This window comes from Hibiscus syriacus, unplaced genomic scaffold, assembly GCF_006381635.1.
Source record: "Hibiscus syriacus cultivar Baekdansim isolate YM2019G1 unplaced genomic scaffold, ASM638163v2 tig00110328_pilon, whole genome shotgun sequence".
NCBI lineage: Eukaryota > Viridiplantae > Streptophyta > Magnoliopsida > Malvales > Malvaceae > Hibiscus > Hibiscus syriacus.
In genome coordinates this window covers 7390545-7458523 of record NW_024062685.1, presented here as the reverse complement: position 1 = coordinate 7458523, position 67979 = coordinate 7390545, and the positions used below count along the sequence as shown (strand labels likewise).

The following is a 67979-nucleotide window of genomic DNA, read 5'->3' as shown; positions in this document are numbered from 1 at the left end:
CGCAACAATTGGTATCCGAGCTAGATTAGAGTGTGTAATATCTACTTATTGTCTTTGTGGTTGCAATCAAAAGGTGGATCCTCCAACATAAGAAAGTAAGAAGTTATTACCCATTCTTTGAATGTTCCAGAGAACTATTCACGATATTGAAATAGCAGGAGCTATCCGTAAACGAAGTAATGACAACGAAATTTGATATTGAAAAGTTCAATGGGAGAAATTTCTCATTCTGGAAATTGAAGATTTAGGCCATCTTGAGGAAAGACGGTTGTCTAGCAGCTATCAGCGAAAGGCCAGTAGATTTCATATAAGACAACAAATAGATCGAAATGGACGGAAATGCTATGGCAAACTTTCATCTAGCATTAGCAGATGAAGTATTGTCAAGTATCGAGGAGAAGAAGACAGTTAAGGAGATATGGGATCATCTCACCAAACTGTACGAGGCCACATCGTTGCACAATAAAATTTTCCTTAAGAGAAAATTGTACACTCTCCGTATGCCAGAATCTACTTCAGTGACGGAGCACTTAAATACACTGAACACTTTATTTTCTCAGCTTACATCCTTAAGCTGTAAAATAGGAGAACAAGAACGTGCTGAACTTCTACTTCAAAGTCTACCGGATTCATATGATCAACTCATCATCAACTTGACAAACAGTAATGTCACCAGTCTAGTCTTCGATGACGTTGCAGCTGTTGTTCTACAAGAAGAAAATCGACGCAAGAACAAGGAAGACAGACAAGTAAATCTACAACAAGCAGAAGCGTTGACAACGATGAGAGGGAGATCAACAGAACGTGACCAAAGCAGCAGTCACAAACATGGTAGATCGAAGTCGAGAAGCAAGAAGAATTTAAAGTGTTACAACTGTGGAAAGAAGGGTCACTTGAAGAAGGATTGTTGGAGTCTAAATAAAAACTCCAATCCACAAGGCAATACCGCAAACACTTCAGATGATGGAGATGCTCTATGCTGTGAAGCGTCAACCACCGTGGAAGGAAGAAAATGATTTGCAGATATATGGCTCATTGATTCGGGAGCAACATATCACATGACCTCAAGAAGAGAATGGTTCCATCATTATGAACCTGTCTCAGGAGGATCTGTGTATAGTTGCAATGATCATGCCTTAGAGATCGTTGGCGTGGGAACCATCAAATTGAAGATGTATGATGGAACAATTAAAGTTGTTCGAGATGTGCGGCACGTGAAAGGTCTGAAGAAAAATTTATTATCCTACGGATTGTTGGATAATAATGCTAGCAAGATTGAAACACGGAAATGAATCATGAAGGTGTTCCGTGGAGCGCTTGTGGTGCTGAAAGGTGAAAAGATAGCTGCAAACTTGTACATGCTGAAGGGAGAGACATTGCTAGAAGCAGAAGCCTCTGTTGCCTCATGTAGTTCAGATTCTGCAATGCTATGACATATGAAACTTGGACACATGTCAGAACAAGGAATGAAAGTCCTTGTGGAGCAAAAGCTACTTCCAGGCTTAACAAAGGTATCACTTACTTTATGTGAGCATTGCATAACAAGTAAGTAGCACCGGTTGAAATTCAACACATCAAATTCTAGAGGCAAAAGTGTTCTAGAACTGGTTCACTCTGACGTATGGAAAGCACCAGTTACATCCCTAGGCGGAGCAAAATATTTTGTCTCATTAATTGATGACTACTCCAGGAGATGTTGGGTGTACCCTATTAAGAAGAAGTCCGATATGTTTTCAACTTTCAAAAACTTCAAAGAGCGGGTGGAACTTGATTCTGGAAATAAAATCAAGTGTTTCAGAACAGATAATGGAGGAGAATACACAAGTGAAGAATTTGATGACTTTTGCAGGAAAGAAGGCATCAAAAGACAGTTCACAGTGGAGAACACTCCTCAACAAAATGGAGTGGCAGAGAGGATGAACAGAACCTTGTTAGAAAGAACAAGAGAAATGTTGAGGGATGCAGGCCTAGAAAAATCATTCTGGGCAGAAGCAGTCAATACCGCCTGTTATTTGGTGAATCGAGCTCCATCAACTGCAATAGAGCTGAAGACACCAATGGATATGTGGACTGGAAAGCCAGCTGATTATTCAAACCTCCATATATTTGGAAGTATAGTGTACGTGATGTACAACTCCCAAGAAATTTCAAAGTTGGATCCAAAATCCAGGAAATGCAAATTCTTGGGGTATGCTGATGGAGTAAAGGGGTATCACTTATGGGATCCCATTGCCCGCAAAGTGATCATTAGTAGAGATGTTATCTTTGTAGAAGATAAACTACAAAGAAAAGAAGACGGCGATAGCGCTAAAAAGTCAGAGACTACTCAGATACATGTGGAAAAAGAGTTTGAAGAAGGAGATTCTTCTGAAGTAGAACCAGCACATGATGAACAAGAACCAGAGAGTTCTGAAGCTCCAACAACTCGTCAATCAGATCATGTGAGAAGACGTCCCAATTGGTACTTAGATTATGTTATAGAAAGTAATATTGCATACTGCCTTTTAACAGAGGACGGTGAGCCATCAACATACCAGGAGGCAATAAACAGCTCAGATGTTTCACTGTGGATGATGGCGATGCAAGAAGAAATCGAAGCCCTTCATAAAAATAATACATGGGACCTTGTGCCACCACAAGGAATGAAGCCAATTGGTAACAAATGAGTCTTCAAAATCAAGCGAAATGGTGACGATCAAGTTGAGAGGTATCGTGCAAGACTGGTGGTAAAAGGATATGCTCAAAAAGAAGGTATTGATTTCAATGAAATATTTTCTCCTGTGGTTCGACTAACAACAATTCGAGTAGTTTTGGCAATGTGTGCTACATTGAACTTACATCTAGAGCAACTAGATGTTAAAACAACTTTTCTTCATGGAAATCTTGAAGAAGAGATTTATATGCTCCAACCTGAAGGTTTTGAAGAAGACGAAACGAAGAACTTGGTTTGCAGGTTAAACAAATCTCTGTACGGTCTAAAGCAGGCGCCGAGGTGTTGGTATAAGAGATTTGATTCCTTCATTATGTGCCTTGGATATAACAGACTTAATGCAGACCCTTATGCTTATTTCAAGAGGTCTGGTGATAACGATTTTGTTATATTGTTGTTGTATGTGGATGACATGTTGGTTGCAGGACCCAACAAAGATCATATTGAAGAATTGAAGGCGCAACTGGTTAGGGAATTTGAAATGAAGGACTTGGGATCAGCAAATAAGATTTTAGGGATGCAAATTCACCGAGACAGAAGTAATAGGAAGATTTGACTTTCACAAAAGAATTACTTGAAGAAAATTTTGTCACGATTTAGCATGCAAGATTGTAAGCCAATTTCTACACCTCTTCCTATTAACTTCAAATTATCCTCCAGTATGAGTCCTAGCAGTGAAGAAGAGAGGATGGAGATGTCTCAAGTACCGTATGCATCAGCAGTGGGAAGTTTAATGTTCGTTATGATATGCACAAGACCAGACATTACACAAGCAGTTGGAGTGGTTAGTCGATACATGGCGAATCCAGGCAAAGAGCATTGGAATACAGTAAAGAGGATCATGAGATACATCAAAGGGACCTCAAATGTTGCATTATGTTATGGAGGATCAAACTTACTAATCAATGGGTATGTAGATTCTGACTATGCAAAGGATTTGGATAAAAGTAAATCTACTACAGGATATGTGTTCAAAGTTGCTGGTGCAACTGTAAGCTGGGTTTCAAAATTACAGTCAATTGTGGCTACATCCACAACAGAGGCAGAATATGTAGCAGCTACACAAGCCAGTAAAGAAGCAATTTGGTTGAAGATTCTATTGGAGGAGCTTGGGCACAATCAAGAGTATGTCTCTCTGTTTTGTGACAGTCAAAGCGCCTTGCATCTAGCAAGGAATCCAACATTTCATTCAAGGACAAAACACATACGAGTTCAGTACCATTTCATTAGTGAAAAGGTGGAAGAAGGGGCAATAGATATGTAGAAGATCCATACCAAAGACAACATAGCAAATTTCATGACGAAGGCGATCAACGTTGATAAATTTACCTGGTGTCGATCCTCCTGTGGCCTGTCAGAAACGTAAGCAACATGAAGGTACAAGGTAGAAAGAATGGTGTGAAGATATGATTATTCCAATCAAATCTTCAAGTGGGAGATTGTTAAAAGTCAAATAATTTAGGCACCAAATGATGCTTTGTCAAAGTCAAAAATTAGGCACCTAATTTTTGTTGAAATTGGGTAATGGGATTATTAATTTTAGTCATTGTAATTTAGGGTATTTATAAGATTAGTCCTTAAGTTTCAACTATAAATACCCTAGCTCATATAGCTTCAAAATCATCCCAAAGCATTCTAGCTTTCTTCCAATACTAGAGAGATTTTAGAGAGTTTCTTGAGAGTTGTTTTCTCCTTTTTATCTAGAGAGAATTATCATTGTTTTCTCCTTGGTAGATCGAGAGAGGTTGTAATTCCTATTTTCTCATAGTGAAATTCTTCTACCGTTGCCCGTGGTTTTTAACCTAAATTTTTAGGGATTTTCCACGTAAATTTTGTGTCTCTTTTATCTTCATTTTTATTTTCTCAAATTATCAATTGCGATTTTGCTCTATCCGATAGCCTTCTTCCGCAATAGGATGATCCGATAATTTTTGAAGATGCCTACATGACATAGCTTTCTCCAAGCTATATATATGTCCGCAACCTAATAACATTACAATCTTATGAAGTTGACTAGCGGTCTTGCAGAATTCACCTAATTTTGATAAGATTATAATTATAGAAGAATCGCTCGTCGACTTCGATAAGATTATGACACAATGAATTCTGTTCATTGATTTTTAAAAAAAATTATTTTTTTAATTCGTCAACTTAGTCAACTTTGAGTGGTTATTCTCTCATATTTTGTTTACTGAAGTTTTAAAAATTTTAATTTTATCAATAAACTTAATATATTGGATTTTTTGGTCAATAAATTTTATCTCTCTTTTATTTTGGTTACTCTATCATTAAATAGTTAATGGCGTTAAAAATGATATTGTTTTAAAAGAATATTTTTTTTATCAAAACGACATCATTTGCATCTTTATAACAACTCTTTTTAGCATCGTTAACTATTTAACAACGGAGTGACAATAAAATTTATTAAGTTCAGTGAGAGAATTAAAATGATTTAAAGTATGGTGAGCAAAATAAAAGAGAGAATAAAGTTCAATTACCAAACTTGTATTTTATCCTATTACTAATATATGATCATTGTTAAAAGAAATAAAGAATATGCATTTATGACACGGAAAGTAAATATTGAAGAGTTTTAGGGTGAAAAGTTGGAAGTGGAAATTGTAGTCTGAATCATACAATAATCCAGTTAGGGTTGACGACATTATTACCAATGCCAGATAAGGGTACAGTGTATCATTTCATATAGCCGACGTGTTGAGAAGAAATACATATACGCGTAGATGGATACATTGTTTTAGTGATATTCAACCATCCAGACTCTCTCTCTCTCTCTATATGTGCGGGTCTGTCTAAATTTAAAAAAAATACAATTTAATATAAGAATAAGGAAAAATATAATTAAAAAATATTAAAAAATATTAATATTTTTATTTACGTCTTTTCTTATTGTTATATTAAATTGTGAACTATGCATATAAAATAAGGCATAAACTTAGGATACCACGAGGCAACTTCAGAGAGAAGGGCCCTAAACCACGAAGAAGATTTGATAGATTTTTGTCGCATTACCAAACAATTTTCATTCATGATCTCTTTCCTTCATGCCCCCCTTATTCCAAGATCACCTTTTTCCATGTTTTAAAAATCAAATCAACCATATTGATTATAGTTTAATACATGTATAATCAAGGATAGAGTCAAGCCTTGGGTCCTCATCTTCTTTGACCTGGTTTAGACTTTAGACTTTAGACCAGAGTTGGTTCACTATTTTCTTCTCGTCCTGTCAACATACAAATAGAGGCTCGCGTCCCCGGGGACGCGCTTTACCCGTGTTTTCGCTGAGTTGGATGCCACGTGTGAAAGGCGCGTCCCCGGGGACGCGCCTTTGCCATATCAGCAGACACGTGTGGAAGGCGCATCCCCGGGGACGCGCCTTCCATTAAATGTCATAAATGCCCCCATCCGTTTTTCCTAACTACCCCTCCTCCTCCCCTATATAAACCCCCTCAACCCTCACTCATTCTTCACACCAAAATCATCTTCTCCTCTCTTATATAACTCAAATTCTCCAACTATTTGAGTTTTAAATTTGTTATTAGTGGTAAGAAATTTATTTTTATGTTAGTATTTTTTTAAATAGTTATTATTTTTTATATTAATATTTATGTAAATATTATTTTTTTATTAAAATAATATTTATATAATTATTATTTATTTAGAATTATTAATTTTTTTACTAATTATATTGTTTTGTCTACAGTTATAATGGAAAACGAAATGCTGTTGCGATTGGATATTGATCATATCTCCAGACATTTTAGCGATATGGTAATATTTTTATAATTAATGTTAATATTTAAATTTATTTTTATTTTAAAGTTATTATGAATTTATATTAATTTTTACTTTTTATAATATATATTATTTAGGATGCTGATCGTATTTTAGAAACTTTTATTAAAAATCCACGTATACCGACACCGGAACGTATTTTGCCATATTTGGCTTCTGCTGGGTTCGGGTATATTGCAACAATTATAGGCGGTTGCAAACTCGAACCTGTCCTAATTTCTGCACTGATTGAGAGGTGGAGGCCCGAGACACACACTTTTCACCTTCCATGTGGAGAGGCAACAATTACATTGGAGGATGTCTCTATGCATCTGGGGCTTCCCGTCGACGGAAATATGATGTGTGGTATGACGGATGGTGATTGGCAATCAATGTGCATTGATTATCTTGGAGCTGCTCCGCCAGAGTTTAATGGAGGTAGAATAGCTTTATCTTGGTTGAAAGCTAATTTTGAGGTTTTAAATGAAAATGCTTCAGAGGATCAAGCAAAGGCATGTGCTCGGGCATATTCTACGAATAATTGGAGGAATATTGATGCCCGACAAATCTTGCAACCAGGTGCATTGTATGTGGTTGCGGCATCTGATCGATTTTGATGAAGCTGGAAGATATAGTTGGGGTGCTGCAGTTTTGGCATTTCTCTTTAGAGAAATGTGTCGGGCGACGAATTATAAGAAAACTGCTATCGGTGGATGTCTTCTGCTTCTACAATCATGGGCGTGGTTCCGCATGCCTTTCTTATGCCCGATCTTGAATGAACCATACGTATTCCCCTTATTGTTGAGGTAATTTTCGAACTAAATTTTGATTTAAATATTTTCAATTAAATAGGGTGATATTTAGTTTATATTATATTTCATAGGTGGTCGATGAAAAGAAAGGACCATAAAAGTATACCTACTGTTTTAGAGGAAATTCGTTTACTTATTGATACGAAAGCTGGGTCTGAGGTATGTTTTTAAATTTGTTTAATTATTAATATTTTAATTTAAAATGTTAGATATAATTAGAATATTTTATTTATTTGAATTGTATATTTATATTTCAGTTTCAGTGGATACCTTATGCGAGCGATGAAGTGAAAGCTTGCATCCCACCCCACCTTAGTGGGTCATTAGAGGTATGGATATCGGTTATACCTCTTATATGTTATGCTATTATTGAGTGGCATCCAGTTGATCGCGTGCTCCGTCAGTATGGTTGTACGCAATATATTCCTGGAGCTCCTAGAAATTTAGACGACGTGCATAACATAGATAGACGGGGAAAGAAAGATGTTAACTGGGTGGTGAGACACAGAGGTTGGATTGCGCTTTGGGAGAACCGATATACACTGTTGGCCCCTCGACAATATTACGCTGAAACTGGTCATATGGTTACGGATAACTATGTGGACTGGTTTAATGAAAATGGGAAGCCGTTTCTACTTTCGGCGGAAGCACGAGGGGTTAACATTCCTAGGCGCCGAGAAAGACGTCAACCGTCTCAATATCATCGTCCCCCGACGCGTGGACGGAGAGAAGGCGCTACCGGTTCTGCATCAGTCCCACTACAACATCCTTATTCGTCGATGCCGCAGGGGTACATGCCCAGCCCTCCACTTCATATGCCAAGCCCACCAGTTTATATGCCATCTCCGCAGGGTTACATTCCGAGCCCGCAGGGTTACATTCCTAGCCCGCCAGGTTACATGCCTAGCCCGCCAGGTTACATGCCTAGCCCGCAGGGTTTTATACCATATGGAGGTGCATATACGACTATGCTTAATGATCCAGCATATGCTTCATATGCATCTTATTTGGCTGGTGGTGCTTCTCCGCAGACACCTCAATCTTCATCTGGATCACATACATCGATGCCAATGTTTCCACAGTTTCCACAGTTCCCGGGGAGCGGTGGGATTGTTACTAGCACTCCTCCAGGGTCGTTATTTTATACAGGCCCTTCAGCGTCATCTACACCAAATGAAGAAAATGCTGCTGATGATGATAGTGAAGATGAGGAGACTGAAGAACAAGTTCCACGAAGAAATCCTCCACGAAATAGGCAACCACCGCCATGTGGAACTCATTCGAGACGACGACATCGGTGATCCAGTTATATTTAATGTTATTTAAATAATTAAATTTCAGAATTTTATGTAATTTGGTTATGTTATTTAAATGTTTCATGGTTGTTACATACATATTTTTTAATGTTATTTTTTATTCACATTTAACATTAAATGTTTGATAAATGTTTTTAAAATACAAATTATATTATTCGAAATTTAAAATAAAAATAAAAATAATATTATTCAAATTTAAATTTAAAATATAAATTATAGTATTCGAAATTTAACATTAAATTTTAACTTAATATTCCAATTGTATTCGAAATTAAAAGTTATATTCCAATTATAGTTCACAATACTTAAATTGAAATTAAATTTATCCATACATATGATTTTATCATTAACATATATATTAAAACGTATACATTAAAATCAACTTATGTTGAGTTCATCGATCGACGGAATCAACCAAGAGGGGGGTGAATTGGCAATTTATTCAATGTCACATTTCAATGCTATTGAGGGACTCAGGTATATGAATTTGAGTTTCCGCCCATAGGAAACGAAAGAGACCCAAATGAGATTCAAACTTGGCTTACAATTGTACCAGATCCATTGCTATTGAGGGACTCAGGTCGTCCAAAATCTACTAGAATACATTGTGATATGGATATTCGGGAGAAGTCAACAGAACAAAAACGATGTGGGCATTGTAGAAACATCGGGCACAATAGAAAAAATGTCCAGCTCTGTTATCATCATATAACCGTTAACTCTTATGTAATTAAAGTTTTTAAATGAATGTTTTTATTTCTAATAATTTAATGTTATTGCATTTATATAATTTGTCAATGTATGTACACCTAAATAAATTTTTTTAACTTTTAAATACATAAATATATTTAATATAATTATTTAATATAATATTTAATATTATTAGTTATAATTTTTTCGTTATAACTTTTAAATTTATTAAATTAAATTTTCAATAAGACTAATTTTATAAAATATGTAAGTCTTGAAGATTAAATATGTAATCATACTAATTTATTAACTTATGCATCAATATTTTCGTTAAATATTGACTAGATTGATAACATTTAAATAATTAACTTATAAAATTAATAGATCGATAATCAAAATCAAAAATACTCGAAACTTGATAATTCTTACATTATAATCGAAACATTTTACATAATATATTATTAATTTATAATAATAATAAAAATAAACTATTTATTATAAAACAAAATACGTGTCTGCTGAGTTGGCAAAGGCGCGTCCCCGGGGACGCGCCTTTCACACGTGGCATCCAACTCAGCGAAAAACACGGGTAAAGCGCGCCCCCGGGGACGCGCCTTTGCCAACTCAGCAGAAAGGGTATTAGTTCTGGAAATATTGATCAAACGGTGTCAGAAAAGTAAAATTCAAATCAAACGGTGTCAGTTATGTAAAAACCCCACAAATAGACGCATTGCATCGTCAAATTCCAAAACAGTTGGATTCGGATGATAGAAGAATCTGCTAGGAAAAGTTGCTCTTTCTTTTTTTAGGGATTGAATGAATCTTCTTAATCTGCATGTTATTTCATATGTACTTTATATGTATCATATTAGCAATTTTAGATCTGACCCAAAGTATAAAAATATCGGGTATGGCACACACTTTATCAGACACTCTTGGGGAAAAGTGAGGTTCAACCTTCCTCTGTCAAACTCTTAGTATTATACAAACAGATAATTATTTGATTAAAAGTAGCATAAACACAATACCAATATCATATAATAATGCAGCAAGGCCTTTACCTAAGGCATCGGTGATCTGGTGAAAAGCTGGAAAGCACCATTTATGAAACCAATCAATTAAAATCAAATATTTTACATCTGCAAGCTCTATTTAAACCACAGCACTGAATGTTCAACCACTGCATTCGAGCATTTTTCTAACCAATGGCTTCCAAAGCTCTGCTGCTGTTTCTACTGGCAGCTTCTCTGCTAGTTTTAACGACTGTATGTCCATCTCTTCACTACCACTAAATACGCTTTTTACATTTTAGTTGGTGCTCATGTTTTTCATTTCTTTAGGTTGCTTCCAAGGAGGTGGGGGAGAACAATGAGGTGATTTTATAAAACATTATTCTACTGCTTTTTCTGTGTGTTTTGTCTAGTTTATATGAAATGAACCTTAAATGAAGTTGGTACCTGTTCTCTTTGTTTTCTAAAATTGTTGCATATCACGCTTCAGATTAAGGCTGCTGTTCCGGTCAAGCCTCCCACTGTATCACCACCAACCAAGGCCCCTACTCCCCCATATAAGCTTCCAACCCCAGTACCACCAGTCAAGGCTCCATCGCCATATAAGCCACCGTCTCCAGTACCACCAGTCAAGGCCCCTACACCACCATATAAGCCACCGTCTCCAGCACCACCAGTCAAGGCCCCTACACCAACGTATAAGCCACCGTCTCCAGCACCACCAGTCAAGTCCCCAAAACCACCGTTTCCAGCACCACCAGTCAAGGCTCCAACTCCTTCACCACCAGTCAAGCCTCCTACTGTCCCATATAAGCCTCCGACTCCTGCACCAGCACCCCCAACAAAGACTCCAATTCCAGCGCCAGCACCCCCAACCAAAGCACCAACTCCACCATATAAGTCGCCTATCCCAGTGCCTCCAGTTAAGCCCCCTACACCACCTTACAAGCCACCGACAACTCCTACACCTCCTTACAAGCCACCAAGTCCACCATTGCCGCCTGTAAGGACAAGAAAGGGTAAGAACTATTTCCCCCCCGCTTACCAGGGTTCAAATAAATCTAACATGAGCTTGTCCATAACTAAGGGAACCTTATCCTTACCTTTCTGACAATAACCTGTTGGAAAATTTTGATCGGCAGATTGCATCCCGTTATGCGGACAAAGGTGTAAATTACATTCGAGGCCTAACCTCTGCTTGAGAGCTTGTGTCACATGCTGCGACAGATGCAAATGTGTTCCACCAGGGACATATGGCAACAGAGAAATGTGTGGCAAATGCTACACCGACATGAGAACCCACCGCAACAAGCACAAGTGTCCTTGAAAATCCACGACGACGACGCTTCTGGAGGATGCTTTCTTATATGTAATAGTAACTTTGTAATAAGTTGTGAGAGTGGTGAAAATGAATGGTTTTCTTGTAGTGTATCCGTTTCTTATCCTACAGCTTATGAACTTGTCAAAAATAGTTTTTGTAACTGCAATTTGTGTCCTTTGATAATTTTAGTTGGTGTTGAATGAATAATCGACAACAGAGGCTTTAAATTTTAATCCAAAACTTTAATTTAACAAAATTAACTTCATCATTGGTTGACTTAAATAATTGATTCAATAAAATCGGAAATTAAATTATACCCCACTAAAAAAACAGCTTAAATAAAAAAAATAGTGCAATAGTGGAAAAATGACTGCCCCTTTTTCTCATTATGGGGTAAGGGGAGGAAACATATGATCAAAAGAAAGAAAGAACAAAAATTCCAATAACTGACTTCTAAAATGTATTTAAGTTTTTTTCTGAACTGAGACCAAGTAATTTTTGGTTTACAACAGATAAACCAAAGTTGATGAAAAAAATGGATGTAGGTGGGTTATTGGGCAAAGGATACTCGAAGCAAGGCAAATCAAACATACCCAGAAGACGAAAATGGGTGAAACCAAGGGAAACATGGCTGGTTCCTACTTGGTGTCATACTCCATGCCGTTCGCATGTTAAGCATCTTCGACATCTACTTCAAGACACCCATTGTTCACTGCATGGACCTCGTCTCCACTCGCTTCTCTCCTCCTGCCAAACGCCTTGTTCTTGTCGGTAAACCCTTTCTCTTCTTCTCCTTATACGCTTCTAAGATTCGAATTAGTTGATTCAAAAAAGTGTTTTTGGGTGTTGGGTGATTGTTAGTGAGAAATGGCTTGTTGAGCATGATGTAAATCTGGCAATTTAGCTAAATAGAAGTAAATAACATTCGGGGTATGTTAGTTATTTAGCTTTGAACTAAAAAGGCTAAGTTTTGATATGAAATATGAAGAGTTGGGTGTAATTGTTAAGCTTTGGTGAAACTAAATCATTGCAGCAGATGGTTGGATTTCGACGGGATTTTTAGAGCACCCTTTTTAAGTTTTGATATGAAAATATGAAGAGTTGGGTGTAATTGTTAAGCTTTGGTGAAACTAAATCATTGCAGCAGATGGGGATTGGGGAGTATCTCATGCTCGACCTCGTAATCAAGGCCTGGACATGTGGCTATAATTGCCGGCTTTTATGAGGACCCTAGTGCTGTTACAAAAGGTTAATGTTTTATGCGCTGTTGCATCGCCTTGGCGGAATTGACAAACAAATTTTTCCTTTCTCAAGCTTTTTCATTTTGATTGCAGGATGGAAAGCTAATCCTGTCGAGTTTGATTCGGTTTTTAATCGGAGTCGGCATACAATTTCTTTTGGTAGCCCTGATATTGTTCCAATATTTTGTGGTGCTTTGCCGCATAGCACTTGGGCTACATCTCCTCACGAGTTTGAAGTCTTCGATACTGGTCTGCTTAAAATTCTGGGAATGGCAAATCTCTCTTATAAATTATGAAACCGTTCTAAAAGCAAAGAAGGATACTTTAACAAGGGGGCTCAGATCAAACTATTCTTTTTTTGAGCTTTTGATCAAATACCTCTGCTAGTGATTTCGCATTTGCTTCTTTGCTTTCGGTCATACTTAATTTGTTTCTATTCCTATTAGATTACATTGATATGAAGACACTATATATGTTGAGACCATGCAAGGTTTAAACTAAATTGTATCACTACTCTTTATGTACATGGTTTTCTTGAAATCCTTAGATTGCAATGTTCACTAGTGTTTGTATTTATCTTTTGTGGTTTTCTCTCTCGTTTGAAGTTTTACACCAATTGATGAAAATGCAGATGCATCCTTTTTAGACTAATGGTCTTTTGATCAATTTCAGAACCTTCTGAATGAGTCCAATGAAGACCCAAAGTTGAAAAGGTTACTTGAACAAGATAATCTTGTTGTATTTCTGCATCTACTTGGTTGTGATTCAAATGGTCATGCAGATCGTCTCTTTTCATCCATTTATCTCAACAATGTAAAGGTTGGTGATCGAATTGCTGAACGTATATCTTCACGGCTGATCCTGGAATGAGTGACAAAGGTTGGTGAACTCTTTTATATACTTCACCTTAATTACTTATCTTGCTCTAGGCTGTATGACACAAAATATTTTGATATGACACCTAAGCTTGGGATCTTCTTCAAGGCAAGGTACTAAGGTGTGTTTACGAATAGGCTATCCCTTGGCCATTGCAAATTGTAACTTCACAATCACAGAGGAAAATTTAAATAAAATCAAATGAAAATGCTTTATCCCGAGTTTATTAAATTCCCAAAAAGAAATGAGACTTTTTTTAATATGCATAGTCCACAGTTTCACATCTCTCATTCGGACTTGGCTGTTAGTATCATGTACAGGTATGCGTCTAACACAGGTATATTCAATTTTTTTTTAAAGTTTTCCATGTATTTGGAGGGGCATATCCTCATAACCGTGTCCAGATACATCTATTGGGTGTTTCAACTTCATATCTTCCATTGATCTCGTCCTTGCCAATGGCTGCACATCAACCGACCGCTTACGATATTGCAAGTTGCACCTGCAGACTCATTAACTCAACCATGCAGATTAAATTGAATCTAGTATTCGTAAAAACATGCATTATCTTCCATCAATGGTTCCCCCCCCCTTTTTTTGTAGGTTTCTCAATGATTCTCCCATTATTTTTAGAAAATGCCCTCTTGTCCCGACTCAATTCTATATTCTTTGTTTCGCACAACCATTCCTTTTACTTTCAATTGGGTAGATCTCATTTTAAGCTCATGTCATCATGGTGCTCGTTTCACAATATTCTACGATTGAACAATATGATGCATGTCATGAGTTCTCCCTGGCCCTTTGTTTTGAAACCTGTGTAGATACGAAGCTGTCTTTCTATGGTGCATTTTGTCTCGTACTAATTGCATGGGTTCTACTCGAAAACTCACTTCTTTACTCGAGATAAAATCTTCTACTTGAGGGAAGAACTTGGAAGACAGTGTGTGGCTAGAAAACGATGGTAGATATTTGCAGCTGTCTGATATGAGAATTCCATTAACCTTTGTGACTCTTTCTCTACGTGTCAGGGAAATTTCGTTTATCCTTAGTTTTAATTTCATAATAAATTTAGTATAAAAGATATTATGCCATTAAATAAATTGGTTTATTTGACTGATAACATTACTCGATGATGAGATGCCAAGATTATTTCCAACGAGAAAGGGAACACGTCACCTTAATATTGTTATTTTTTATTAATCACTGATATCAAATATATTAATCGACTAATCTAAATCGGGTACTACAGAGACGAGGGTCATCCTCTATCCCAGTTTGTTCCATTCACAAACGTCAATGATTAAACCCATGATATACTTAAAGGACTTAGTGTCTCATTTCACTAAATCAACCGGTTGTTGATGATCTCAATATTGTTATTAAATAAAAAAATCGTTATATTTTTAAAATATATATATATATATATATATATATATTAGAGGAATAATTTATATAGAAAGCATTGTTAAAATAATGATAGCCTATTATTTTGTTACCTAAAACTATGAAAGATGAAACAACAAAACCATGATGCCGCAAAATTGAATGGTGATAGATGGGTCCAAGATGTAGGTGTGTTTTGAAATGGGAATATGAGCTGTTTTAGTATAACCCATCTCCCCGTAGGGACCAAGAAGCACATGCACACTTGACACCGGAATTTCTGGTCTATTTGCCAAATTAACATCTTTTTAGACATTTTTATATTAAAACTGAATCACACTATTTCTTTGATTGTATTCGTAATATTTATTTAATTTTTTTAATTATAAATAATATATACATATTTTATAGACCTTACTATTCAAAATTAAATCTCTTAAAGAGAACATAATTATTTACTATCACTTAAATAAATTAAATAACAGGTTTGAATCGAGTGAAACTTAACTTTTAAATATATAAGTGAATATTTAAATAAGACTTAATTATAAAATAAGTATTTAAATTATATCCGTTTTCATAAATAGGTGTTTAATTTTTTTAATGATTCATGTGCCTAACGTTATTAACGTTATCACTTAAGGTGTTTGGGTCGTAACTATCGTCAATTTTCTCTGTTAAGTGACACGTGTCACATTATGGTATTTTTGATTTAAAAAAATTAAAGATGTTATTATATTTATAAAAAAACAATTTCTCTCAAATTATAAAAAAATAAAACCCAAATCCCTAAAATCCTAAATCCCTAACCCACCACCGTCGTCACCCTTGCCGTCCACAACCACCACCACCATCGTAGTTCCTGTCATCTTCCTAGTCATACATTGTCATAGTTGCTTTCAATTAACCATCGAGATCGTGTGTGACCGCTATTTTCAACCTAGGGTTCACGGGGTACAAAATTTCAATTGGTCATCGATTGATCGCAATTTTATAGAGTTATTGATCTTTGGGGGGAGCTGAGGTCGGGTGGAACTTCATCTTCGGCGAAGACTAGCGATTGACGTGAGTTTAGGGGTTGAAATGAGGATTTTCAAAGTTTTGGGGCTATTTCATTTTTTATGTTTTTTAAATATAATTTTAATTTTTTAATTTTAAATAAATTTTTTAAAATTACCAGAATGTGACACGTGTCAGTTAATGTAAAAAATTAACGGTGTTTATTACCCAGACACTTAAAGTGGTAACATTTGTAACATTAGACACTGAATCATTCAAAAAAAATTAATCTCTTATTCGTGAAAAATGTTATACTTTAGACACTTGTTTTATAATTAACCCATATAATCTCAAACCCGTAGAAGCAACCTCAACATGTTGGATAAACTTATTAATATGCTAAACATTCCTAAATCACAATAACAACAACAACAACAATAAAACCCTATTCCCATATGCAATGGGATAAGGGGGAGGTAGGGTAGTAGGTTGCCCCCAATGCCTGGTTGAGAGCAACTTCTGTGGAAGACCTCAGGCAGTCAGAAAATTAAAAATAAAGGTAAAATGCAATGAATGTATAAATAAATAAATACATAGTTGAAACAACCTTCATATGCAGTCTACATATGCGCGTCTGTAATGGGAAGTAATCCCTACAAATAAATCTCTGCTTAAAAAGGCTATGCATATAGACAGAAACGTAAGACCCGACTAAAATTAAAAAGAGGAAACCTGAAGAGAATGATACATAGAAGTTAACGATAGCAAGCAACGAGAAGGAATAAAGTCAAATGAGTTAAAACCTAAACTAAGGTAATATTTCTTCGCTACCATAGTTCTAAACCTTCAAAAATTCCAATGATAGAAACGTATAAAAAGTAGAAGTCATTGAAATTTCTACAAAGGCATTAAACGCAGACAGAGGTGACAACCCCTATGGATGTAACCTACACTACTCGGTTACCCTGTTCTTAAGTCTCCATACTTTCCTATCAGAGGTCATGTCCTCGGTAAGGGCTAAATCCTTCAAATCAGATCTCAAGTTGTCTTACCACTTCCGCCTTAGTCGTCCTCTCCTTCTGGCACCGTTGACTGTAATCGACTCTACCCTCCTGATCGCATATGACGGTTGTCGCCTAAGGACATTCTCAAACCACCATAGTCTTCCCTCCCTCAATTTTTTGGATACAAGCACCACCCCCAAGGACATCCTAATAGCAGAGTTTGGTGTCATGTCCCACAGAGTCCTACCAAATGCCCATCGAAGCATTCTCATTTCTGCGGCCTCCATCCTCCTTATGTGATCCTTCTTGATTGTCCAACATTCTGATCCATACAACAGCGCTGGTTTTATTGTCATTCTATAAAATTTTCCCTTAAGTTTTAGAGGTACTTTATTGTCACACAAAACTCCGGTAGCAGCCCTCCACTTTAGCCATCCCGCCTTTATACGGTGTGTAACGTCATCATCCACACCCCCATCTTTATGTATCATAGACCCTAGGTACTTGAAACAATCATTTGAGGGGAGAACGTGTCCTTCTATGCATACCCCTACATCTTCATCATTTTGGTTCCCACTGAAGTTTGAACATAAATACTCTGTCTTTGCAATATTGATCCTTAGACCTTTTTCTTCCAAAGTAGTCTTCCAAGTAACCAGTCTACTATTTAGCTCAGTTCTTGTTTAAGCAAATAGGACAATGTCGTCAGTGAAAAGCATACACCATGGAACACCGTCTGGTATCTCACAATAGATGTCGTCCATAATCAAGGTAAAGATGTAAGGGCTAAGAGCCGACCCCTGGTGGAGTCCGATTTTCACCGGGAATGCCTTGGTGTCTCCAACTGTTATTCTGACGTATGTAGCAGATCTGCAGTACATATCACGAATCGCCCGGATATAAACAGTTGGGATCCATCTTGTTTTCAAGGTCTTCCAGATTGTATCACGGGGAACGCTATCATACGCCTTCTCAAGGTCAATGAACGCCATGTGAAGATCTCTATTTTTTTCCCTATATTTCTCCTTAAGCCGTCGAAGTAGATGAATCGCCTCCGTAGTAGACCTGCCTGGCATAAAGCCAAATTGGTTTTCCGAAACCCTAGTAACCTGTCTCAACCTAGCCTCTATCACCATTTCCCATAGCTTCATGGTATGGCTGAGTAGTTTAATACATCTATAGTTGCCATAACGTTGGGGATCTCCTTTATTCTTATAGATTGGTATCACCGTAGACTCTCTCCACTCCTCTGGCATCTTGGCAGTCTCTAAAATAATATTAAAGATATTGGTCAACACTTAACTCCCTCTTCTCCTAGGGCCAACCACACAGTGATAGGAATTTGATATGGACCAACAGCTTTGTCTCTCCCCATCTTTCTAAGAGCCATTTTGACTTCCTCAAACCCAATCCTAGTTGTAGGGCATTCATTGGCCGTAGTAAGATGGTCGGCTGACCCATCAACGATACTATCTCTACAGGGAGAGGCACCGTCATTAAATAAGCCAAAGAAGTAACTACCCCAAACCCTCTTAATATCATGATCTTTCACTAAAAAAACACTATTGTTGTCCTTAATAAACCTAATGCTACCTATATCATTTTTCCTATTCTCCCTAGATTTTGCTAGCCTGAAGATGCCGTTTTGTCCTTTCTTGGTGTCTAATCTCTTGTACGTTTCCTCGTATGCCTTATCATTTGCTTTAGCAACCGTTTTCTTGGCTTCCTGCTTCGCCTCCTTGTATCTTTGTTTAGCTCTCGATCTTTCTTCGTCGTCATTGCATTGTATATACTCCTTGAAGCAAGTTTGCTTTGTCTTCACCTTAGTTTGGACTTCGTCGTTCCACCACCACGATTCTTTATGCTCATTTACCTTCCTTGTCGAAAACCCAAGGGTGTTTTTGCCCACCTCTCTGATGGAATGTGCCATATTTTTCCATAACATATCTGCATTATTTGAGTTTATAGTTCCAAAACATGTATTAGACATAACCTTACTCCTAAAGTCATCAGCTGTCGCTCCATGTAAGTTCTTCTAAAGGATCTCAGGTTTACTAATTTTAGCTCTCTTGTGAGTGCTCCGCCTATGGCTTACGTGGAACACCAAAACCTTCAATCTATGTTGTGATGCACATGCCTATTCAGGGAACACCTTACAGTCAATGCAAGCCCACCGATCCCGATTTCGAACCAGGATGTAGTCGATTTGGGTACAACGTCCCCCGCTATGAAACGTAATCAAGTTCACATCTCTCTTGTTAAAGTAGGAGTTAGTGACTACCATATTGTGTGCAGTAGCAAATTCAAGCAACGTACGACCCTCCTCGTTCCTACTACCAAAACTGAAACCACCATGAACACCGTCATACCCGTCGGTTGCACTACCTATATGGCCATTGAAGTCTCCCCCTATGAAAACTCTTTGGTCCTCCGGAATGCTCCTAAGTACATCATCTAACTGATCCCAGAAGCAACGTTTCTCCCCCTCCTCTAGGCCAACGTGTGGGGCGTACACTAAAAGGACATTCATCACTTCCTCTTCTATAATAACCTTAATCATCATGATCCTATCCCGGTATCTACAAACTTTAACTATATTTTCCTTGAGCCTAGAGGATACCAAGATACCCACCCCATTTCTAACGTTATCTACGTATGAATACCACAACTTGTACCCATTACACTCTCTGGCGCGAGCCCCTTTCCACATAGTCTCATGAATACAAGAAAAATCTATTTTTCTATTATTAAGTACGTCGGTCAGCTCCAGCAGCCTAGCATTTAATGTGCCTACATTCAACGAACAAACTTTAAGTCTAGTCTCCTTGATACCACTCTGTCGAGCCCTCTCTCTATACGCCCTATGGGATCTAAAAGAAGGACATGACCTCAAGTAATCATCTAAATTTGAAGCTATGTGGAACTATGAAAAGGAATCCAAAGAAGACAGAAGGTGCACCAATAAACGCTAGAGAATTGAGGGGTGCTAAGAAGCCTAGTTGGTTACTTAATAGGATTTTAAGACAAATTAACACTATCTTACTTAACTTAAGGCCAACAGCTAGAAACCAATGTTTGGATTTATATCTTACTTAAAAATCGATAATGATATAAGAAACTAGGAGTCTAGGGCAATAAAAAAAATACAAATCCAGTAAATCCTATTCAAAGAAAAGTGCAAAAATAAAGATCCAGTAGATCTAAGTTCCCACTAAACAAACAATTTTGAACATCAAACAATTAACAACGTTAATGATTATTGTAAAAAATAAAAATAATGAAATTTTGAAGAAAATTAACTACAAAAATTACTCAATTCTTCTTATAATCTAGTTCGTGACTCTAATATTAACTACAAAAATAGTAGGCAACGTTCATTTGAGATAATCTAATCAATATATTGTATAATTTAATGGATAACAAAGTAAATCAATTTGAAATAAGAATCGATATTAGAATTTTTCTATAAGCTCGAAAAAATATCTTTGGATCGCATTAAAATTTACGCGATGAAAGCATTAATCAAGACAAGTTGGTAGAAGATCGAGTTCAAAATAAATGGAAATTTGTTTTTGACTTCTCGTAAGATCTATGAATAAATCGCAATTGTAATGAAGTGGATCAAGCTAAGTAAAGATCTAGCTACAAAGAAAGCATATCAAGTTAAGTTTAACACTGTCGATACTTCTACAGCTGTAGATCTCAATTGTATAATCGTTTAAACATCAAACTCAAGCATTAAAAGAGACAGATGACAGATCGGTGGATTTTGAAGAAAAATGAAAGCGAAGATAAAAATTTACCTCAGTAAAATGAAAAGAGAAGGCGAAGAAGTTCAAGAACCTGGAGAAACAAGACGGGAAGCGAAAAGCACTGAAGAACAGAGGCCAAAGCTGCCTGTTTGCTGGGTTTCGGCTTCAGCCCGAATTAATCCTGCGAAAAGCCAGATCTGTACAACCACTGGATTTGTTTCGAGTATTACAAATTTGGAAATTGGATTCAAATCCATTTTTTCGCCCTTGATTGGTCTAAGTGATGAACATGCACCATTGCTTCTTCTTCACTTTCAAACGGCTAATGTCTAAAACATGGCAACGGTTGTAGTTTTTGGTCAACCCGACCAAAAAATATACATATTTCACCAAAATTAGACTTTATCTTAAAATTTTATATCATCCATCGACTCAATCTGAAAAATATATATCCTCTACTCGACTCCTATACGATTTCAATTTTTAGAGTATAAATTCAACTCGACCATATCGGATATAAAATAAAAATTTAATTAAAAAATAATAAAATTTAAAAAAAATTACATTATTATCCTCCTATCGAAGTTTTTTCACTATCTATCCGAACATGAACCCGAACATAATAAGACCCTATAAAAATCTGTCCCGACCCAATTCGAATACGACTTAAATAAAAAACAGATCTTATTGAGTCGGATTCAAGTTAAATTGACATTGAAGAATAACATAGTTATCAACGGATGAGATTTCACGTGCATAAAACAAAGTGGACCCCTTCCTCCCTATTCCAAAAGCCACGCGTCCACATCTTACATCCCGTGATTACTGCCGCGGTCTACCACTTCACCGGTAAAACAGTAAAAACAAGTGCAGTTAAAATAAGTAAGAAAAATGAAAAAGTATACTCCACAGCTCAAAAGCTTAAAAGTGGCCATTCCCATCTATCTCCTCCTCCACCATTCTTTCTCAAAACTTCAGCCTAATTCAGCTAAAATGCCACAGTCATCTTTGCCACCAACGCCGCCATCTGCGATGGTCATTGTTATCTTCTTTCTCTCTTCCGCCGCTTTGCTTTGTGAATCGAGGTTAAGCTTAGATTACTATTCCAAAACCTGCCCCAGTTTCAACAAAATCATGCAGGAAACCATAACCAACAAGCAAATCACCAGCCCCACAACGGCCGCCGGAACGCTCCGCCTTTTTTTCCACGATTGTCTCCCCAACGGATGCGACGGTTCAATTCTCATTTCCTCCACCGCATTCAACAAAGCCGAACGCGACGCCGACATCAACCTCTCCCTCCCCGGAGATCCCTTCGACCTCATCGTCCGAGCCAAAACAGCCCTCGAGCTCGCCTGTCCGAACACCGTATCCTGCTCCGACATCGTCGCCGTCGCCACCCGTGACCTCGTGACGATGCTCGGCGGATCCTATTATAACGTCTACCTGGGTCGTAAAGATTCACGGTCATCATCGGCATCTTCGATAGAAGGGAAGTTGCCGAAACCCAGCATGGGTATGCCACAACTCATCAACCTCTTTGCTTCGAGTGGGTTCACTGTTCAAGAAATGGTGGCCTTAAGCGGCGCACACACGATCGGCTTCTCTCATTGCAAAGAGTTCAGCTCGAATATCGGCAATGATACCCACTACAATCCCAGATTCGCTCAAGCATTGAAACAAGCTTGTGCAGGTTATCCAAATAACCCAACACTCTCCGTTTTCAATGATATTATGACCCCCAACAAGTTCGATAACTCGTATTATCAGAATTTGCCAAAGGGTTTGGGGCTTTTGGAATCAGATCATGGATTGTACAGTGATCCAAGAACAAGGCCGTTCGTGGAATTGTATGCAAAGGATCAAAACAAGTTCTTTCAAGATTTTGCAAAAGCCATGCAGAAGCTAAGTGCTCATGGGATCAAGACTGGGAGGAGAGGAGAGATTAGGCGCAGGTGTGATGCTGTTAACTAACCATTTTTAGCTTGTTAATTATAATCTGAGGTTGCTAAGTTAAAGTTTGGGTTGATTTGAAATCATTTGATAAATATTTATACTTGTATTGGTTTGTATCAATTGTTATATCGCCAGGCTTAAATTTGTATACATAATTACTTCATTCTGTTTTCTGGGTTTCAAAGTTTAAATCTTGGAGTTCTTGCGTATTTTAATTAGTAACTTTCAGCCTAGTGGATCGTGGCAATGGAAACAACAACGAAATCAGCTGGAAACATGCCTTTTCTTGTGGGTTTTGGGAATTGGTGATGTTTGATTGTTCAAGTTACATTTTGCCATTTCCCATCTGCTACCATGTGGGGTGGTTCATTTCTTGAAATGCAGAGTTTGAAAACTTATATTTGTATATTTTCTCTGTATGTTCTCAGAGTTCAACAACTTTTCCTGCTATTCAAGAAAACACTTTTCCTGGAAATCAGCCTTACTTTAGATGTTGATTTGGTTTGTTACTCAAAGCTTTAAAACTATTTTGAGGATGGGAACTTCACTGAAATTGGATATTTCTTATCATAGGTTTAAAAAAAATTGTCTAAATTATATCTTTGTGAATCTAATCTTTTAAAGTAAAAGTCTAAATGTTTTTAAAGTTGCAATTTAATGTCAATCTTTCCACGGCAGTTGGGAAAAATCTATCAACCACTTCAAACGTGACACAAAATGCATTTATAAATTTTTTAAAATTTCTTTGTAAAATAACTTAATCATTAATATTAAGAAAACTTATAATTTTCTAACATCTTACGAAAAAAAACTTCTAATCACAAAACCCATTATAGTCGTTAGCCAACACCGTCATCTTTGAACGTTTACTTACATGTGGTCGGATCTCACAATCGTCCTCTCTTTTCTCATTACCCCAATCCCGTAAATCTTTAAACTTAAATCCTTAAATCCATCTAAACTCTAAATCCATAAACCTTTAATAATCAAATCTCTAATCTCTTTCCACTCAGGGTGCTCTTTCCTTCCGTCGACGAATTTTCGAAGGAAAGGAAAGGGGCAACTAGATGAGGAATGGATTAGAGATTCAGAATAGGGATTTGGTTATTGGATATTTAAGGATTCAAGTTTATGAATTTGAGCGACGACAAAAGGATGACTTGCTATAGGGGTTCGATGACAGGTGAGTTGGTGTTTAGTGGTGGTAACGGTGGTCGTGATCGATAACTGTAATGAATTTTGGGATTGAAGATTTTAGGGTATTTAGGTTACTAATTTTGAAGTTTTTTGTGAAACATTGATTAATGATGAATTTTAAACCATTTTTTATGATCTTAATAAAATTAACCTTAAAATAATAGTTCTAAAAATGTTAAATAGCTATTTTAATTTTTTTTAAATAGTTAAAACAAAAAATAATAACAATGCCAAAATAAAACCAATGTGGAATAGACAGATAACTTAGATGTTTGGATATATCATTGAATAGAGTGTTCCATAATCAAATTGTAAAAGGCGAAATAGGGCTGACACTGCACCGACAACCAATTAAAACACTATAACTTAGCAGACAACAACTTTGTCTTGTATACAGGGAGATAAAAAACTTGGTTGCAATTCCTTTTTGATGCTAATGCCAGTGGCTATGATACGCGTGCCGACAACATATAACTATACAACAGCTCAGCTTCTTAATTTCAATGGGTTAAAGTAAATAATAATCACTCAGTCTCAGTGCATCACAATACCTGACATCTCTACTATCTTGTTTGATACTGGTATTGACATGTAATATGAATTTACCTTTGATAGTAGATTTTTATCAATGATTTATTTTATTTTTTTAAAAGATAAATATTAATGTGAGAAAAACATTTAGGAACTTGAGATGAACTTTATAAGAGTACTAAACTCCTCTTCTGATGTAAGTAAATAATAATATAAAAAAAATACTGAGCCCAAAGTGTCGATAATTGTTTGGAGTAGTGAATACTAAATCCAGAGATGGGCTGAAGTAACATTATATAGGCTTGGGCTCAAGTTTAACCCATTAAGGTAACCTTTTATTTTAGAGAATACGACAAATATTATAATTTTCATGGAACTCATCACCTCGATTTAATAAAAAATAATTTTTATTTAAACTCATCAATATAAGATGACGAGTTTCAAGAAAATATAATTTTTTACTAAAATTTATTATATCAAAATAAAAAAGTTTAAATAAAAGAATTTTTTAATTAAAATTTGTTACATCTATTTTTATATAAGGAACGTGGCGTATTTTAATTGGATCATTTTATCACCCGCAAACTTTCTAGTAAGGATTGTGCCGTTTTGTTGGAAAGAATAAAGGACAAACTGAATCAATGGTCCAGCAAAAAGCTTAGCTTTGGAGGGAGATTGTAGCTAGTCAAATATGTCCTCTTTAGCATCTTTAATTTTTGGTGTCGGCAGCTTGTCATTCCTAAAGGAGTCATCAAGGATATTCGAGAGATTATGTATGCGATTTTTCTGGAAAGGTTGTGACGCCTCAGCTAGAGGAGCCGTGTGGGCTGGGGTCAGATCTGATCTTTAAAATCCTAGGGTGGACTAGGACTTAAAGACCTTGCTCTTTGGAGTAAATCTTGTTGCTTGCTGCTAATTATGAACATCCTGGCTAATGAAGGTTCTCTGTGGATCGCCTGGTTACAAGCTTATTGCTTTAAAGCTGAAAGTTATTGGGAGGTTGGTTGTAAGCCTCAATATAGCTGGATTTTAAACAAATTACTGAGGTTGCGGGATGATGAGAGTAAACTGTTTTCTCCCAGTGCAAATTTGAGCCTGATAAAAAGCAAATGGATTTGGGATAACATTAGAATTAGCAGGGAGAAGGTGAGTTGGCATAGGATCATTTGGTTCCCTTCCCACATACCAAAATTTTCCTTAATTTCGTGGATGGTCATCCTCGATAGGCTGTCAACTAGAGACCGACTTATTCGTTTTGGTGTGGTTAATGATGATGCTTGTGTTGTTTGTGGTTATAGTATGGAATCACGCAACCATTTATTTGCAGATTGCTCATATGCTAGGAATGTTTGGAATGCTGTCCTGGGGCTATGTGGGATTCATAGCATTGCTGACAGTTGAGACCAACGTCTTAATTGGCTGGTTGTGAGTCTAAAGGGTAAATCGCTTCGAACAAGAATTTTAAAGTTGGCCTAGACTGGTTTTCTGTATCACATGTGGGAAGAACGCAATTTCAGATTATTCAGGGGTCTTTCTCGATTAAATGAGGATACTGTAAAAAGAATTAAGGAAGCAGTGAAAATTAAATTATATAGCCTTAGTTTACACATTATAAATGATGGTAATAGAGACATGTACATAAACTGGGGACTGATATAGATTGAGATTGTTCTCTTATAACAGCTTTGCTGCATTTTCTTTGGATGGAATATAACTTAATTATCAAAAAAAAAAAAAAATATTGGCTAAAACGAAGTTTCCTTGTCCCACCCAAAATTATAAAGGTTGGCTTTCAACATGGAATTGGTTACCCGACAGGCCTTGGCTTACTCCCCAAGACAACCCCTTTCTTATATATCATCTCCCCTCCGACCTCTCCCTACAATGACACAATTCTGATAAAATCTTTCATCAATGGCCGGAGGAACAGAAGCTTTTCCTGATCTCGGAAAACATTGCCAATTCTCAGGTTGTCATCAATTAGATTTTCTTCCTTTCAAATGCCAAGCTTGCCGTAAGGTACCCCTTTTCTTATCCTTCTTTCTTTTTCCTTTTGTTGATTGACGAACTTTAACGGATGAATGCTCGAAGCATGCAAATAGGTTAAACCCAGATTCATATTTATGTTTACATTCATGTTTCTGATGTTGGCATTAACTTCTGTATTAATAACAAATCCGTGCAGGTGTTTTGTTTGGAACATAAATCGTGCAAGTCTCACGAATGTCCGAAACTGGAACATAACAGCAGGAAGGTGATTATATGCGAAATCTGTTCGACTTCGATCGAGATAACAGGCAAAGAAGATCAAGAGAAGATGATATTGGAGAAACATGAGAAATCTGGGGATTGCGATCCAAGGAAGAAGAAGAAACCAACTTGCCCTGTTAGGAGGTGTAAGGAGACATTGACATTCTCTAACAGAACCGTTTGCAAGGCTTGCGGATTGGAGGTTTGTTTGAAACACCGGTTTCCGGCCGATCATGCTTGCAAACAGGTTTCCTCCTCTGCACCAGCGGCGGCTAGAGGAGGTTGGAATGACAAGTTCTTGGCAGCGTTTAATCTGAGGAATGGCAAAGATTGTGGCAAAAGCGGGCGGTCTTCATCATCAACTACTCCATCCTTAAAAGCCTATTAGGACTTTCATGGTTTTTCTCTTTTATTTTCATTATTAATGTATCAATTTAATGAAAAGGAATGAATATCTCCATAGCTTTAATCTTCTTTCTGATATGTTGTGATCATTGACATCTTAAATGTTTGATTCTTTGGCTCATCAATGAACTCTCCAAAAGAATTCCAAAATCAATGGCAACAAATAAATCATTATTGACGCAAAGAGCTTAACTATAATCCAAAAGATAAACTAATTTATCCCCTATGGACAACAAGTATACATATAGATTTGACCTCGGTTTCATTTTTCTTCTCTTTAGGGGGGCCAAAAACAAGTTATGACTGTTTAAGAAGTAAATTTTGAAGTGTCAAGCGTTACATGTTGGCCGTTGTTTCCTTGATTTCTTCCGATGTGCTGGTCTGCATATAGTGAAGAAAAATATGCACGTTGTTAGAGAAAACACCACAAGAAAATACTGATATATACAAGATGCCCATCAGCTATGTTGCTCCGACTCTTTTCTTTTAGTATCCGTATTCGACACCCATGTATGAAGTATATCTAGACATGCGTATAAGATATAATCCTCCAGATGCATGCAAAATTTCAAAACAATTGAATGTATCCATGTTAGACTCCTACTTGTATTCAACATTCACAGTCAAGTCTAAGTAGCATAGCTTGTAAGCACAGACGAAAGTAATTAGTATCCACAATATAAACCTGATCCTGACCAGCAAAGTCGTTATCTCGAGTGAGAAAGAGCATGCAATGACATTCTTTCCTGTCAAATAGTTGTGGAAATTGAATAAGAGAGCATAGATTAGATTAAAGTGACTGACATATTAGCTGTAGGTTCATGAAAACTGAAAATGTCCGAGTGCCAGCGGTAATATCATTGTTCTCGAGCTGCATTCAAGAAACCAGCTTTTGTACCTTATAAGGCAACAGCCTCGATCAAAGACATGTTTTAACAGTTAACCTTTAATGAGCCAACCGTAAACTTTCAAGGTTCAACACATTAAACAATTGGCTTGTTAAAGAAAGTGCATAAACTAGGACATACCAAAGTATTTCTTAATTGTCTTGTTTTCAAAAGAGAGTCCCCAGGAGTCGTGGAGCATAGATTGATTAAGTTGTTTATTTTTATATCTAAAAAAATGCTTAGGGGAGAGGAAAAGTCACGTCCTTTAGGATTAGCTTGAATGGCGTTTGTTAACAACCTCAACCGGAGAATATCTAGGAGAACCCTTCGGGAATTTTTCGATCACCATGGGAGGGTTGTCAGAGTTTACATTCCTGCAGTTAATAACAAGCTCAGGTATAAGGACTTAACTTTCACATTCGTTCTGTTCTCTGCGGAGAAGGATATTTTCAACGTCTTAAGAAGGTTAGATGGGGTGAAAATTGATGGAAGGTGCATATCTGTGAGTAAAGCAAAGTACCAGAAAAGTCGGGAAGAGTTGGTGCTGCGGACGGAGGTTTTGTCAGGCCCTCATGGGGAAGGAGATAGGAGAAGGAAGCTAAGGAGAAGTTGTGGCTCATCTTCAGGCAGTCCGAGAGATAGAAGAACGTACAAAGAAGTCATTGAAGGCAACTTGGCATCGGAACAATTGAATAAGGAGGTAAGATCAACAATAGAGACCCTCCAACATCGGTAAGACTCGATCGTTTCTTTATTAGTAGTGATATTACGAGAATTTTCCCAAGTCTTTTACAGAGGATTCTACCAAGATCGCGCTCTGACCACAATGCCATTGAATTGGCAAAAGAAAAGGATAGATGGGGTCCTAAACCTTTTCGTTCGTACAATTACGTTCTGGAGGATGAAGGTTTTGTAAAAATGGTGGATGAAAGTATCAACAGACTGGTGATGGGGAACAATCGTAGGGGAATCCTTAGCGTTCTTAAGGGTACTAAAGCTGAAATGAAAAAATGGTGGGGGAATAAAATTGATAGGATCACAGCATCTATTAGTGAACTGGAAAATAAAATACATACCTTAGAGATTCGAAATCAAGTGGGAGTAGTAACTTTGGTTTCACAGGAGATTTTGGGGAAGTTAAAGCAAGATTTGTGGTCTTTGTACAAGATGGAGGAAAGTATTTGGCACCAAAATTCAAGGGCGAAATGGGTGAAGGACGGTGATCGAAATTCTAGGTTCTTCCACATTTGTGCTTCTAACAGGAGAAGAATAAACACAATTAAGGAACTGCGTGTTCAAGGAAAATCAGTTTCGGATCTGGATCAGATTAAGCAGTTTGTTCATGATTCTTTCAAAAAGGCCTACAACAACTGTCTCTCTCTAGAAGTGGAAGGGATGAACCTAATTTTTTCCAAGATATCTACTGAGGAGAGGACCTTTCTGGAAAAACAATTCTCGGAAGCTGAGGTTTGGGAAGCAATTGCTTCGTCGGATAGCAACAAAGCTCCGGGCCCTGACGGTCTGAACATGAGATTCTTTAAGAAGTTCTGGCCTAACCTAAAAAAATTTATTATGAATTTCTTACGGGATTTTTTCTTAGGAAAGAGATGGGAGAAGGGGATTAATCACACCTCTGATCCCGAAGAAATCCTCCCCGGAAGTGTTGGACGATTACAGACAATTAGTTTGGTTGAGGTTTGTACAAGATCTTATCCAAGGTTTTATCAAGAAGATTGAGGTTATGCATCGATCATATTATAAGCTCCAATCAGTTTGCCTTCATCCCGGGTAGACAGATACTCGATTGTTCTTTTATCGCCAGTGAAGGTATAAATTATTGGAGGAAAGGTTTAAGAGGACTAGTTCTTAAAGTAGATTTTAGGAAAACTTATGATTCAATTGAGTGGCCCATCTTGATCCATGTTATGAAGGATTTCGGTTTTGGAGATCGTTGGATCTCTTGGATTTATAACTGCATCTCAACTGTTTCTCTTTCAGTACTGGTTAATGGGTCACCTACGAATGAGTTCCCAATGGCTAGAGGACTTCGTCAAGGATGTTCTCTCTCGCCACTATTATTCAATTTGGTGGGTGAGATCCTAAATTTGCTGCTTTCAAAGGCTGTGGAGGAGGGGTTGTTCAAGGGTTTTCGGGTGGGAAGCCAAGGTAATTCCTACGACCTAACCCACTTGTAATTTGCCGATGATTTAATTATTTTCTGCAGAGCCTTAAGAGGTGAAATTGTCAATGTGGTTAGGATCTTGAAAGTGTTTGAGATAATGACGGGTTTGTAGATGAATTGTTCGAAGAGCAGATTGTTTGGGATTAATGTTGATGATGATACTTTGGGAGAGTTGGCTGCGGCGACTAACGTTTCGTTAGGGTCCTTTCCCTCGGAGTATATTGGCTTGCCCCTCGGATCAGTAAGGAACTCTAAAGTTTTATGGGATCCGGTAATAAAAAAGTTTATGATAAGTTAGCAGGTTGGAAGGCTAACACTATGTCTTTAGCTGGTAGGTTGGTACTTATAAAATCTGTGTTGTCTGCCCTTACAATTTATTATTTATCGATGTTCAAGTTACTGGCTGCTGTGTGCACGAAGTTGAACTTGATTATGGCAAGGTTTTTATGGGGCAGAAGCGAGGAGAATAATCGTATTCATTGGGTAAAGTGGAGCACCATATGCTCACCTAAGGAGTGTGGCGGTTTAGGAGTTCCTGACCTAAATTTACTAAACCAAGCGCTACTTGGAAAATGGGTGTGGAAATTCGGCAGTGAGTCGGATTCGTTGTGGAAAAATGTAATAGGCAGTAGATATAATTTGGATCCTTGGTCCTTATTTTTGACTAATCACACTTTCAAACTGGCCTCGTGGTTATGGAGAGGGATTGTTGAGAATTGTACGAAAGAAGACAGGTTTGGAATGTGTTATCAAAGCCATATTAAGTGTCGACTGGGAGATGAGAAAGCTCTTTTGTTTGGCATGACCACTGGCTTGGCAATATCCCTTTGAAGTCTCAATTTCCCATAATTTTCTCCCTCGCTGAGTAAGAATGGGAAGATAGCAGATTATGGAAGCGTTAGTTCAGCAGGTTGGGTTTGGAATATCCGGATGAGAAGGAACCTAGCGGATTGGGAACTAGATCAATGGGTAAACTTAATGACTCTATTATCCATTATGAGTCCTGTTTCGGATGCTAAAGATGGTCTGATTTGGATGGGGAATGGTGAGGGATGCTACTCAGCTAAATCTGTTAGAGCTCCTGTTCTTAGTAACGAGGGAGATTGGCATTGAGGGCTAAGCTACGTTTGGAAGGGACTAGTTTCTCCAAGGGTGGAGACACTGTTGTGGCAAGTAGCTCTTCGGAAGGTGGCGGTTAAATTGGAGCTGGTCAAAAGAGGGGTCACAGCGGTGGAAAATGTGCTTTGTCCTCTGTGTAAATCGTGCCCCGAAACAGTCTCCCACCTGTTATTTCCTGTGTTATATCTTGGGGTCTTTGGAATCATTTGATTAGTTTTTGGGGTTTATCAGTGGTCCTTCCGGAGAATCTTATTTCCCTCCTGGAAGAATGGGATAATTTAATTCCTAAATCTAGATGTGGCCGTTTATCCCGAGGATAGTTATCTGATCAATTTAGAAATATAGGAACTCATTGGTTTTCGACAATGGATCAGATGATTCTATTTCTTTATACTTCGTAGCAAGTTTTCGTTTGGCCTCCTGGTTTGTAGCTAAGTTCCCTGTTTCTAGATTGAGTCTGGATCCTTTGATTTGCGATCCCTCACTAGCAGATTCAAGTCCATTGTGGAGGCAGCCTGCTGCTCCTTCTACTTCTTGGTCTCCTCCTCCAGGCTATTACAAGGTAAATGTTGATGGTGTTGTTAACTCGGATTGGGAAATGGTATTGACGGACTGGTAAGATATTCGTGTGGTCAAACTTTGGGCTCCTTCTCGGGCCCTCCATTTTTAGCAGAACTAAAGGCTGTTAGAGAGGGTATTATCGTTGGAACTTCGTCCAATGGTTGCAGATTTGGTCGACTAATTTTGGAATGCGATTGTAGCAACACTGTTATGTGGATAAAGGATTTGTCAGGGTGCCCTGCTCCTTACGTTAGTTTAGTACAAGAGATAGGTTCTATAATTCGTAGAGATGATATTACCATCAAGGTGATTAGTAGGAGCGCTAATTGGGAAGCTGATGACTTAGCTAAAAAGAGAATAGGATAGTTTGGGTATGGTTGAGGCTTTATAGATATAGTTGTTTCAGGGTTTGTAAGGTTTTATGTTTTTGCAAGGTTATTGTAGATTATCTATTGTATTTTGGGGATATTTATGTCGATTTTATAATAAAATGAGGTACTTTTTTCCCCTTCTGCTTTTTACCAATCCTTACAGGAATTAGTAATTATGAAGTGGTTTTTAATGAGATCTCCAATACTTTCAACAACAAAAAAGTGTCCCCTTGGAAAAGAGAACTATAGCTTGAATTCTTCATTGTACGACCACAAATGCAAGAAACATAGTGTGCTGAAAGTCCGTTGGATCCATCTCAATCACGAGTTTAAAGTTATGTTCGTAATTTCAAATAATAGCTATCTAGTTCTTCAGGACTGTGTTATCGCTTTAGAAGTTTTCACTAAGTCCATAATCAGCATAACAACGCAGCTAATATTTATAAGGGACCTCAAAAGGTTTTATACCATATAACAATGGCCATAGACGGCTCAATTTAGATAGGCACTAATCTTCTATGCTTTTCTAGGATGAATCGAAAGACCTTTCTACTTTCCATACAACTTTTGCACTTAGACAAAGTTGCGCGAGGAATCTTCATAAAATATGTTGCAACAATATATTTACCTCTCCCTCATCGGAACGCATGGACAGTTCCAAAAGCCCTGACTGACCTCGGCAGCTTTGTCATCATAATGCCTGTAATATATTGGAATTACACTTCAATGCTTGCAAAATCTGATATATCTATAAATACCAAGATATGTGAGCGTAATAGGATGAACTATTCCGAACAAGATTCAGAGATAATGAGGGGAAATGTTTACCTACAAGGGCAAAGTGGCGCACCCAATGAATCTTTATGCTCAGCCAATCCCTGTTAAAATATCCAAAACGAGCTTTTTTTAAATCCCATTTTCAGATTTTTTTTGTGTATAATATTTTGAACAGACGGCGAACCAGATAGATAAAATAAAGAATAAGAACTAGGACATGATTTGCACTCTCCTCAAGCAGTTAGATTTCATTAAAAAAAACACAATCTCAATCAAGGCATAGATGGTTGAAAAAGTTGAATATGGCAACATAGTAATTTTATTGTTGTTCATGAATATACATGTTCTGATCATTCCATCCATTCTTTGCAGTTTGCATGCAAACAACTGGAAACTTTTTAACTCAAATTACTAAATATGTTGAGCTCTAAATTCTCAGATAGTACGACTCAATTTGACGAGTTGAACTGAAGATTTCCTCACTAGTTTAATCTTAGAAGGCAATATTCAATTCCTTTCGGTAACAAATGAGGTTCTGCTTGGAAAGGCCTCGGATCAAATACTAAAGAATGGAGGACTTTTTCTAATTATCCCTCCCAATACCTCACTTAAACAAAGCCATAACTAGGTACATATACAATTTCTTTGCTCAAAGAAATTTTCAAGAGACGTGCTGAAATGATCTGCTGAAAAACTTCATGTATACCTGAACTTAACTATAAAAGCAGTGCTAGCAAAAAACTAAAGATAATAAAAAACCAATCAAAGCCATAGTGTTTCGTTCAGGTTTTTTTTCTTTTATCGAAGGTCAACAACTAAGACTAGGGTAGTGTGTTCTAAGTTCGTCCATGTAGTTGGAGGATCTGTGGAGATTCACATCCCGATCTGTTATACCCGGATATGCAGCGGACATAGGTGTTGGACACAGATTTTAACAAAAATGAAGAGTCAGAGCAGCATAGTAAAAAAGAGTACCTTGATTACAACGAAGTCACTCCCTTATCCATATAGAAATAAGTTCCTGATCGGCGTGCATATTGTTATGAGACTTTCCTCATTATCTCCACAGATTTCTCCGATGGTTCCACTGAAATAGAAATCCGAAAGACCATAAAGAAAATTCATCAAAACAATGGGCAAACTTTTAACTCAAAAATTTCACAACCCCATTGATTAACAGCAAAAGAGAGCAGAATCACCTCTCGTTTCTGTTCACCTATTTATCTAATCTTTATTGTTCTTTTATAATATTGAGATTCCTTGTTTTTTTTTTGGTTAAATATCCATTGGTTCTTTCTTTACTCTCCAGTTTCGACTGAATCAGATGGATCATTTGATTTTGAGAAATATATATATATATATATATATATATATATATATATATATATATATATATATATATATATATATATATATATGTATTTGGGACTTAATGAAAAATTTTATAAATTTTAAAGGAGATTTAATTTAAAATTGAAATATAATAAAAATTTTAAAAGGAGAAAATTAACAAGTTTAAATTTTTTTTGAAGGATAAATTGTTTGATTTTTCAAAATTTGGAAGGTTAGGGTAAGAATAAGCATAAGATTTAGACTTGATGAGTTATAATTCAATTTAATTCAATAAAATTATTTTTTTTAAAAAATTCAGGTTGCATTATTTTGGAGATAAGCTTAGGTCATGTTAGGTCGTGTCGTGTTTAGGTAAAAAATCTTTGACTTGATCTTAGATAATAATATAATTATATACTATAAATTAAAGAATAATTGCAACAATGTCTATTACTACATTTTTTTAATTAAGTCTCTATTTTATCAAATAAAAATAATATATGTATATATATATTTGTATCGAGCCGAATCGAATTAGGTATAAATTTTTATTTCAAAAATCAAAATGAATTTTGAATAGAATGAAATCTCTCTAAACTTGACTCAAATTAGATAATAAGTATTTGATAGTATAAAATTCAAATCAAGTTTAGATATAATAAAAACTTGACTTAATCCGAACCATTTACATTCCTATACTAAATCTCTTTGGCTTCCAATATGATAAGTCTATAATAAGAATAAAATGTACAATTTACACGTATTCACATATGGTAAAAATTAACTTATTTCATAACTAGTATTTAGATTAAGACTCTAATTTAAAATTTCAAAAAAAAAAAACCGAAATATAAAGATTAAATCAATAAGTTTTTCAAAATATAAAAAATATTAATTTAAAAGTTACAGTTAGTGATATTAAAATACGTTAATTTACTATTCTATAGAAGAATTTAACCTAAATTTAAATAAAATATAATTTTATATTAAACATAGATTCAAATAGAAGTACTGATTCGAATGGGCAAAACTCACGACATAATGCATTCAAAAAAAATATTTTACGAGATGATGCATTGGCCAGATTAATTGCTCGAATGGGGTAAATTCTACAGTGACAGCATAGGTCGCCATGCACGCCCGACGTCTTTATAGGTCGCCATGCACGCCCGGCGTCCTATAAGGTCGCCGTGCACGCCCGGCGTCCATCATTCTTCGCCCGGCGTCCATCATTCTTTGCCCTCTGCTTTGGTTCTTTGCCTGTTGTTGCTCGCTGATGCTGCTTTGGTGCTATGCATGGGCCATGCACGAGGCATGGGATAGGTCGCGCTGCGCTTTGTTCACGTGGTCTGATCTCGGCAAACCTCTGCATGGGCCATGCACCAAGGATCGGTTCATGCATGGGGCAGTCGGGGCGACCAAGGATCGGTTCTATCGTAGGTTGCCATGGCCGGCGACATGGTAGGTCGCCATGGAGTCTTGACATGGTAGGTCGCCATGGAGTCCCGGCGACATGGTAGGTCGCGAGTCCGGCGACACCGGCGACATGGTAGGTTGCCATGGAGTCCCGGCGACATGGTAGGTCGCCATGGAGTCCCGGCGACATGGTAGGTCGACATGGTAGGTCTGCATCATCATGCGAGATTCCTGCATCGCAACCAAGCTTTAACCCTATCACTCATGCATGCATTGCATCCATAGCTAGCTGGGAGATTCCTGCATCCGTAGCTGCATGCGTTGCATCCATAGCTGTATCATTGCAGCGTTAATTTAGCTGTTAAATGCAGCAAATATTGCTGTTTAATTGAAGACTTTCAATGCTCAATAGTTATACGATTCAATCCTAATATTATTTTATTCAATAGTCAAATTTTAATGACTCTGTACAACAATTTTTTACTTTATATAAATGATATGGGGTTTAGGGTAGAAGCAGAAGCAGAAGCAGAACCAGGAGCATAAGCATAAGCACATATAAACTTTGCCGAGAGAAAGAAAAGGAAGAAGAAGAAAATAAGATAAAGGATCAAACATAGTTTGTGAGGTAATTTTTTATTGTTTAATTTAGTTTATTATATGAAATTATTAGTTTGTTAGTTTAGGGTTTAGGGTAAAACTAAAATCTAGTTAATTAGTTTGTTAGTATAAATTATTAGTTTCTTAGTTTAAGTTATATATTATATTATATAAAAAATTAGTTAATTAGTTTATTAGTTTAAGTTATTAAATATAAAAAAATATTAATTAATTTGTTAATGTCTTTAAACATATATTATATTGTTCATTGAAGTTGAAGTTATATTATAAAAAAAATTAATTAGTGCTTAATTAGTGTGTTATTTGATAGTAATGATTTAGTAATGATTAGTAATAATGAAATTATTATTAATTTTTAATGATTTGATAGTAATGATTTAATAATGATTAGTAATAATGAAATTGTTATTAATATTTAATGATTTGATAGTAATGATTTAGTAATGATTAGTAATAATAAAATTGTTATTAATATTTAATGATTTGATAGTAATGATTTAGTAATGATTAGTAATAATAAAATTGTTATTAATATTTAATGATTTGATAGTAATGATTTAGTAATGATTAGTAATAATAAAATTATTATTATTTTTTAATGATTTGATAGTAATGATTTAATAATGATTAGTAATAATGAAATTGTTATTAATATTTAATGATTTGATAGTAATGATTTAGTAATGATTAGAAATAATGAAATTGTTATTAATATTTAATGATTTGATAGTAATGATTTAGTAATGATTAGTAATAATTAAATTATTATTAATTTTTAATGATTTGATAGTAATGAATTAGTAATGATTTGATAGTAATGATTTATTATAAATATGTCGAATTTGTTAAGGTTTGAAAAAACTAGTCTACTTTCAATATTAAATTTGTAACAAATAACAAACTAGTTTACAATTGTTGCCGATGTCGGGGTGTTGTTGAATGATAATGTTGGGGCGGACGTCTGATGCGTTGTGGCCGTTGCGGTTACTCAGGAGTATGATACTCATCCTCCTCATTCGTTGGGGGCATTTGAACTGACATGTGTTCAAAGTCATACGTCGACGAAAACATGGGAGAGTAGATGGATGCATCAGGCTGCACAAACTCTGGTATGTATGCATTGCCGAACGGTTGTGGTGCGCTATTATCCACATCGGTCATTTCCGCTTCAGGTTGTTGAGATGAACTCCCACTCCCACTTAGTAGAGAGTATTCAACTTTACCAAATCTTTTCTTAAACCTCAAAAATTGTCGCCTCTCTACAATTGTTGTCAAGAATGGCTTTCCATTATCCAAAAAATAAGCAAGGTAAGCCGAAGTCTCAAAATTAAAGTCGTCGTCTTGAATGTCGTCAAGAGTTGGCATGAATGAAGCCCTATTATTCCAAGCATTAATGTAGGTTGCATGCTTCTCAACCCAATTAACATTTTCTTTACGACGACCATCAAATCTGTGCAGCTGGTCATGCGTCTCAACCCAATTCACCTGACGACGACCATCTAAGATTTGGAGGAGGTCATGATCCCATGGACTCCGCGGAATAGGTTGGTGGAAGTGGAATTGCCTCAACACTCTATCCCCAAATTGGATCTCAACAAACGCAAAATTGATCAATGGTGTAACAACACACCAATATTGAAACCCATCTAAAATATCGTGCGGTATCAACGCAAGTATTTCTTCATTCATGTATGGTCTCCAATTAAACTGTAAAATTACAAAAATAATAAAATTTATTTAAATCAAATAATATAGTTAATTTAAATAATAATTAAAAATAACAGATTATACATACCTTCTTTTTTGCCTTAATGTCGATCTTCAGCCTGAACTCTTTAATGTTGTTGTGCACCAACCCCGTGCCTTCAATTTTATGCCTCCATCTGTATATCAATCAAAATAAAAATATGGTCATTTTTATTTTATAATTAATATTTTATATTAAAATAGAGAATTCATATTACCTTCCGGCAAGCGGAAAGTCAACCGCAGTTCAACTAATCGGTGTCAGAAACGGAAGTCTATGCCAAGCCCATGACTGTAGCAGCAACATACATCCACCGATTTCTGCTGTATTATTATCATTCACGACTAATGACGCCTTGCACATCTCACGATACAAGAACGCCAATATCGCCGATCCCCAGCTATATTGCCTACTATTCTCAAAATTTCTTAAAAATGAAGATATTGAGTGTGAACATAACTACCAGATTTATCCGGCATTAAAATACCCCCAATCAACTGTAATATATATGCTCGTGTTGCATATATAATTTCGTGCTCCGTACTATTTGGTTGAAGCTGAAATTCATTCTTCAACCATGACAACCTCACACGCCACCCTTTACACTTTGGTGGTACGGGCGTTTTCTCAAGAAACAAGCTACAAAGTTGTGCCACATTATTAAACTCATGTGACATTACCACTGGCATCCCATTTGTTTGGACCCCGAGTTGCAATGCCACATCCTCCAAAGTTATCGTACATTCGCCACACGACAAATGAAACGTGTGCGTTTCTGGTCTCCAACGCTCAATCAAGGCATTGATCAAACCTGGGACCAACTTGTAATCTCGCACAAATGTTACATACCAAAATCCAGCCTCCTGCAAGTTTTCTTCTATCAATCTGTGTGGCTTGGGCACTTTATGTAGCCGAAGACGAAGGACTCGCTGCTCGTCCTCCTACAATTAAATAATGTAAAACATTTATCACAATCACCATAAAATAATATTCAAATATTTATTAATTATAATTCATTAAACAAATATTTTTTCACCATTATTCCCAAATGACTTGAAATATGTTCATTGTCAAGTCTCAGCAGTGGAATTTGGTCAGCCATTGGAATGAATCTGTAAAAAAAATTAAACAACAGCATTTAAAAAATCATTTAATATAATCTAGTGTTAAGTAACTAACTAACTAACTAATTTACAACCCAACAAAATTTTTTTATATAATAACTTATAATATAATAAACTTATAAAGTAACAAACTAAACTTTTTAAAATATAACTTAAACGTGAATTTTCTTTAAACAACTAATAAACTATTCTTTAATATAACTTCAACTAATAAACTATTCTTTAATATAACTTAAACTAATAAAATATTTTTTAATTATAATTCACTACTAAAAAACTAATTAACTAAATTTTTTATATAAAATAAATTCAACAAATCATATGGCAACTTAACTATTTAAGTAACACAAACTAATTACATATTTTTATATATAACTAACTACAAACTAACTAATTAAGTAAATTTTTTACCCTAACCCTAAACTAACCCTAAACTAACAAACTAATAATTTAAAATAATAAACTAATTTAAATTAAATAAAATGAAAATTTACCTCGATGTTTGCTTGCCGGACTCCCTTTCTTCCTTTCCTTTCTCTCGACACTCTTCTCCCTTTCTTTCTTATGCTTCCTTAACCCCATATCATACCCCCTATATATTAAAGGGTCGGCTGCCATGCACCAATAATTGAAGAATCATGCCATGCACCAATAATTGAAGGATCACGAGCCGTTGATTCTCGTGGATTGCAGCAATAATTGTCGCATGAAGCAGCGAAAATTATGCTGCAATAATGCAGCGAGCAGCGAGCAGGCGACCATGCAGCGTGGAGTAGGGGCCAAAGACAAGGTCGCGAGCAGGCAAGCATGCAGCAGGGGATGTCGTCGGGCGTGCATGGCGACCTAGGAGGTCGCCGGGCGTGCATGGCGACCTAGGAGGTCGCTGGGGGTGCATGGCGACCTATGGTTGGGTTGTGCATGTCCCATGCACACGATCATTCCCATGCACACGACCCTCGTGCACACGACCTGGAATGAACACGACCCTCGTCGGAAGCCACGTCGTAGGTCGCCCGGAAGGCATGGCGACCTACGGCCTCACTGTTGATTTCGCCCTATTTCAGCAAATAATCTTGCAAGAACGTTATTTCGTGAATTATTTATTTTTCGTGCATTATATCGTGAGTTTAGCCGATTCGAATGCATGAAACCCCATTCAATGTTCAACCCACCATGCATCTATTGGACTTGAAATGACTTTGGTCTTTGTTGATCAACAAAATAACACTACTCCAAGAACATGCTTATGTCTCAAACTTCAGTTCAAAGTCCTCGTTAAAAATTTCTTAAACCTAGTCGAAGAAAAAGAGTACCTTTGATGGTATAATAAAACAAAGAACGAGAAAACCTCGACAAAAACAGTTCAAGACAAATAACAGAACCACCCAAAGATTAATAAGAACTAATCAACTTCCACAGGTTCCTGATTTCTACTTGTTGATTCACTATAAACAGCATCAACATATAACATCCTATGCACCACTTGTGGAGACCAGAAATACGTGACAGTATTTCTCCCCTATTATACTAAAACTTTAGGTTAATTACCTTGAGATCGTTCCACAGTTTATAAATTAAATTAGACGCCATATTACAAGATTAATTAAAGTTAAATTCCTATAAGATTAATTAAAGCATGCATGATTTGGAGACAATCGGACTCAAAAACAATCTTATCAAAAACACAAAATCTTAAACCAAAACAAAACTTCAGGGTTCTGCAAAGCGAGGTTCCAAGACTGAAACCTGACATGCCTGATAATTGCAGCAAAATCCGACCTACTCTCCATTCCAAAATTATTTTTCATATGTTTTCGTTTTAGTTCTAAGGCTATGTTTTGATTAATCCAGACCGGCGTGGATCGTACATCAAAACCCTGATTTTGGTGGGTGAGTCTCAAAACGAAAATTTTCTACATACACAATGACTTAAGCTCGAGATATGTTTAAATTTTCTACATACACAATGACTTAAACTCGAGACATGTTTAAACGATATAAAGCTACTTGTCACGTGGATCCTTCACTACCATGCTTTTCTCGCTTCTTCATTCTTGTTTATAACTTTATATTGCATCTCATACCTTTACACGATTTACCATATTTATTCCCATCGATGAATGTTTTCTGTAAAGAAAAAACTTAACTTATGATGCGGGTGCAAGAGTATCTCCCTTCCATTACCAAAAATTGTGTGTGCATATTCCCCCATTCCATAATTCTCTTTTCCATCCCCCCATATTGGGTCCATAATATTTAATTTCATTCGAATACAAAATATTGGTGCTTTACAAAATGGCAAATATTATTGACAACTTTAAAGGTAAAGAAAGCTAGAACTCTCTTTGGGACTTGGTCACTTTAGTTTATCACCCAAAAGTTTAAAAACTGATGTCCATGTCAAATCAATTACACCCAGTAAAAGAACAATACAAAACGTTAAAAATCTACCTATAAATTTTGCTAAACAGAAGCAGACATCAAATGTATAAAAAAAATGCACTCGTTTTGATTTGATCTCTCTGTTTCCGATGAAAACGAAGTAAATAGCATAAATATGGATAGAATTAGCTATCGATGCTGTAAAATTCTTTGCAAGTGTTAAAGTTCGTTAGTACTTCTCTCTTCTTTTCATTTCATCAAGCTGGAAGAAAAAAGGAAATATAGCCAAGATCGATTGATCAAGTTTATTAATCATGGCAACCTCATGATCTTATAATCATAAGGATCAAAGATCAGAATAGATATTTTTGAAAGAATTAACACTTTTAATTAAAGGATATTGATAAAGTTGGATTCAAGTTATAAAAATGAAATGAAAAAAACCCTAATATATGCACAACAAAAGCTACAGTTTCAGCTATATATGATGATGAATACGGTAGATCTGCTTGATTAAAGCCATTACCATGCCTTTTCTATGTTTCTTGTTGTATTCTAAAGCATAAAAACAGTTCAATATGCATCAGATGAGCATGGAAGAATTGCGGAAAGTAAGTTAAAAAGAAGTTCACAATGAAATATTGAATTGCAGAAAGTAGAGAGATCTCTTACAGAACATACTGAACTGCTGAAGAACACACAGAAAGCTAACATAGTGAACAGCTGAAGAACACATAGAAAACTAACATAGTGAACTGCTGAAGAACTTAACCCAAACCATAAAAAACTAAGTAAGAATTTGCCTTGATGGAGCAAATATTTTCGGACCAAGATGCTTGATTCCCCCAAAAGAAGTTGAGAAAAGATCCATCACCCAGAATAAAACCTATGTCTTGCTTTTGTTTCTTTGATCAAGTCTTCCCCATCTCTAGTAAAACGCACGTCTTTTAGCCTTTTTGGATCTGAGCTTCTCCTTGCTTTATTGGGTTGATGAAATGATGACATGCTTTGAAGAGCGTGGAAGGGTCTTGTGATGAAAAGAAAGGTGAGTGGGAACAATGATGCGAAGGAGAAGATTACCAAACAAAGGAACACTATCATTGCTGTTTTGTTGTGGCGTCGAAACTAAGAAAATTCAAGGTTTTTCTACTCTCTCTCCTCCCTCCCTCTCTCTCGTCAGAAAGAGAGAGAGAGAGAGAGAGAGAGGTCATCAAAATCCAACATCAGCCATTAGCTTAAACATGCCATGCTTTAACCCTAGTTTTTTTTATACAATCTTATGACAATAAATATTCGTACGTTTAATATTATAATGCTCTAATCTAAAATTTTAAAATATAATAAATTCTTTAATCACTTAAATAGCATGATTCTAAATATTACTACTTAAATTTAATAGTGTTTTAGATTTTCTTTATAATGTCATAAAATATGAGGTTAATTATCGAAACAATACTTAAAATGATATTTTTATTAGATTATATTTAAATAATATTATTTATCAAGATGATATTTTTTTTATAAAAAGTACGTTACGATAAAAACGTTTTTTAAAATGTGAATTCTGTGGCTAGGACACGTATTTATGGACATCTTATATATTTTGGACAGTCTCTTCTACACTGGTGTTTTCCACGATCAAGTTGAAAGAAATGAGAATAATCAGTTAAAAAGTCTTAAAAATGTTGTACGCAATTTATTAAAAAAACACATGTGGTACTATCTATGACATGTATTTGTACGATTATGAGTCGATCAGACGACGATGATGATGTGTATAAATCTTATCTTCAACCATAGAAGGATGCATTTTTAGAAAATTATACGTAAACACTTTTAAAAAATTCATATATGACCTTATAAATTTAAAAGTATCATAATAAAAATTTATTGATTTTGAATTGTCAATAATAATTTTTTAATTTGATCAAATTCATATCAATATGATAAATAAAGATAATTTAAATATTAAGATCCTGAATGTTCTATAATACAACAATTATCTTTAATTATTATAATACAACAATATTAAGATCCTGAATGTTCTATAATACAACAATATAATTTGATCAAATTCATATCAATATGATAAATAAAGATGATTTAAATATTAAGATCCTGAATGTTCCATAATACAACAATTATCTTTAATTATTATACTAATATGAATTGATCAAATTTAATAATTATTTTTATCATGTCAATAAAGATAATATTACCAAAAATATGATGTGAAAATTAAAAAAATTTATGTCACGGCTTTAAAACTATCACCTGATGAAAGAAATTGTATTGATTGTGAAATAATTTGGTTTGAAAATTATCAAGTATTATACTATATTACAATTTAACATGGAAATAATTAATAAAGTAATTTAGTTATATTTAATCTCATTTATAGAATTAAAAAAAATCCTATCCTTAATTTATTAACCCAACCAATAATAAATATAATGATATAAAATAGTATTTTTATATCTATTTCAAAGTTAGACTAGGTTTATAAATGAAACAAGACAGATCGTAAGCTACTTGAGATCGATTTAATCAAAATTCAATAAATACTCGACTCAAATAAACTTAACTCAAACTCAACTCGAATTCTTAAAGAACTGAAATGATATATTTGATACTCTACTAAACAAAACTCGCAAGTAACTCTAAAATGTGGCAGGTAACTCTAAAATGTGGCAGTTTGACTTAGAAAGTGGGCTGATTATAGGATAAAAAGTGTGAGTTTTCAGAAACCTAGTGACTGACATCTCGAAAATGTATGATAATCATTATTATTCCTGACAATGTTCAAATCATATGCAATTAATATTTCTCACTTTCAGCCTTAGCTGTAAAGTCTAGTTTTGGGCAGCAGTGCAGGAACCTAGGAATTTCCTTTTTCCTTTTATAATAATTATATTGACACCACCCTGAATCTCAAAATATTGTAATCACTCGCCTCCAAATGTGAATGTTGTCGGGCTCAATTGCTTTTGCTTTTTTATATTTAGTGTTTTAAATCGAATATACATGGAATTTGATCAACTCAAAACAACCAGGTGCTGCCTCAAGTGACGATGCAAAGGGAACATTCACTTGGAATTTCATATCATATTACTCAAACAATAATTCAATAAACATTTTATTGCCCCGGGATTCGCCGTGAACCCTAAACAATACATACACCATAATTTACAAGTTTTCATGAAGCACACTTGGCACTTATAACACTGTATGATAATGGAGTTGGGCATTGCATTTCACCCCTTCACTTATTAATGGCAGATTTGTTCCTGTAGATGGCAAACACCCATTCCAATGGGACGAAAAATCAAATAGCATACGATAAATAAGCTAAGGCCTGTGGTTATTTGACCGTAAAAAGCAGAGCTTCGATACTCACGTTTGGTATTTGAGGTATTCATCAACTGTGAGAGATTTAGGGTCACCGAACCAGTTAATCATAAATATGTCTTTGATCGCCAACTTGAAAATCCCAAAAATCATGACCCTTAGGCCACCCTGTACACTCCAACCGTTGCGAACTTGGAAAGTAAAATAAACGCAAGTTACTTGGACTCGATCGTGTTCATATGCGCCTCAAGTCGAATGAAATAAAGGCAAACAACAGCAACAATTATTTAGGCTAAGATTTACCCTTCATCTCGGGATGCCTTGTGAACAACGCAGTTTGAGCAAATTCGGCCTCCTTAGAGTTTTCTTCAACTACTACCAACTAAAAACACCAAATGTGACATGATGAGCTCAATGGGGATGACAGAAAACTGGGTTTAGCAAACTACCTTTCCCGTGAGTGTGATTTTTGCACATGCAGGGCTTTCTGGGTCTGCATTGCCACAAGTTTCGAGCGGATACTCACTGATTGTAAGAGAGGACCGCTGGTCTTTTAATGCATTTCTTGCTGTTGGATCAAGGGTTGTCAAATAGAAATACGGGTCACCGGTGCTTTTGCTGGGTATCCCATCACTAAACGAAACAACATTCCTGCAGCACATGTTAACGTTCTTGACATGTTCATACAGGTAACTTCGAATACCGGATGTCTATTATGAAAATTTCAAATACAGGTACATAATTATACATCAATTTCTGGACTCTGGGTTTAAAACATTTGTAGTTCTCATGAATATTATCCGATGATCAGATCTCCTCAAACTCTAACCCGTACCAGTAAAACCACAGATTTGAAATAAGATTCAGATTATCCATGATCATTTCTCTCTCTGTACTTAACTTCTCTAATCTTGAAAACAATAAAAAATAATCAATGCCTATGTTATTCCAACTATTCCTTCCCCTGAAGTACTGTGTCCAACATATATTCGAGACAGGTAATGTATGTACGATCCTCAAAATATATGAAAAGCGAGGACATACGCCTATATACGACACTCACACCAAGTCCAAATAACAGAATTTGCCACCAAATATCCCTGATACAAGCATAAGCAAAGAAAGAAACAATGCATTGAGTTTAAACATGAGAACTATCTTACTTACCAATAGATGAATAAACATATTCAATATGTATGTATGTATGTGTATATATGATAAAAATTTACCCAAATGGTGACCCTTCCAATTCAATTGATATTGTACTGCAAACTCAAAATTACAAATATGGCCAACCCAAAACACCAATGTTTTCTCAACTTGAACAATAATAATTCAACAACAGATATTAATTGGCGGCAAAAGTTCCACGATAATGCATGTGGGAAACTTTATTTCCCAAAATAATGTTGTAATGCGATTATTTCCCCAAATGGGGCGAATGACACAGGAAACATGGATCTCTCGGCGTCTTCAGGTTTGTTGTGAATTTTACATTCGTTCGAGGGATCTCTCAACGTCTTCAACACAATTTCCATACAAAATATGATCTTTCGGCGTCTTCAACACAATTTGCATTCACGTTGGAGGTCTCGGCGTCTTCAACACAATTTCCATTCTCGTTGGGTCTCTCAGCGTCTTCCATGTAATTTGACAGCCATGGATTTTGGAGCAAAACCAGGAAACCATGGGAATATAATGGGTTGTAACAATGAGGAATGAAGATCGTGATGGTTAATGATTTTAGTGCATGGTCGGTCCATAAAACAGAACAAAACAAAGGTAAAAGAAAGGGGACGAGAATTTCTTTCAGTATACATTTTAGAAAAGTGAATCAATAATGCACAGATAATGGGCAATAATGCAGAGAAAATTTTGCATGGGGGGCCAGGATGAAAATCACTACATGCATGTGAAGCAATAATGGGGTAAAAGTGTCCAGATAATGCTGCTGGGAAATGGTGTCGTAATAATGCACCAAATATGATTTATAAATAGAGGATAGTGGTGTCTATCTGGGAGGGAGAGTGTGAGTTCGGGGAGAAGTTAGAAAAGAAGAGAAGAAAAGCTTCCATGTTCAAGAGTTATTTAGGGAAAAAGGAGAAAAAAGTTCGAACAAAGGAAGAAATAAATCGAATATTTAGTAAGTTTTATGTAATTTTTATAATTGTTCTATTATTTTAATTTTAAATAGAAATTAATTAGATAAATGTTTTTGATTTTAAAGAATGAACTATATTTTTTATTTTGTTAATGAGTAATAACTCGAGTAGGTTAGTGGTTATTAATTATCCATTAACATCCCGGTAGGTTAATGGTTAGTGGTTGCAGGTTATTAATTTTCCATTATAATTATGAATGTAATTTATTCTGAATATCTATATTTTTACGTGTAGAGAAAATGAGCAACAAAATTTTCACGATTGTCCATTATAATGGACATATGATAGAAAATGAGGTCGGAGTTATTTTTCAGTTTGAAGCACCTATATATATGATGTTTAAAAGGGACATCACATTTGTAGAGATGAAGGCGATGATAGAAAGAAAAATTTGTGTTAAAGTTGATGGTTTGAGGTACATATTTATGGTATGTCCCAATCCAGTCAGGTATGCTGTTGCACCACTTGAAGAAGATGATTATATTATAACTATGGTTGGATTACATGACTCAACTAATATTCCAATTATTTAGTTATTTGTTGAGTTGTGTAATATATCTAATGTGCATGGGTCATCGAGAAATGCGGTTGGAACTTCATCTCAAATGGGTTTCGAGAGTCATTTCGATAACCCGACATATAGGTCGATGAACAACTTTGTGGCGATGTTGGAAAGTGCAAATGAAGTTAGTGGAACATCTGGAGCCGCACAGTATGACGTTGAAAACCGCTGGGAAGAAATACTTGAATTCCAGTGAAGATGAAGAAACTGAGGAACCTGATTTGGTTGAGGATGAAGCCATGTTCGATGGTGATGAAACTGATATCAATATTGGTGTCGAATTAAATGAATGCTTCATGCATGCAATAATCGCACTACAGTTGATGCGTGAACAGTAAAAAACTGTTTCTATGTGAACTGATGAAAAAAACTCTTTTCATGTGAACTGAATGAATGCTTCATGCATGCAATAATTTGCATTGCAGTTGACGCGTGAAAAGCTGCCCCCTCTCCCACGTGAAAGCCTTTTAGCTTTTTCCCTTTTCAATGTATTTGAATTTAACTTTATATTTAAAAAAACTAAAATACTTTAGTAATGATTTATTAATTATTAATTTAATAATTATTACTAATAATATCAATAATGATTATTAATAAATAATATGATTAATACTAATGATTACTAATAATGATTTACTAATTATTATTAATTTAATGATTTGATATGTAATGACTTAGTAATAATAGGGTTTAATAATGATTAGTAATTATGTTTTATTATTAATATTTAATGATTTGATACACATGATTTAATAATGGTTACTAATAAAAAAATTATAATAATTATTACTAAAAATGATTTAATAGTAAAAAACTCAATTTAATAGTAATAATATTCGATTCAAATACTTAAATTTGATACTAATAATTAAATAATGATTACAACTCTTGGCGATGTCAGGGTGTTGTTGAATAAAAATGTCAAGGCACACGTCAGTTTCGTTATGGTCGTTGCACTTGTTCAGGAGTTTGTTCATCATAACCTACCTGCTCATTCATCGAGGGCATAAGTTCCGGTGTTGTAAATATAGACCACCACCACTATGTTCTCCCATTTGATCAAAATCATTTGTTGCCCCAAACATGGGTGATTGATGAGGAACAAGCTGAGGAGTGTATGGCGTAACACCATAATCACCAAACGCTTGATTAAATGATCTTGTGTGATCAAAAGATTCTGGTGGGATATTATCCATTGCCTCTTGTTCTGCTCCACGGTGAGAAGAACTCCCACTCCTACTCCAGTTCTTCTTGGTTTCTCGGGTTTACCAAACTTTTTCTGGTACTCTATAAATTATCGTCTTTCTCTGTTCGTTGTCAAGAACGACTTTCCATGTTCTCAAAAAATAATTCATGTAATCCAAACTCTGGAAGTCAAAGTCATCCGCTTGTATGGGAGTGAGCGTTGGAAAGTATGAACCCCTGTTGTTCCAATGATTGATATGGTTGGCATGCCTCACAGACCAATCCTCACCGACCCTACCCCGCCCATCTAATTTGTGAAGAGCGTCATGATTCTCTCAAATTCCTGGAATAGGTTGGTGGAAGCCGAACTAGCTCAACACTCTATCGGAAAATTGGAACTTCACAAATGCGAAATGGATCAATGGTGTAACAGCACACCAATATTGACAACACTCCCAGACATATTGCGGTACGTACGACATAATTTCTCCATCATCGTACGGCCTCCAAATAGACTATAAAACAAAATTATATAGTTATTATTTAATTAAATAATTATAAAATTCAACTAAATAAATAAAGAACAATATTATAATATAAACATAATAATAAATAAATTCGCTAATTAATTTTATATATACCTCAACTTTGCATTTGATGTCAATCTTAAACCTAAACTCTTTCACGTTATTGTGCGCCAACCCAGTTCTTTCTATTTTATGCCTCCATCTGTATACCAATCATAATAAAATTATGTAATTATTTTTCCTTTACAAAATATTCTTTAATTAATTTAAGATCAAATATTTTAAATAAAAAAATTACCTTCCGACAAGAGGAAAGTCAACTGTAGTTCGACTAATAAGTGTTAACCATGGAATTCTGTACCATGCCCACGATTGTAATAACATCGTGCATCCACCGATTTCATTTGTATACGCATCATTTACAAGTAATGACGCCTTGCACATCTCGCGATACAAGAACGCCAATATTACCAATCCCAACTATACTGACATGTTATAAAAAAGTTACAAAAAACAGAAGATATTGTAAATGGACAAGATTACTGGATTTATCCGGCATCAAGATTCCGCCGATCAACCGTAATATATATGCTCGAGTTGCATATATAATGTCTTGCTCACTACAATGAGGATCGAGCTTAAACTCATTTTCCAACCAGGATAATCTCAGTCGTGACCCTTTTGTTAAATCTTTGTGTGGTACCTTCCCAAGGTACTGCTCACATATTGCAAACACGTTAAGATCAATATTTCCCACCACTGTCATTCCATTTGTAGGAACACAGAGTTTTAAAGCCACATCCTCCAAAGTGATCGTACATTCACCACATGGAAGATGAAAAGTATGAGTTTCTGGTCTCCACCGTTCAATTAATGCACTGATCAAACCGGGGACCAACCTAAACTCTCTTACAAAAGTGACATCATAAAAATCAACTATTTTTAAATTATCGACAATACGTTGATCTGACATCTCACAATTGATAAGTTGAGGACGAAGGACTCTTTGTTCGTCATCCTACAATTTTTTAATCCAAGTAATTATAATTAATTCACCATTCTCAAATAAAAAAATTTATTCGATCATAATACTAGTTCTTCCAAATGACTCAAAATGTGTCGACCATCTAGCCTCAAAAGAACATTTTCTTCTGCTATGTTTCAATAAATCTAGAAAAAAATATTACACTCAAATACAACTTAATATGTTGGAAAAAATAAACGAGAGAGAACTTACGTGTTTTTGAACAGCGTTAAACCAAAACTCGGAAAATTATCATTGAAAACCCACTTCAAGCAAAGCAACAGCTCCAATTGAAACTAAAAGAAAATCATCCTTCAACTTAAAAATCCCCTTCAACTAAAAACATATTAATTGAAAGGAAGATTGCATTAGTAAAAGATTTCCCTATGTTCACAAGTAAATCATCCTTCCAAAAAGGAACAAAAGAATGAGCATCTGAAGCTTTATCAGCATGACTAATGTTTCTTGTCAATTTTCATATTCCATGTCAAACCCACAAATTCTTGGAATGGGAATAAAAGTGATGCACCATGGTAAGAAGTTAAGGTCCTAAGCAAGTTGTTCAAGTCAATAATCGATCCACATGAGATGAAAGCTATGGTTAAACTCTTAGTTCACAAAGCAAAACCCTAAGCAAGTAATGAGTTACAAACTATTCATTCACCTTTACCCCATGTGTTCTTATAGATTAGCAATTTTTAGTGATACGAATTAAAGCAAGAAAAAGACTGTAGAGGCAAGTTCTTACAATTTCTGGCCATTCATAATCAATGCCACATATTTAAAACGGGAAAATCCAAGTTCAATGCAATAAGAATCCCTTTGAGGATTCCTAGTCTTCCTATATCATATGTCAGGCTTTTGGCATCCAAAAAAAATCAAGTAAAAATCATCAAGGGCTTTAAAGATTCTCAGGCAATCAAAGATCTACAAGCTAAAAAAACTCTTAATCTTAGAGAATAAATCAAAAAATTAATATGTCCGAATCAAGTCAAAATGCCAATATAAAAGCAAATATGCTATTGCTCGAGGAATGAAAGAGTAATACATATTTCTTCATCAACACAATCATGGAAATAGAAATCACATTAAATGGGCTTTGACATTCTAACTAAAGTTAAGAATACCTTTGTTGCAAGGAACTGCCTGACTGCACTTTCCTGATTGAACCTTGATATAAGATCTTCGACGTCTGGTTTTACTATAGCAAGTCTCCTCTACAGCATATTAAGAATCCTTTTTAACTTATGACGCTCATCTGATAGAAAAAGGATAAGGAAATCTCTATAGAATTGTAAATGAAATGCCTAAACCCCTCTTATAAATATGTTCACGGGCTTCCGGTGCATGCATTATTGGTGGTACCCTATCCCAGTGCATGCATTATGTATTGCCCCCATGCTGAAGAAGACGTCGAGAGATCTCAGCATGCATACACGATTCAAACGTCCAGGCCCCCTCCCAGCAGCATGCATGCACGATTCACGTCCAGGCTCCCCACATGCAACTGCTCACCCCTGGCACATGCAACAGCAGCTTTCTCTGCTCACCCCCATGATTTCCCACGTCCAGGCCCACATGCAGAGCTTCCACATGCAACAGTAGTCTCGCAGCAAAGTTGAAGATGCCGAGAGATCCTTGAACGAATCCAACACCCCTGAAGACACCGAGAGATCCCAAGAAATACATGTAACCTGTAGCATTCACCCCATTTGGGGAAATAATCGTCTGACTGGATTATTTTGGGAATTAAACATTCCCAGCAGCATTATCTGGGCACTTTTGCCATTAATTGGCCTTGGTTTAGATAATTATTCAACGATTAATATTTGAGAATAAAAAAGAAGTCAAAGCTTCATCTTCTGCTAATTGGAATTTAAACTTCAAACAATATCAATCATCTGGGTAATCTAATCAAACAATTAAAGAAGAATAAAATAAAACACCGAATCCAAATTACTAATTAAGACCCCAAACCAAGCATCAATTGCTTTTGTAAAATAATGAAAAGTACAAGAATCAAAAGAGAAAGAAAAAATATTTACTTTAAAATCCCCCAAGAATTCTGAGACACCAACCAATGAGCCTAGGCAACATCATCATCTCTATCAGGTTTGGGTTCAGCTAAAAGCCTTCCATCAACACATCCTTGAAAACCCAGGAAAAACAAGACCAAAATACAGTAAAAAAGGCCTTTGGTTTCCATGTTTAAAAAAAAATCATATGACTGTTTTTCGAGAGAAGTAGATGAATATGAAGAGACTCGACAATATCTATATTTATATAGAAAGTTTGGGACTTTGAAGACAAGTATGGGTAAAGGCAATGAATTTATTGCTAGAAGATGGGACATGTTTTAATTTTATGCTGTCGAGCACACGATACTAAACAATGTTATTGGTTCTTATGGTTATACCTTCTGTCAAAGTCATCAACTTTGCCAAACATTTATAATCCTAAATACCTCTACGTCTATGGTGGAACATGGTAATACAATGCACTGAATTTTACAAGATTGGGCACTTGAGAGAGATTTCAGGGTCCCAACAAAGCAATCAACAGAACATGGTAATATAGTGCACTGAATTTTACAAAATTGGGCACTTGAGATAGATTTCAGGGTCCCAACAAAGCAATCAACAACCCCACCTCTCTTGAGATAGATATCAGTAAAGGCATCAAAGGTTTTGATAGGAGATGGATCATCTTCCTGATTAAAAGGGAGTTATTGGGAAATAAAACGAGTACGAGTAATTTCCCTATAACCAGATTAGTGAGAATGCGAAATAAAAGCGGAAAAATAATACCCGAAATTGATAACGGAGTTCAACCAATTATGCCTACGTCTTCAAACTGCTGCATATCTTTTACTAAAGAGAGAAAATTTACAGGTGTTTACAAAACACTCATTACTCACAAGAAAACTCTCTAGTATTGAGAGAAAGAAATGATTTGGGATAATTTTGAAGCTAAATGAGTTAGGGTATTTATAGTTGAAGTATAAAGACTAATCTTGTAAATACCATAAAGTGTGTAGGGACTAAAATATAATTAATCCTATTACATTTTTCAACAAATTGGGTACCGAATTCGATGCCCCCAATTTTTGAAATCGGTTACTCTCCTTTATTGAAAACCATCCCTACTTTTTGACTTTCAATTTCAACAATCTCCCACTTGAAGACTGATTTTAATATTTCTTCACACCTCGATCAATGCATCAACATTTCTAGTCTTGTTATTCTAGCATGCCAACTAAAGCTGAACACAACTTCAGTTTGTCCGTAGTCACCGTCTTTGTTAACATGTCTGTCAGATTATGAGCTTCACTAATCTTTTCAAGTTTCAAAATCCCATCTTCTAGAAGAGACCAGATAAAATGATATCGCAATTGTATGTGCTTCGTCCTAGAATGAAAATATGGATTCTTCGCTAGATGGATAACACTTTGATTGTCACAATACAAGACATTGTTTTCTTGTTTCTTGCCTAACTCTTCCAAGAAACTTTGGAGCCAAACCATCTTCTTGCTGGCTTCCGTAACAGCGACATATTCTGCTTCAGTTGTGGAGAGATCAACTATCTCCTGTAGTTGAGAAACCCAACTCACTACAGTACCTCCTAAAGTATAGACATACCCTGTAGTGCTCTTTCTGATGTCAATATTTCTGGCTAAGTCAGCATCTATATAGTCTGTCAGTATCATATCTCCACCTTTGAAACAAAGTGTTTTGTTTGTAGTACCCCGCAGATATATGAGGATCCATTTGATTGTTTCCCAGTGTACCTTACCGGATTATTCATGTACCTGCTTACAGCTCCCACTGTATGAGAAATATCTGGTCTAGTACAAATCATGACATACATCAGACTTCCAATTGCTGAGGCATACGGTACCTTCACCATGTGTGCACGTTCTTCCTCTGTCTTTGGTGATTGTTCTTTGAAGAGTCTAAAATGAACACCTAAAGGTGTACTTACTGGTTTAGAATCTTGCATGTTGAACCTGGAGAGTACTTTGTTGATGTACTCAGCCTGTGATAACATCAAAGTCCCCGATTTTGTGTCTCTCTTAATCCTCATCCCAAGAATCTGCTTTGCAGTGCCCAGATCCTTCATAGTAAACTGCTTCGACAATTTTTGCTTCAAGTTTATAATCTCTTGCATGCATGAGCCTGCAACGAGCATGTCATCAATATACAACAATAAAATAATGAAATTATTGTCGAACTTCTTGATGTAGCAGCAATGATCTGCTTGGTATCTGGTAAAACTATTGCTACCCATGAAGCTATCAAACTTCTTGTACCACTGTCTAGAAGCTTATTTTAAACCATACAAGCTCTTCTTCAACCTGCATACCAGGTTTTTCTTGTCTGTCACTATGAAGCCTTCTGACTGCCTCATATAGATTTCTTCCTCCAAATCACCATGAAGGAAAGCTGTCTTTACATTTAATTGCTTAAGATGTAGATTCTATACAGCTATAATTTTCAACACCAGTCTGATTGTAGACAGTTTTACGACTGGAGAGAAAATTTCATTGTAGTCAATACCTTCTTTTTCCTGAAAACCTTTGACAACCAATCTTGCTTTGTAGCGTTTGCTCCCATCGTGCTCTTCTTTGATTATGTAAATCCACTTGTTATGGAGCGCTTTCTTATCTGGTGGTAATTCAACTAATTCCCACATCTGATTTGACATAAGCGAGTCCATCTCATCTTTCATGGAAGATTCCCACTTGACTGAGTCATCCACCTGCATTGCTTCATCATAGCACTCTGGTTCACCATTGTCAGTCAGCAACAAGTAGTGCAAAGAAGGCGAATAACGCTGGGTTGGTTTAGGAATTTTGGAGGAGAGTCTCAGTTCTGGTGTGCCTGGTTCTTTTTGAACTGCTTCAGGACTGATCTGAATATCATTTCCAGAAATCTCCTCGAACTCAGCAAATTCCTTTGTTTCAGCTTCGATATTGGAGCTACTTGATTCTATGGTTAACATGTCTTTGTACATCACATTATCATTGAAAATGACATCTCTACTTCTGATGATCTTTCGATTTTCATAGTCCCAAAATCGATAACCGAACTCATCACCGCCATAACCAACAAAGACACATTTGTTGGACTTGACATCAAGTTTACTTCTTTCAGCAGAATTTATGTATACATAAGAAATATAACCAAACACTCTTAAGTATGAAATGTTTATTTCTTTCTTGCTCCAAAATTCCTCTGGTATTCCACCATCCAAGGGAACTGAGGGCCCACAGTTGATCAGGTAAGCTGCAGTGTTGATAGCTTCAGCCCATAGCAATTTGGGTAAGCCGGCATGTATCATCATGTTTCTGGCACGTCCATTCAGATTTTTGTTCATGCGTTATGCTACGCCATTCTGCTGTGGTGTCATAGAACTATTGTCTCCATCTTGATCCCATTGTTTGCGTATAAATCTTTGAATATACTATTTATGTACTCTTCTCCATTATCAGACCTCAACCGCTTGACTTTCAAACCAGTCCCATTTTCCACCATGACCTTCCATTTTCTGAAGGTATCAAAGACTTCTAATTTATTCTTTAGAAAATAAATCAACACCTTCCTTGTAGAATCATCGATGAAGGTTACATAATACAATGAGCATGCAAGAGATGGAACTGGAGATGGTCCTCATACATCAGTATGAACCAAATCTAACTTTTCAGCCTCGGGTGTCTTGCCAATCTTTGCAAAACTGACTTTCTTTTGTTTACTAAAGATGCAATCCTCACATAATCCAACATCTACATTCTTTAGATCTGACAGCTTCCCTTTTGACAAAAGTGTCTCCATCCCTTTCTCGCTCATATGGCCAAACCTTTAGTGTCATAGGTTTGATTTTCCATCAACATCTACTACTGTAATGATATTCTCTAAATTTGAGGTTACATAGAGAGTACCAGTCTTTTTACCACGAGCAATTACGAGTGCTCCTTTGGTAATCTTTTATTCACAGCCTGAAAAGGTTGTATTATAACCTTCCCCATCAAACTGTCATACAGAAATCAAATTTCTTTTGAGGCCATGAATATGTCTCACTCCTGTCAGCTTCTAGGTGGTTTGGTTAGGCAACTTTAATCGGATGTCTCCTTTTTCGATGATCTTCAAGGTTTCATTATCTGCTAGATGAACCTTCCCAAAATCACCACTGACATAGTTCTCGATGATTTCTTGGAATGGGGTGGAGTGGAAAGATGCCCCTGAATCCAAGATCCATGATTCAATCAGACTGCTGACGCTTAGAATCATGGCATCACCTGTCTTCTCTGTCATATTGGCATATTCCTGTGCGCCAGTATCTTTCTTCAGTGCTCGACAATCTCTTTTAAAGTGACCCTTCTTGTTGCCACAATTATAACAGGTAAAATCTTTCTTTACCGTTCTGGATTTCGATCTGCCACGATTTGAATTTCTTTATGAATTTCTCCCTCTAGACTCCGTGTGCAAGGCTGAGGAGCTTGATGCTTCACCCGATTCTCTCTGTCGAATTTCTTCACTCAATACCAGATTTCGAACATCGTTAAATTTTAATTTGATGTTTCCCAACGAGCTACTGACTGCTGTAACAGTAGCATCCTAATTGTCTGGTAGAGATGATAAGAGAATTAAAGCTCGAACTTCATCATCGAATTCAATTTCCACGGAACTCAACTGGGTTGTGATTGTGTTTAGTTCATTTATGTGTTGAGCCACTTATGCCCCCTCCGCCGTCTATAAATTGAATAATCGTCTCATCAAGTGAACTTTGTTTGAGGCTGATGGCTTCTCATACATACTGGAGAGAGCCGCCATAAGACCCGTCGTGGTTTTTTCTTTTGCTATGTTGAAAGTAACATTGCGGGATAACGTCAGTCGGATAACTCCGAGGGCTTGTCTATCGAGAAGAGCCCAATCTTCATTATTCATGCCCTCTGGTTGCTTTCCTAAGAGAGATTGATATATAATTTTTTGGTACATAAAATCTTCAATCTGCATCTTCCAGAAGCCAAAGTCTGGACCATCGAACTTTTCAATTTTCACATTTCCTTCATCTGCAGCTATCGCTCACACTCGAATCTGGCTTCTTTTGGATCGTTTCTGACAATTTCTGTGAACCACTGTGTATTAGAACACGTCCGTCGACAAACTCGTATCGCCGACCAAATTTCACTATTCATGAAATTCACTATTTACGTGAATAGTAACCTCACAAAAATTTGACAAAATTCATAACCAAAAGCTCTGATGCCAGTTGTTGGGAAATAAAATGAGTACGAGTAATTTCCCTATAATCTGATTAGTGAGAATGCGAAATAAAGCGGAAAAATAATACCTGAAATTGATAACGGAGTTCAACCAATTATGCCTACATCTCCGGACTACTGCAGATCTTTTACTAAAGAGACAAAATTTACAGGTGTTTACAAAACACTCACTACTCACAAGAAAGCTCTCTAGTATTGAGAGAAAGAAATGATTTGGGATGATTTTGTAGCTAAATGGGTTAGTGTATTTATAGTTTAAGTTTAAGGACTAATCTTATAAATACCCTAAAGTATGTAGGGACTAAAATTTAATTAACACTATTACATTTTCAACAAATTGGGCAACGAATTCGGTGCCCCCAATTTTTGAAATCGGTTGCTCTCCTTTGTTGAAAACCAGCCCTACTTTTTTACTTTCAATTTCAACAGGAGCCTTGTCCCCAATTTTGTTGTTTTAATGCATAGTTATACAAATTCATTTAGTGGTTTCACTCATAAAAAATAATTTTATTCTCTTTAAAGGATCCAGATTAAAGCAATTGTGTTTGTAGAGAGTGTGTATGCTATCAATAGACCAAAAAATTCTAAATTGACACTATCTTATTATCAATAATTAGTGATAGAGATCCTATTTTTGTAAGCAAAATGTGAGAAATAGTCCAACTACAAGAAATTGAGTTGTATTTAAGCTCAACCTACCACCCACAGATTAATGAGTAAATCAAAGCATTGAATCGATGCCTCAAGATGTATATTCGTTGTATGGCGGCAGATGATCCGAGTAAGTGAAAATAATATTTGGCATGGGCAGAGTATTAGTACAAAATTGCATATCACACAACAGCAGAGATGACTCTTTTCCGAACTTTGTATGGGACCATCCTTAACTATTAGAAGGAAGTTCTCATAATGATTAGGTAGATCGTGACTTGTAAAAACGTAATGTGTTGCTTCAGGTATTAAACCAAAATTTAATTTGTTGAAACCGTGAGTGAATGGACACTTGATATATTTTATAACTCGCACAATATTATTACGAACTAAAATACGAGTACAACACTAACTTCGATTAGTTTACAAATACCACTATAACTTTGTTAAGCTTCACTCTCTATCTCTTGTTTTTTTCTTTCACTCATGCATACATTCTAAACTTCAAAGTACTGATATATATATATATATATATATTTGGGTAAACCGCCTAAATCTACTGCCATTTACTTCTCTTAATTGTTAAGTAATAAAGCATTAAAACTGCTTTCATTTCATCTTAACTGCTTCCAATTTAATTCTCCAGGTGGATATGTCCATAACTAAGCATTTATTTTCTTGTCATAATAAAATTATTACCTACATTCTTATCAATTAAGAATTTCACAAGCTACTCCCACATGTTTCCTTAAGATTTCCAACCAACATTAAGAAGCCTTCAAATGTTGTCAGTTGTCCTTTGATTTATCGTTTGTTATTGCATTTCTTTCATCCTAATTAACTTGCTTCTTAATTTCTAGCCAAGTATTTTACCGACATATAAAAATCTGGTTTGATTCTAACACTTCACCTCAAAGTTGATTCTTCATTTCAAGTTTTTCCTTGAGTTTGTGGAATACGTCTGCTTTCAATGATTTTGTAAAAATGTCTGCTAATTAATCTTCAGTTGTATAATAGATTAATTCCATGTTTTTAATTCTTCACTTGCTCTCGTATAAAGTGATTCTTTTTTTTTTATCAATGTGCTTACTTCGAATATGGGAGACGAGATTCTTAACAAGAGAAATTATAGACTTGTTATTGACATAAAATGTAGTCAATTCTTCTTGTGTCCAATTTTGCTTGTTCAAAATGCCCACTGTTACAGCTATGTATTCTGCTTCACATGTCGAAAAAGTCACCAGTTGTTGTTTCTTTGAAGATCATGAAAATTTTATAGACCAGTGTAATAGACATCCAGAAATACTTTTTCGATAATCTAAATCTCCCTAATAATCATTGTCAAAATAACCAACTAACTTCTAGTATGGTGAATATGTATAAAATAAACCATGACAAGTCGTACCTTTGACATATCTTAAAATTCTTTTTGCTACAATCCAATGGTTTTGTTTCAGCGTTTTAATGAATCTACGTACCAGTCCCACAACATGTTATATTTGACTGTGTGATGGTCAAATACCTTAAAATTCCAATGATATTTTTAAACGATGTTATTATATAAAATACCCTTAAAAATTTGTTTATTAGAGTAATATCTTCCAAACAATATTTTTAGAAAAATGCCCCCAAACTACCCACATAGGATAACCTCGCGTGTTACAAAACGCATTTAATGAACCTCGCGTATTATTGGATACGAGACCCATAAACTTTTAAGATAAAATAATTTTTTTTGAATAAGGCAACAAATAAATGCATGAAACTCACTTTTTGTAAAACGTGAGGTATGACCTCACTTTTTGCAGAACGCAAGGTCATCTTACGTTGGTATTTTGAGGCGTATTTTTCAAAAGAATCTATTTGGGAGGTATTGGTCCAATAAATGATTTTTTAGGTGTTTTTCTTATATAATAACACCTTTTTAAACAACATCAAATTTACATGCTCTCTTATTGAATCAACATTTAATTTCATGTCTGATTCTGCTAAAGTGGCCACCATCTTTGTAATCTTCCATTCTGAATTTACATAAAATTTGTTTCGTACACTTCTTTTGTAAAATAAATATCCCATCTTGCTTTTGCTTTATCTCGGCTTAAAGAAAGTATGACATATCACCAATATATGTCATTTCAAATTCTTTAGTCATATATTTCTTGAAGTTATTAAATATACTTGGATTATTTCTCGCGAAAATCATGTCGTCGACATATAAACACACAATCATGATATCATCATATTCATTTTTCTTTTTATATAAAACACTCGTATAGACTCTTCATGAACCCATTTCTCTAAAAGTATTCATTTATTATCGTGTTCCACGCTTTTTGAGCTTGCTTTAATCAATACAAGGCTTTCTTCAATCGGTAAACTTTATCTTTATGAATTTTTAGTGTATCCAGGTTGTTGCTCGATATAAACATCTTCTTCTTCTAGGTAGTTAATAAGAAATGCCAATTTCACATCCATTTAATAAATCTTCCATTTATTTTGTGCTGCAATTACTGTGAGAAGTCTGATGGTCTCAAATCTTGCTACGGGAGCAAATACTTCATCATACTCTATCCATTGTCATTATTTATAGCCTTTTGCAACTAGTCTTGCTTTGTATTTTTCCACTTTTCCTTCCTTGTTGGTGTTCGTCTTGTACACTCAATTGACTACAATTAGGTTGTGACCTATGGTCATGTTGGTAGCTCTCAAGTGTCATTTCTTCTATTGATGTAATTTCTTCATTCATAGTATTTTTTACTTGTTATCTTTAACGGCTTCTTCGTATTCTATTGTATCACTGTTTACAAGTAATCATAAAAGTAAAACATTTTGTAATTCAAAATCATTGCATCTTTCTAGTATTCTTCTTTCCCTCGTAGATCTTCGAACTTCAGTGGGAGATGCTTCAAAATTTTCTAATATGTTGCTACCATCGCTGCTGTTGCTTGATGACGATGGTGTATTTTGTTGAGGTCTTTAATCATCATCTTGTTCATATTGATTGATAAGACTATCTACATAATTATCTTTATTAAAAAATAATCCTTCAGCATTCTTTTCTTCTTTGCTCCATCTCCATTATTATGCTTCATTGAACTCGACATCTCTTGAAATTATTACCTTATCCATGAGAGGATTATAAAGTCTGTAAGCTTTGCTTCTTTCATCATAACTAATGAAAATTCATTTATCTCCTTTGTCATCAAGTTTTTTCTGGTATGCTTAGGAACATATGTGTGTACGATGGACCCAAAAATCTTGTGTCCAACTCCCGATTTCTGACCACTCCATGCTTCATTTGGAGTCATGTGTTTCACATTCTTTGTTGGACAACGATTCAACAGGTAAACTGCACAACGAACTACTTCGACCTAGAAATTTCTCAATAGGTGCTTACCTTTTGTCATGTTTCTCACCATGCCAAGAATGATACGATTCTTTCCTTTTGCAACTCTATTTTGTTGATGCATATATCTAACTGTCAGCTTATGGATGATACCATACTCTTTGCAGAAGTCATAATTTTTTTAGTTTTTTAATATTGTTTATTTTTATTTTAAATACAAATTTTCAAAATTACCAGAACTTATCACGTATCACTTAACGAAGATTTTTAACGGCGGTTAATGCATGGTCACCTAAATGTTTAACGTTAAAAACATTATACATCTTTTTTAGCGAAAATTCTTTATGCACCAAATCGTATTTCGAGATAAAGTTTAGGCACTTATTGTTGTATTAGGCTTAAATGCACCATTGTCCCCTAAAGTATATCATTTGAACTAAGTTGCCCCCTAAAGTAATTTTCAGGACGTTTTGCCCCCAGAAGTTTAAATCTTTACATTATTTACCCCAAAACATTAACTCCGTTTAAAAAAATTGACGGTCAATCAAAACATGACACGTCACTTATTATTTTTTATTTTTTATCTGAATTAAAAAATCTACTAAATAAAATAAAAATAATAATGTACCAAAACTACCATTTTTCCCCTTTCTCCCCTTACCTACACCGTAACATCACCATCTCTAGCCCCAACGCCTTTGTTTTCATTTTGTCTATTTTCTCCATCTCTCTCCACTAGGACCCATAGATGTCTGGTTTACTAAGGAAAAATTCATGTTATATCACATACTTCAATGCCCTTTAGTATCATCTGATAGTTTTGTATTACGGGAAGCTCACTTCGTTACTTACCATTTCAAGTTAAAAAGATTCAATCATGTTCAATTACTGACATCAATGTTGGGAGTTCTTTCGGCATCACTTGCGAGTACGGTACATGTGTAATTAGAGGGCATGTAGGTCACAATTTTTTTATATGGAATCTATAACTTGATTTGATGTAATACATCATTGAATTATGTTTTAATATATGAATGAATTTCTAAATTTGTGTCTTTATTTATAAATTGTTTTACAATTTGAAATAATTTAACAAAAAAATTATTTTTCCTATATTTTTATTGTGGGCCGCTATAGTAACCCTAATGTAACACCTTAAATCGGATAAAGTCATTTGTATCAGTATGAGGGTGTTACATTATGAAAATGTGAAAACTTTGAGTATGTGATAAAATGAAAAGATGGTAATAGTAACCAGTAGGTTGGAGAAAAGAAATATGTTAGGGTTGGAGAAAAGAAGACGGTAGGGAGGGGTGGAGGTGGAGGTGAAGAAAATAGAGGTATTTTGACATATTAATTATTATTTTTTATTTAATTTTTATTTATTTAAATATAATAAAGTCAAAATTAAATGGTAATGTGAGATAATTTAATTGATTATCAATTATTTTTTAACAGAGTTAACATTTTAAGATAAACAATATAACTATTTAAATTTTAATAGAAAAATCATCTCGAAATTTTTTAAAGGATAATTCAATATAAATGCTATAATTGGAGAAATGGTGCTAAGCATTTGTATTAAGCCTATAATAGTAGAGTTCTAACTGGACATGTGTCATTATTTCATAGGACAGTTGTAGGAAAAGGATATTAAGAAATTGCATATAAGATTTTGCCCCTAAAATCAGACCCAGGAAACTGAACCGAAAATCATCCAAAGGGGAAAGGGAAAATCAAAATGGCGGATCACCACCACCATCGTCCTGACCGCCTCAACATCCCTCCACGCGCCACCGCTTTCGCAACCCAAACCACCACCCCGAGATCTTACCCTTCATATTCTTATCCTTCTTCCATCACAACCCCAACTGCAACTCCCTCGAAACACCGCCTTTCTCTCCAATCTTCCATTGCTTCATCTTTTTCCCAAAAGAAATCCTCCCTCTCTTTCCTCCTCCTCCTCCTCATTTCCCTCCGCTCCCTTTACTCTCTCCTCCCTTTCATGCGCTCTTCCCCTCCGTCTTTCTCAATTTTCCTTCCTCTCTTTCCTCCTCTCCCTCTCATTTATCCTTTTCTCTAAAAAAAGCCCCAGAAATCTTCCAATTTTCCCAATTTATTCTCTCACCAACACTCAGCTCAAACTTCTAATCTATAAGTCTTTTCTCTTGTCGATTGTCTTACTTCTTAGGTTCCAAGCTCTTAGGCAGCGTTTGGTTCGCTGGAATGTTTCTGAAGGAATTGGAATCTATGAAAGAATTGGAATCTGAATCTGAAACTTGTTTGGTTGGCAGGAAATTGAATTGGAATCCAATTTCATATTCTGTTTGGTTCGCAAACATGTCAGATGAATTTGATTTCAGTAATGTAAAATGACATAATTGCCCTTCTTGTTTTTTTTGCTTAATTTTAGTTTGTTTTATAACTTACATGTAGCAATATATTATAAAATTTTTAAAAATATTAAATTTTCATTTTATTGATTGATTATTCATTTCAATAAATTAAAAAAATCATACTAATAAACATCATAAGTTAAAATTATCCTAATTAGGGATGACCATGGGTCGGGTTTTTGGTCCACCTGACCCGACCTGAGAACAAGGGAACCTCCACTAGAGACCCGACCCAACCAAAATAAAGTTTCACCTGATCCGACCAAAATAAAGTTTCACCTGATCCGACCAAAATAAAGTTTCACCCGACCTGACCCGAACTAATAAAAAAATTATTTTTATTCAATAAAAACAGTGACTTAATTGAAAAAAAATTATATATAGAGGGGTATTATTGTAATTATTCCTAAATATATAAGGTAAAATTATATATTTTTTTTGGGTCGAATCAGGTATTTTTCACTCTAAACCCGAACCCGACCCGAATATCATACTTAAAAAAACCCGACCCGACTTGAACCCGGATTTTTTTTAAAAAAATCCGACCCGATCCCGACCCGAATATCACACTTAAAAAAAACCCGACCCGACTTGAAGCTGGATTTTTTTTAAAAAAATCCGACCCGATCCCGATTTTTTTTAAAAAAATTTGACCCGAATATTAAACTTAAAAAACCCGACCCGATCTCGAAATTTAAAAAAAAAATTCTACCCGAATATCAAAAGATTGATGAGGGTAATATGGTCAAATTTTACATTCCCTCCTCTAAAGTATTTCAATTCCATTACGTTATGGATAGAATCTACTTTCTCCCCATTAATAGAATTGGATTTTAATTCCCTTTTTAAAAACTTAAACCAAACATAAAATAGTGATGAAATTGAATTTTAATTCCAGTGAACCAAACGCCACCTTAGATAGTGTGACACTGCTGCTATGATCTTAGCTGAGCTATCAGGAAACCTTGCTGGCAGGCTATTCTCCAAAGAGAAGAACCCGAAGAAAAGGTCTGTCTTTATTGGGTTTTTCTTTTTATTTATTGGGTTAATGCTATTATCTCTAAGTTGGGATAGAGTAGATTGCTTTCCTTTAAATAAGACTGGGTTTTCCATGTATCCTAGGGAAGGCTGTGTTAGAATTTGGCCTATGTTATTGCCGTTTTTATCAGGGTTTTTAGGTTGTTATGAGAAGGTTTCAATGAACTGGGGGAGCATTAGACAGCTTGGTCCAAAAAGGATTCGGTTGATTTCATCGTTTTTTTACTACTGTTATGCTTTTTGTTCCTGCTGTTGTTAGTTTCTTTGTTTATGAAAGTGAAGGGGGAGGATATATTTCTATTGATAATTTAGGTTGGCCTTTGGTGAATATTGTGGTCTTTGGAGTGATTTTGAGTGAGAATTTCAATGATGATGATTATAAGTTAATGAGTTATAAAGATTTTCGGAGGGAGTTTGCGGTTACTTTTGTTTGTACTATAATATTGGAGTTGTTTTATTTCGAGGAGTTCTCGCTCTCAGGATTGTTGTGCGGTTTATTGTTGTACGTTGCTGTTCAAGAGTTTGATCCTGTTTATACTAGTTTTATTGAATTGGGGATGGAATCTTCGGAGTCTCTTACTATGTCAATAATGAAACCTATTCAACATGTATTGAGTGAGCGAAAATCCCGGAAGATTGCATTGTTTCTGTTGATTAATGCTGGATATATGGTTGTGGAATTTGTTGCTGGCTTCATGAGTAATAGTCTTGGGTTGATATCAGATGCATGTCACATGTTATTTGATTGTGCGGCGTTGGCTATTGGCCTTTATGCTTCGTATTTTTCTCGGATGCCTGCTAAAAGTCAGTTCAATTATGGTAGAGGCAGATTTGAGATTCTATCAGGGTATGCTAATGCAGTTTTTCTAGTTCTAGTCGGGGCTTTAATTGTGTTGGAGTCCTTCGAGAGGATTTTGGATCCTCAAGAAATATCAACAGTCTGTTAACTGTCTCTATTGGAGGGCTTGTTGTCAATGTGGTTGGTTTGATATTCTTTCATGAGGAGCATCATCATGCACATGGCGGATCATGCTCGCATTCACATCCCATCCTGATTCCCACCCTTATGATCATCATCATCATCATTCACATGATCATGGAAATCATGTTGAACACCATGAGTTTATAAATGTTTCTGATGGGTGCCACGATACTTGCTCCAGCCATGAACATCATCACAGTAACCAACATCACGGCAACAATTACCATGGAGAAGATCACAAGAAACATGAGTTTCATGGTCATCATGACCATAATCACAATCAAGCTGCACATGATTGTGCCCACCATCATTATCACCATGACCATGGATATAAACATGATCATGCTCATAGTCATGACCACCATGATTGTGTCCACCGTCATGATCACCTTGACCATGGACATAAACTTGCTCATGGTCATAGTCATGACCTCCATGATTGTTCCCATCATCATGATAACGATCATCATCATCATGATCAAGGCCTGCACTCCCATTCTCACTATTCTGAACCTAAAGGTCATTTACCACAGAAGCACCAGCATCGACACATTGACCACAATATGGAAGGAATCTTCTTGCATGTTCTGGCAGACACCATGGGAAGCGTTGGAGTTGTTGTATCTACCCTCTTAATTAAGTACAAAGGGTGGCTTGTTGCTGATCCTGCATGTTCAATATTCATTTCGGTTTTAATTATATCATCAGTTATCCCATTGCTTAGAAACTCTGCCGAAATTTTGCTACAAAGAGTTCCAAGGGCTCAGGATCAGGGCTTGAAGAAGGCCACAAGTGAGATTACAAACATGAAAGGGGTATGTAGCATTCAGAACTTGCATGTATGGAGCTTTACAAACTCAGATACCATTGGAACAGTCCACCTTCATATAGCAGCAGAAACTGACAAGGCTGCTATGAAATCACGTGTGTCGCAGGTCTTCCATGATGCCGGAATCAAGGATTTGACATTGCAAGTTGAGCGTGTGGTGCAATAGTGACCGGTCTTAGGTTACACTGTTGAGAATAGAGAGTAGCTCATTCATATTAGGACTGAATCTAAATATGATCAAAGGCAACAGATAGGCCTAACTGATATGCTGTTGTCAGGGAATGCGGCTTTCTCGGTTCAATCTTGGAGCATGTATATACTCATAAGAGTTGAGTTCAGCATCGTGTGTTCTATCGAGGAATAGTAAAGAAGGTAAATGTTTAGTTTTGTTACACATGAGATCAGTGACAGTGTGTTAAGAACTAAAGAGGACTGCTAATTTCTCATATCTTCTGGTGACTGAAATCAAAACAGGAAGATTAAATTGGTTATGTAATGAAATAAACTGTGTTGCATTATTTTCTTATGTTATGGGGTAAAAAAGTAAGTTTTTATGGTTCATTTGGATTCGATATTGATGTGTGGTTAGAGCATAAGTTCAAAGATATTTTGGGCAGGAACTTTTAGATTTATATCAAGTTGCGGGAGTTGATTTGTACTGTGAGACTAATCGAAAATTCGGTTCAATTCGATCCATTGTCATCTCCCGATAGAGAGAGTCATTATTTCTTATAGAGAGCAATTAGTATTACTTTATATTTGTACTTTTTGATCAGGTATTGGGCCTAACTTATTAATTAAATACTAGTTGGGTTTTAAAAGTTGATTAAGGTGGAATTGGGATCCCACCATGTCCGTCACAATTTAGTAAAGGTACATTTTA

General features: G+C 35.7%; 4 protein-coding genes, 1 long non-coding RNA gene and 2 pseudogenes across 9 annotated transcripts; 5 read left to right on the top strand and 2 right to left on the bottom strand.

Annotated features, from left to right (window-relative positions):
* Window positions 1–10490: 10490 nt before the first annotated feature.
* On the top strand, window positions 10491–11817 carry LOC120118770 (gibberellin-regulated protein 14-like). Of its 5 annotated transcripts, none has more exons than XM_039138758.1 (5): window positions 10491–10585; window positions 10661–10693; window positions 10821–10919; window positions 10965–11349; window positions 11473–11817. In XM_039138758.1, the coding sequence occupies exons 1-5, from the start codon at window positions 10526–10528 to the stop codon at window positions 11655–11657; spliced, it is 762 nt and encodes a 253-aa protein (XP_038994689.1). In that variant the 5' UTR covers window positions 10491–10525; the 3' UTR covers window positions 11658–11817. The 5 variants fall into 5 exon arrangements, with proteins under 5 accessions (XP_038994689.1, XP_038994690.1, XP_038994687.1 ...); XM_039138759.1 differs by having other exon boundaries at window positions 10821–11034; window positions 11179–11349; XM_039138756.1 differs by having other exon boundaries at window positions 10676–10693; window positions 10821–11349.
* A 1000-nt stretch (window positions 11818–12817) lies between these two features.
* LOC120118620 lies at window positions 12818–13733 on the top strand. The gene is made up of 3 exons (XR_005515770.1): window positions 12818–12899; window positions 12986–13141; window positions 13524–13733. It is a non-coding gene; the product is annotated as an uncharacterized LOC120118620 (long non-coding RNA).
* An 8088-nt stretch (window positions 13734–21821) lies between these two features.
* LOC120118618 (peroxidase 31-like) lies at window positions 21822–23032 on the top strand. Its single transcript, XM_039138640.1, has one exon. The coding sequence runs from the start codon at window positions 21900–21902 to the stop codon at window positions 22878–22880; it is 981 nt and encodes a 326-aa protein (XP_038994571.1). The 5' UTR covers window positions 21822–21899; the 3' UTR covers window positions 22881–23032.
* Window positions 23033–26463: 3431 nt separating this feature from the next.
* On the top strand, window positions 26464–27316 carry LOC120118619 (zinc finger AN1 domain-containing stress-associated protein 12-like). Its single transcript, XM_039138641.1, has 2 exons — window positions 26464–26609; window positions 26776–27316. The coding sequence occupies exons 1-2, from the start codon at window positions 26505–26507 to the stop codon at window positions 27226–27228; spliced, it is 558 nt and encodes a 185-aa protein (XP_038994572.1). The 5' UTR covers window positions 26464–26504; the 3' UTR covers window positions 27229–27316.
* Window positions 27317–27476: 160 nt separating this feature from the next.
* On the bottom strand, window positions 27477–39964 carry LOC120118350 (ferredoxin-thioredoxin reductase catalytic chain, chloroplastic-like). The gene is made up of 6 exons (XM_039138402.1): window positions 39877–39964; window positions 34118–34140; window positions 33194–33243; window positions 32994–33065; window positions 27931–27991; window positions 27477–27626 (listed from the first exon to the last, which is right to left on the bottom strand). The coding sequence occupies exons 1-6, from the start codon at window positions 39962–39964 to the stop codon at window positions 27582–27584; spliced, it is 339 nt and encodes a 112-aa protein (XP_038994333.1). The 3' UTR covers window positions 27477–27581.
* A 5440-nt stretch (window positions 39965–45404) lies between these two features.
* On the bottom strand, window positions 45405–52778 carry LOC120118349 (annotated as a pseudogene).
* Window positions 52779–63592: 10814 nt separating this feature from the next.
* Window positions 63593–67460, top strand: LOC120118617 (annotated as a pseudogene).
* The last annotated feature ends 519 nt before the right edge of the window (window positions 67461–67979 follow it).

Excerpts from the sequence above, each read along its gene's own strand:
- LOC120118770 (XM_039138754.1), top strand. The coding sequence starts at position 10,526 with ATGGCTTCCAAAGCTCTGCTGCTGTTTCTACTGGCAGCTTCTCTGCTA. Across the intron at positions 10,694-10,820 it reads AGGTGGGGGAGAACAATGAG|ATTAAGGCTGCTGTTCCGGT; the intron begins GTGATTTTATAA and ends ATCACGCTTCAG. Across the intron at positions 11,350-11,472 it reads GCCTGTAAGGACAAGAAAGG|ATTGCATCCCGTTATGCGGA; the intron begins GTAAGAACTATT and ends TTTGATCGGCAG.
- LOC120118618 (XM_039138640.1), top strand. The coding sequence starts at position 21,900 with ATGCCACAGTCATCTTTGCCACCAACGCCGCCATCTGCGATGGTCATT.
- LOC120118619 (XM_039138641.1), top strand. The coding sequence starts at position 26,505 with ATGGCCGGAGGAACAGAAGCTTTTCCTGATCTCGGAAAACATTGCCAA. Across the intron at positions 26,610-26,775 it reads AATGCCAAGCTTGCCGTAAG|GTGTTTTGTTTGGAACATAA; the intron begins GTACCCCTTTTC and ends AAATCCGTGCAG.
- LOC120118350 (XM_039138402.1), bottom strand. The coding sequence starts at position 39,964 with ATGGGGTTAAGGAAGCATAAGAAAGAAAGGGAGAAGAGTGTCGAGAGA. Across the intron at positions 33,244-34,117 it reads GTGACTTCGTTGTAATCAAG|GGATTGGCTGAGCATAAAGA; the intron begins GTACTCTTTTTT and ends ATATTTTAACAG. Across the intron at positions 27,627-27,930 it reads ACTTTGCTGGTCAGGATCAG|ACCAGCACATCGGAAGAAAT; the intron begins GTTTATATTGTG and ends CACTATATGCAG.